The sequence below is a fragment of the Hyperoodon ampullatus genome, assembly GCF_949752795.1.
Source record: "Hyperoodon ampullatus genome assembly, chromosome: 14".
NCBI classification, from domain to species: Eukaryota; Metazoa; Chordata; class Mammalia; order Artiodactyla; family Ziphiidae; genus Hyperoodon; species Hyperoodon ampullatus.
The window spans coordinates 78,042,786-78,114,874 of NC_136927.1; the positions used below are offsets into that span (position 1 = coordinate 78,042,786).

Here is a 72,089-nt window from a genome sequence, read left to right on the forward strand (position 1 = left end):
GTAAGAACCAAAAGACTAAACAAAGGCAAAAGGTACCTACCCTAGTGAGGTCTGAGAAGACTATTTTATAGTGGGCTCTGAGGTGGTTATTTAATCTCTACTCCACAGAGTTGACAATGAAAATTTAACTTTGGGTTCAGACGAGAAAGAATCTAAACACTCAAAAAAAGTATTTTACATCAGTGGTAATAAATTTTCTAGTTGTTATTAGTGATGAGAGAAGTCACTTCCCCAAGGAACAGGGGTCCATGGTGGGCCAGCTGTTCAGCTCTGCATAAAAGGGAAACAGAATAGTAGAGGCCCTTATTGGAATGTGTTCTATGGATTCAACTATAGGAATAGGTAATGTTCAAAACGACACCAAAGGTTTTATACTCTGGTATTCATTTCTGGTAGGATCTGTTAGAAATGCAAATGGAAAAATCAGACTTTAAATTTCTTTAGCAGCCAAATTAAGCCAGGAAAATGCAGTAGTAGGAATACTGTTCACTGAATATGCTTATTAAATGACTTAGAGACGCCCCTTCCTTTTACTTGCAAAGGAAAGTCAATTTAATCTTAAGCTTATTTGCTCAAAGTATGCCTTACTCAAAATTTTAAAAGACACTGCGTGATCTAAAAGCTATGCTATACTTGGAAATTAATCTTTTTTGCAATACCCACTTAAGGTGGGTAAACAGAATATTTGTGAGGGCTTTACTGAACATTCCAACTGGCAGAACAGTTTTCTCAACAGAAGAGCTATAGGGGATTTAGTCATATTACTAAAGATGTATGCTTTGTTAAGGGTCCTGAAATAACATGAAAAATATTTTGAGGAAAAAAACATAGTTGTTTAAAAATTACTACAGCTGGGAATTCCCTGGTGGTCCAGTGGTTAGGACTTGGCACTTTCACTGCTGGGGGCCCAGGTTCAACCCCTAGTTGGGGAACTAGGATCCCACAAGCTGTGCAGCACAGCCAAAAAAAAAAAAAAAAAAAAGGGGTGGGGGCAGAGGTGTGTATTTCTTTTTTAGTTCATATAGAAACAGCCATGTATCATATGTGTATTTCATGAATATAATTAGCACTCCTCTTCTGACATGTATTAGGTATGAATCCAGAGCTATGAATAGTTTATTATAAAGAATATTTCAAAATCTTCCCCATGTAAGAAATCCTGCATTTGCATACACTAATGAAAGCATTATTTTTATGCAAAAATTTCATATACATTTATTTATAGGTCTTAGTACAGCAAAATGTAAACGAAAATTGAGAACACTGCTCATTTTTCTAATTTAATTTGACATATAAAATGGAGTTTCTCAGGAAAAAAGATTTGCATGAAATTTACCTTACCTTATGATTTATGTTCTAAGAGTACATTTTATAAAAATCAGCAACCAGGCTTCTTTTATGTTTAAATTGAAATGAACATGATTAAGTATAAATGAATAACTTTCTTTTATGTAGTAGCAAAGAGAGTCAATAGTCCTTTCAAGAAAGAGACTATTTCATTTCCTCCCAACTTGGATTCACCATAAACACGATCCACAAATGATATTGGAACCTAGTTAAAAAAATATAAGTTAAGTGAGTCTTCAAAAATATTAGAAAGGAAGCATAGCAGGCATACAACAATTACTCATACAACAGAAACAAGATTAGTCCGCTGATAGCAAGTCCTTCAAGGTAAATCAGAATTATGGGATTCTTACAGTAACTGTGTGCACCTCCAAGTCTTCAAAATTAAACATGCATTTTACTATCTAAAATTAGGTCATCCAGCCAAAGCTACAACTCTTTTGAAAAGCACTGATCCTGAATATTAAGTTGGTTTACTCAAGCTTCCAAGAAAAATTGTATGCCCGAAGTAAAATGGCCTTTCACCTACTTTTTTTCAGTAGTCCATCAAATTTAGCTGTCACTGTTTTAGCACTAAGTTAAAAATCTTATAACTTCCCCAACAGTAGTAACAGTCTAGTTAGCTATTTTCTTGCTCTGAATAAGAATATTACTGTTAAACGAGGAGAGTCTTCCCTAAGAACTTCCTAGCTGGCTGTAAATGTTACAAATCCCCTCTGCTTCCCCAATTCCTGCCCTTTTCACTTACTCATAGGCAACGGGCAAAAGGGATTCACCACGCATTTTTAAGTAGGGTGGCTGATGGCTGAGACAAGGGGAAAAGCAGCAGACTTATCCCAGAATGCTGAGTGGTCAGAAGAAAGGGAAAGGAGGAAGAAGATACCGGTAACTTTTATTTATTTAAAAGGGAATGCTGCCTTCTGTTATGCTTTAAATCTTGGTAAGTCAAATATATTAATTTTAAAGAACTGTGAATTTTCACCCTTTTGCATGGACACCTGGAAGCCTTCCACATTTTTTTAGTAGTTTATGAAAATTAACATTTTTATGATAAAAAATAACCCTATTGTTTCTTTATGAGGAGTATAACACACTATTCACCATACCTCGCCAACAGTATAATTCAGCTGTCTCGCCCGAACAATCATCTCCATCTGGAAGACGTAGCCTTTAGAAACACATTTTTCTATTAATTTCTGTAAAACTTCTTTTCGGTATAACCTGTAAGAAATTAAAATGTATATGAACACCTGGATAAATATACATGCCTACATGTATCCTGACCTTTCAAAAAGTTCACTGGTATTTATAAAACCTTAAACTTTCACCAGCCATTTGTATATAGAAAAGTTCTCACAGTTGATGATTATGATACATTTGTCCTGAACTGGAAAGGCCATAAAAATATTTGGTAAATAATTTGGGACGATTTTGAAAATGAATTCTTAGCATCTTTTAGAGAATTATCTTCCTATCACACTATCAGAAATTATAAAAATATGGTGATAAAGTGAATCATGTGGAGCAGAACCCCCCCATCGTTTGTAGTTTTTAAATTTTTCTTAAAATTTATTTTTAAAGCTGAAAGGGGAGAAACTGTTTCAAATACTGGAACAACAGAGTTGACAGATGATGAAGCAACAATATAAACTAGGTAACAAGAAAGAAGTAGTTAACAGGCATTTCCTCATAAATGTCTATGAAGTTCCTATTTCCTGAGATCTAAATAAATTCCTGAGATAAACTAAGTCCCTCTAGGATGAGCTTGGTTAAGCTAGGTTAAGACAGGAAGTAGGGATCACAGGATGAGGCAGTCCTGGTGGGAATCAGATATCAGCAACTGAGGTCACAGTTAGACACTTAAACTGGGCGAATGCACAGCCTAACTTTAGATGGACTGCAGGCCAAAGGCAAAGCTCATCAGATTTACAAAGAAAGACAGGAGCTGGGAAGTCCTATGGGTGAACTCAGTCACGTTCTTCAGGGGCTCCCCATTTTCAGTCACTGAGGTTAAAAAACAAAAACAACCCCTAAGCCTCAGTGAGTAGAAAGGCAGCAATTTCTACCTCTTTCTTCTTGCTGTTCTTGTTTTTGAGAAAGCTAGGTGAGGCAGTAACTTTGTTCTCTTGGTAGTTAAAGCCACCTGGAGCTATAATGCCAGAGGGTTTTATAGCTGGAACTCACATATTTTCTCAGGCTTCCTTTCAGGTTACCCCACCTTTTGGTTTTCCAAGCTTTTAGGTGGCTATAAGGCTAAAGCACAGTCCTGAGAGGAACCTGAGGGGGATTAGTGGTATGCACTCCTTTACCCATACAGTCTCCATCAGAACTCAAAAGAATAAGTCTGGAATAAATGTGAAGAAAGGAGATTCTGATGGTAGTAATATTCATTCAATAACAAATGTTTATTGAGGAACCTACTGTGTTTCAGGAACCTTTTCATGTTTGGGGATTTTAGCAGTAGAAACTAAAGATATATGTCAAGTGATGTTAAGTAGGGGAGGGAGGTCTGGGATTATGGGAAGAACTATGATGGTGGGATAATGGAATAAGGTTTCAGCAGTACCTTTAAAACTAGGATTAGGCTACGAATTCTTTCCCTGTAAGAGTCACTTTATTCCCGTAAGAGTCACTTTATTCCCATAAGAGTCACTTTGTAAGATTTATTTCTCTTCATTGCCACCCCTGTCTCCTCCACCACAATATCTTTTTTTTTCCTCTGGAAATCAGAGATCTTTATAACACATTATTCATTTGCCTCAAAGTGTGGAACTGAAGGGATGTATTTATGGGGTCCCTATCTATCTTTTTTTTTTTTTTTTTCCCCGTATGCGGACCTCTCACTGCTGTGGCCTCTCCCGTTGCGGAGCACAGGCTCCGGATGCGCAGGCTCAGCGGCCATGGCTTACGGGCCCAGCCGCTCCGCGGCATGTGGGATCTTCCCAGACCGGGGCACGAACCCACGTCTCCTGCATCGGCAGGCGGACTCTCAACCACTGTGCCACCAGGGAAGCCCCCTATCTATCTTTTATACACCAAATTGTGCTTTCAAAACAATTTACATTTTAATTCTGGAGAGGTTTCATTTTCATTGTCTGACCTCTAATTTGCGATGGCTCCTCTCTTCACTTGTGACTTGTCTTACTATCCCTGAACTGCTATCCAACAGACGTGCAGTGGCACTAGTGGTACTAGTTAACCCTCAACAGCCAGCTCCTGATTTGTGTGTTTGTGTTGCTCTAATGAAGTATGGAAGAATCAACATTATTTAATGGATAGGAGCAAATACCAAGTAATATAAAAGTACTAACCAATGCATGGGTCTCGGCCTTAAAGCAGATGAACAGAAATTTTATAGTTTCAGAGATAATACACACCCCCCAGAAACAAACAAAAATTAAAAAACCTCAAGGACCTAGCAGGAAGCTTTGCTCCATTTAAACAAGAATTTTTTTTATAAAAAACATGGAGAATAAGGAAACTGAAAAAGCTATATATAAATATTAAAGATTTTAGAACTTTTCTGTGGACAATGCTATAAACTGCAGAAAATTACTGGAAGAGGCACTGTTTTTGAAGCCCATCTCAGTAATGTCCTGAATGAGCAGTCCATGGTCACCTCAGGCCCCTCAAGGGCTGAGCAGTGACACTAATGTTAACAAGCACACTAACCTGTCGTCCATACTCTTTAAAAAGCACAATATTTTCCCTTAAGATGCTTAGGCTTCATCAGCAGCTTCTAAGCAACTTCAGTCTGTCTTTTTTAGCGTTCCAGAACAAAAATGGGATAGAAACGAAAAGTATTTCTTTACGTCATTATAAAGGAAGAAATTTAGGCAAGAAATTGTAAATAGTAGAAAACACACAATCACAGGTTTTCACTGTACCTGAAACTTCCTGTTAGATCAGACGCTCCTGGTCTCAGCAAGATCTGAGTTATAAAATTTGCCCCACGGCTGCCAAATAAAAGATTTTCTTTATAAAGTACAATTTCTAAACAAAAGAAATACACCCAAGTGTAGAGTGCTAAAAATGCTACACTAATTTCATAAATGCAACACTATTTCACAAAAATCTTAATTCTATGGAACAAACAGAAATCACTGAAAGGAGATCTGGTAGTTCTCCTTTTTCAGAAAATAGGGACTTTTATTCTTGGAATGTGACATGTAGAAGTGACCATAAAACACTCATTCTTCCAAACTCTAGGTGAGAATGGTAATAGATTTTTTAACTCAACTCGCATATTTGCCAACAGTCATGATTTAGAATTACAAACATCTGTCAAGACAGCAAAAGTGATCTATCAGGGATCTGGAGTTTCTTTTTCAGATTCAGATCGCCAAGTGATGGCAGTTTCCAACTCCAACTGGGTAATAGGTCAGTTTGCATTAAAATGGCTTTTTTTTTAAAGGTGTGCAGGTGGGAGAGGGTTTTGGTTTTTGGCAATCTCTGGAAATTGACCAAAAGTTCCATTCTGAGACTTTCTTAGTCTGCTTGGGCTTCTATAACAAAATACCATAGACTGGGTGGCTTAAACAACAGATATTCAATTCTCACAGTTCTGGAGGCTGAAAAGTGCAAGATCAACGTGCTGTAGACTTGGTTCCTGGTGAGGATCCTGTTTCTAGCCTACACATGGTACGTTCTTGCTGTGTGCTCAAATGGAGGGAGGCAGAGGGGCTGAGGGTGGGGGTAGGAGGAGAAAGGCCAAGCTTTCTTGGTTTCTTCTTGAAAGGGCACTAATCCCAACAAAAGTGCCCCACACTCAGGACCTCATCTAAACCTCATTACCTCCTCAAAACCCCACTTCCAAATACCAACACTCCCTGTATAAGGTACTTTAACACATGAATTCTAGCAGAAATATTCAGTCCATAACAATGACTTTAGGATCTGTGCTTCAAACACAACTAGGTATCAATCAACTATAATCTATTACTGACTAATAGCTATTATTAACATTTCAAAAAGATGTGAAGTACAGTTGGAAAAAATGACTTTGGTACTGCACCTATATTTTAGTGGGCTCAGATTATTTTAGAGTGTTCAGATTCAGAAAAAAAGTGGGTTCTTTTTTTTTCGGCGGGGGTGCGGAGGGCAGCAGGGGAATCAGCCTGGAGAAAACAGTTTCTCCCCAAAGCCAGGGTAACCATCAAGGCACTCCTTAGGAGTGTTTCTTTCTTCCTTCCTTCCTTCCTTCTCCTTCCCCCTTTCCTTCTTCTCCTTCCCCTCCCTTCCTTCCCCGTGCCACACAGCATGTGGGATCTTAGTTCCCTGACCAGGGATTAAACCCAAGCCCCCTGCATTGGAAGCGCAGAGTCTTGACCACTAGACTGCCAGTGAAGTCCCAGGAGTGTCTATTTCATATAAATAACATGGTTAGGGATATAGCTGGCATAATGGCTAACAGAAACATTTTACCGTTCAGTTTGCTTCTAATAGCTACAAAAAAATTCCAGGACATAGTTTACCCACCAAAATGGGTGTAATCAAAGGAATGTGAGTGTATATGTATTTATGTGTATGTGTGCATGTGTGTATGTATATATTTGTACATCTATTTAAGGTAATGCATTTTAAAATTGGGGTCTTTTAATTAAAATGCAGCAAAAGTCAGACAGACTTGGGTTCAAATTCTGGTTCTGGACCATACAGATGAGACCTTGAGCAAGTGATACAGACTCTTTCTCAGGAGTTTATACTATAAAGTCAGTGCAGACATTAACAACAAATGACAGATACAACTCAATGATCCAACTAAACGTTGTAAATTGTCTCTGACCGGGACTCCCTGATTTTAAATAATAGCTTTAATGACCAAATTCAGAGAGGCCTGAGAGATCACTGATTTGTTGCTCTCAACCTTGGCTGCATCACAGAATCATCTGGGAGCCTGTGAAAAATACTGATTGCACCACCTCTGGAGATCCATTCAAATGGTCTGCAGTATGTGTGTGCACAAGAAAGGGAGGACAAACAGGGAGCAGTTGTGTATAATTTTCCCCCTACATGACTTCAATGCTCAGCAGGATTGAAAACCGCTGATTTATCCGACCCCTTCATTTCACTGAAGACTGAGGCTCTTACATGTTTGAAATACTTGCCCAAGGTTTAACAGTTAAGAGGCAAAAGTGACATTAACCTAACAGAACCTTCAATAGGAATGAAGTGGGTGATAAAAAATACTATCAGTAAGAATTTATAAAAAGTTATGTTGTTACACAAAAAGCAATAAGCTATATAGATCCTTTAGAGATAGAAACACATCTTCCCAGCAACCTAGGTGCCATAGATTAAATATGGTCAAAAATTCTTTGTGGGTCTTCCCATCAAGAGGTGGATTCTATTTCCCCATCCCTTGATTATGGGCTTGCTTTGACCAAAAATTAATTTGGTGTTAGCCCCAGAGCTTAGGACTCAAGAGTCCTTGCAGTTGCAGCCTTGGTACTTTTGGGTGCTGCCCTTAGGATGCCATGTAAAGAAGCTGATCTAGCTTCCCAGGTAAGTGGCCACATGCAGGAGAACTGAGATGGCCCAGCCAACAACCAGTACCAACTGCCAAACATATGAATGAGGCCATCTTGGAGCCTCCAGCTGAAGGAAACTGCATGAGTGAGCCCAGGTGAAGTCAGCAGAGGAACCAGTAGCCAAATGAAAGAATTGTGAGAAATAATAAATTGTTGCTGTAAGTCACTCAGTTTGGGGATGGTTTGTTACACGGTAATAGAAAACTGAAACAGTCTGTTTTATTTCCATCTTATCATGAGGAAAGTAAAGCCTAGAAAAGGTAAAATATGCAAGGGGACACAAGTAATTAAAAGACACAATCAGGATTTTAACCTAGGTCTCCCTCCAAAGCCTCACTACTTTATGCTGCTTAGTAAACGCTGAAATCATCAAAGTGTCTTAAATTATTGAAAAATACATATGGAAAAAATTACATATTTAGTCCAAAAATATAGATGAATAGTTCACTTAAATCAAAGCTGGAGGTCCGGAAGAACAAACTGTGCTGAATTAGACCATTTCTACGAAAGGTTCAAAGGTTTATGCAGATTTTTCCCAAGTGAAAAACATCCAAAATTAAATACTCTAACACAGGAAAAACTGTGGGTAAGAAGCTATCTGGGAATACTTTCTGGAAGTTACAATCTGATCCCACAAACTCCAAGGCAGCATGGTAATTTAATCCAAATACCTGTTAAAAACATATTTCTAGTAGTTACACTAAAAAAATAGAGAAATCATGAGCACATACATATATACCTGATTATTTTCCTTTTCAAATCCCAGCCATATACACCTCCATTTCCTTTGTAGCGAGTTCCAGAGACAATGTCAAAATTACCCTCCTTTTGCTTCCTGCAGAAAAAAAATAAATTAGCTGGCAATTAGAAAAAGCTGTTGAGCTTTCAACAGAATTGCTAAAGCAAAGCTTATGAGTATTTTTAATTCTAACAGATATCACCAGAAATTACTTTCCAAAAAGGCTGTAGTAACTCATACTTCCTCCAGCAATATCCATGTTCATTTTCTATCATCTTATTGGTGCTGGATGTATTGTTCTATATGTCTTTAATTTTGAAAAACTAATAGTAACACACGGTTATTTTAATTGCATTTCCCTGACTACATCCCAGGGTGAATATCTTCTCTTAGGTTTATTAGCCATTTGGATTTCTTCTACACATGGCCTGCTTGTATCTTTCACCCATTTTCTACTCCACTGGTTATACTGCCTTATCAGGTCAAAGGAGCTTTTGTGTATTGGTGATCTAAGCAGAGAAGGTATTTCTGAGGTGACTTTTATGCAGAGATCAAACAAGGAGAAGTAGTTGGCCATTAAGGAGCAGTGAAAGAGCACTTCAGGCAAGGGGGAGGGGCACAAGATGAGTTCAGAATGCAAGGCAGGGGTCACATCACGAGTGGTTTGAGGGGCAAGTAAAGGAGTGTGGATTTTTCCCCATGTGTTCACAGGAACTCCTGGAAGTGTTCTAAGTAGGTGAGTGACATGATCTGATTCTGTTTTTGTGTATTTAGCTTACATTCAGAACAGCTTCCAAATTCTTATTCTGAGAGGTGTCATGGTCTCTTGGGTTTTCTAAAAATATAGTTACATTACCTGCAAATAAATGTAATTTTGTATCCTTTACCAGTATATACTAAATTCTTATGTTACAACATTACTTAAAATCTCCATGTTTTATGATAGGTGGTACGCCTATAATCATTGATGAGTTTATTGGAAATGACTCAACATTTCACCATTTAATAAGACCTTTGTGGGGAAATTCCTTGGTGGTCCAGTGGTTAGGACTCTGCTGAGGGCCTGGACTAAATCCTTGGTAGGGGAACTAAGATCCTGCAAGCCGTGCAGTGAGGGCAAAAAAAACAAAAACAAAAAGTAAGACCTTTGTGTTAGGACCAGGTTGTCTTCAGTATGTTTAAGTGGTTTCCTTCTATTTCTACATTAAAATTTTAATTAGAAATGGCTAGTGAATTTTACCAAATACGCTTTAGCAGCTATAGACTTAATCACGCTTTTCTTTTTTAAAAATATTTATTTATTTGGCTGTGCCAGGTCCTAGTTGCAGCACACAGGCTCCTTAGTTGTGGCCAGCAGGCTCCTTAGTTGTGGCATGCAAACGCTAAGTTGCGGCATGCATGTGGGATCTAGTTCCCTGACCAGGCATCCAACCTGGGCCCCCTGCATTGGGAGTGTGGGGTCTTAGCCACTGGACCAACAGGGAAGTCCCCAGTCATGCTGCTTTCTTTGTTAATGTGATAAATGAATTTTTTTGACCGATTCCTGATTTTAGCATTCCTGGAATAAACCCCAGCTATTCATAGTGTTTCACCCTTATGATGCAGGGCTTAATTCCATTTAACAGGGAAGTTGCTTTTCATATTTTTCTGTAGTCTGTAAGAATTAGGTAATAAAGGAATTATCTGTTGATTACTCCTATCAGGGCTCCTAAAATATATCATTTAGTCACATAACTAAATATTCACATGTCTCAAAGCTATACCTTGGTTTCATTTTTGATAGCAAACTTAAAATAGCATGAGTATTTTTAATGAATGAAAAATGAAAAGTACAAAATCAATAAGATAAATTATTTGAATAATTCTTTCAAATATTAGAAATACCTACCTAATGAATTCAGGAATAAATTTTGGCTGAAATTTAGAAAGAATAAAGAGTAGGTCAGTAAAACAGGCTAAGACTGTCATAAATAGCCTCTAAAGAAACATACTACTCACGTGGTGTGAGAGATCAGCATCCATAATGATTATGTAGTTTCCTGTGGCATGTTTCACCCCATGAACATATGCAGTTCCTAAAAATGAAAATATTTATATCCATTAAAGGAAATCACCAGAAATGCTTAGGTATACATCTGAACAGGGAAGAAACTGCTAAGCACCTCTGAAAAGCATACGTTAGTCCTCTAAAGTCCTATTTATTACTCTCCATCAAAAACATCTCTCGGGCTTCCCTGGTGGCACAGTGGTTGAGAATGTGCCTGCTAATGCAGGGGACACGGGTTCGAGCCCTGGTCTGGGAAGATCCCATGTGCCGCGGAGCAACTAGGCCCGTCAGCCACAACTACTGAGCCTGCGCGTCTGGAGCCTGTGCTCCGCAACAAGAGAGGCCGCGATAGTGAGAGGCCCGCGGACCGCGATGAAGAGTGGCCCCTGCTTGCCACAACTAGAGGAAGCCCTCGCACAGAAATGAAGACCCAACACAGCCATAAATAAATAAATAAATTAAAAGGCCAAGCATTTGAAGCCCTTTAAAAAAAAAAAAAAAAAAACCTCTCAATTTCATTCTTTCATCTCCAATTTCACTTTAGTCCCGGGCACCATCTTCTGATGCCTGGATCCCTACCTAACCAGTCTCTCTGCTTCTGCTCAGCCCATCACCCCTGTCCCACAAAAGCTACGCAGTGAGTGTCTTCTACACTGTAAGCCTGGTACACCAGAGCCCTGTACCTGGGGCCAAAGGTGCAACTAGCAATTACTTAGCCACCCTCATGCCTAAAAATTCCTCGGGGACTTGGCAGATAAGGGTGACTGGTCAGGAACACGATGTGGGAATTCCTGCATTCTCTAGCCCCAAATCACCACAGTATCTTATTTAGAAAGGCAGAACTCTTCTGACTTCTTTTGTTAAGAAGTGACTATCCAGGGACTTCCCTGATGGCACAGTGGTTAAGACTCCACGCTCCCAACACAGGCGGCCCGGGTACGATCCCTGGTCAGAGAACTAGATACCACACGCATGCCGCAACGAAGGAGCCTGCAAACCGCAACTAAAGAGCTGGCGAGCCACAACTAAGGAGCCCGCCTGCTGCAACTAAGAGCCAACCAGATTAATTAATTAATTAATTTTTAAAAGACGTGACTATCCACAGCTTTTTGGATTTCCACTGACGGGTTAGTAATTCTTGGTGGCTTTCATGGCAGTTTCAAGATTATTTCAATCCCAAAGAACCTTCTGGATTCAGATATTCAGAACATTTGATCATGCCATGAAACTGAGGGTCTTCAGGACAGCAGATACTCAATTTTCAAGAACTGTGCTTCCTCCATGCTCCCCCAATTTTTCAGTAAAATTATACCACTTTTCAACATAAAGCAGCTGTGAACAACAATAGAAATAAAGGCATTCAAGATTTTCATCTCAGAATGACTGACCTCATCTGAGCTTTTCTATAACCCCTTACATTTTAAAGCTGGAAAAGCTTCCTTTTTAAAAACTAAACACCTTTTAAAAACTTGTAACTTCAAGAACTTTTCAAAAGACTTACAGCTAAGGGAGTGTGCTGGTCTAAATGTTTGCCCTTAGATCCCTTCTCTGTTCTATATCGCAGGGTACTTTGTTTTCTTGTCCACTGGTTTCCAAGCAGCTTTGGGAGGCACAGGAAGAAGGAAGCACTCAAGGAGAAGGGGAGAAGTCCAAGTGCCCTCCCCTTTCCTATGCCTCCCGGCACGGACCAGATTCCATCCACAGCCCCCGCTTCTGCCAAGCATCCCTGACTCCACCCTTCTAGCTCCTCTGGGCAGCCCGGCTTCCCAGCTCTAAAAACACCATCTCCTCCATTGCTGCTCCAGCCCAGGAGCGGTAGTGAGCTCCAGCTGCTACTAATCTCTGAGTAGCCCCACTGTTCCATTTGGCTTCTCAGCAATTCCTTCACCTGTGTAACCAGATTCTCTGTATTAAATTCCCTATATTGAAAGAATTACAGTGGTTTCTGTTTTCCTAAGTGGGCTTTGCCTCATACGGGCAATTCAAGTTAAACCATCTGAATATCATTAAGATCATTAAAAACCATCACAGGAGGTCACTGTATTTTGGCCCTGTTCCAAACTGGGGAAATACATACTGGATAATCTTACCAAGGCAAGGAGAAGGCATGAGGGGTGAGAGGTTCTACTTACCTAGTCCCAACTTTTGCTCTCGCGGTCTTAGAAGCTGTAAGAATAAGAAATGGCATTTTAACACAAATAATCGAAAATCTGACTAATAAAAACTTTTTTAATAAGTGCTCACTCATTTAAACAGAAATACAGCCGCATTTATTAGCCCTTAAAGCAGAATATGCTTAACATTTTTTGCCAAAGTAAAAAAAGCATTTAGTAACAAATCAAATAATTTAATAGCTTTCAAGGAAAAGTAACATTCTTTCACCCAAACCCCACAGACCAAATCTTAAACTCCGCCCCCCGCTGCACGCCAGAGCTATCCACCAAAAAAACTTTTTTTCATGTCTATTACTTGATTTATCATTTTAAGCAATATCTATTGATTCCTTCCTAGGAAAACTGAGTATTTAACTCACTTATTCTATACCTTTTTGGAATATTTGATAGCCATGCTTGTTTTCTCAATTCCCTTTGTGATTTTAAATGTTGATACTCCATCCACTTATCTTGACTCTGTGCTTGGATGACCTCATCTTATTCTCTATTGGTCCAATGACATGATTTCAGGTTATATTCCTAAGATCAAATTCTTTCTCCTTACAGTTTGTCAATTAATCTTTTTACACTTCTTGCTTCATATATAAACACTGACTTAGTTGTTATTTCCTTTTTTCTCTAAATTTCTGGAAAAGTAGAATGCCAAGGTTTTGACCCTAAGTTTCTGAGGTAGGGGCTCAAGTAGACTAACTACTGGGCATTTCTTATCCTCCCCCTCCCCCGCCCCCCGGCACTTGCCAGTGGGTAAGCAGGTTGCCTCAGACTGCAATCTCCAAAGTATTTGCAGTTTAATTTAAGCAGGATAGATTTTCTCTTTTTTTAAAAAACTACACACAGCTGCTATAGGTCTAGGGGAGGGACAAAGATAATAAAATACATTCCTACCCCATTTTTTTAAATTAGTTTCTGCTTTATAACAAAGTGAATCAGTCATACATATACATCTGTTCCCACATCCCTTCCTTCATGCATCTCCCTCCCTCCCACCCTCCCCATCCCACCCCTCCAGGCGGTCACAGAGCACGGGGCTGATCTCCCTGTGCTCTGCGGCTGCTTCCCACTATCTATCTACCTTACATTTGGTAGTGTATATATGTCCGTGCCTCTCTTTCGCTTTGTCACAGCTTACCCTTCCCACTCCCCATATCCCCCATGAGTTTTTACATAGAGGAGAACTAGACATTCAATCATCTATAATAATTACTATTCACTGAACAAAATCAAACCAGAAATGTCAGGTTTTATTTGATTTTGTGCTTGACTGTTACTGACAAAATACTGACCTCATCTGGTATTTGCCCTGAAAAAGCAAATCCTTTAAAGTTCATCTTAGATTTCCTAAAACCCTATGTTTTAGCTAAAAAAACTTTCTTTTTTTCAAACAAAGGATAATTTTGTTATTTATAATTGTCAGAACGTTCAAAAGTTTATATAAAATACAAACCACGTTACATAGATAGGGTATCTTGGAGCAGTTAAAAAAATGAGGTAATCTGGTGACAAAAAACGACCAAGGTATAATTAAAGAGTAACAGAGGGCTTCCCTGGTGGCGCAGTGGTTGAGAGTCCGCCGGCCGATGCAGGGGACATGAGTTCGTGCCCCGGTCTGGGAAGATCCCACATGCCGCGGAGCGGCTGGGCCCGTGAGCCATGGCCACTGAGCCTGCGCGTCCGGATCCCATGCTCTGCAACGGGAGAGACCACAACAGGGAGAGGCCCATGTACCGCGCAAAAAAAAAAAAAAAAAAAAAAAAAAAAAGAGTAACAGAATGACACAGGAAGACTGCATTTATGTTCAAAAACAAAAGCACACATATAAAACCACATTACCTTGTTCTATAGATGTAGACACACACACACACACACACACACACATGTGCACAAAAAGATTTGGGGTAACATATACCAAAATGTGGACTGGGGTCTCCCCCTGGAGAAGGGACTGGGATGCAGATCAAGAAATGCTCATCAGAGGCCAATTCAGTTTTACTGGTAATATTTACATTTGACAATATACTTGTTTATTTCTTATGTAATAAAAAGTTCAAATTGTTTCATCTCCTGTGCTTTACTTTCAGACCCCTAATTCCACCCCTCTCCTTTTTTTCCCTCCTTACATCAATATGATTGCTTTTTCTTACATAAGGCAGGATGGCTTAGTAGATGACTATGGAACCCCCCTGCTAATTTGCTGTGTGACCCTGGGGCAGCAATGGGCACACAGAGCTCACCTCACTCAGTCGTCATCAGAAAAAGCTGTGAATTTGTAGAAAGTGCGTGTAAGGGTACAGGGCACATATCCTGAAGAATGCTTACCACAACTGCTTAGAAAATACCATACGACACTATGATTTGTTTGACAAAAAACTTACTTTGTAAAAATCTTTATCGTAGAAAATCATGATGACACTTCAGAAAACTCTATCAATTTCCACTAGGATCAACACCATTTGAGTGGATCTGTTTTACCGTACTCTTGAAAACGGGTTGGGAAAAGAATAAAAATAAATCTGCAGCTAAGAAAAGGCTAATCGTACTCTCCTATCTTGCAATTCTTATCAGTGAGGCTCATATTTTTTCTTTTTTTTTTTCACTTTTGACCATCTGTAGTTCTTGTTTTTATGAATATTTATTTCTGTACAGTTGATTAGGATACTGATCTCTTTGTCAGAGATAATATGTTGGTATTTGGGGATGAACCAAATATTTTTAAGTAGTCAAATCTCTCAATCCTATAGTTATGCTTGACATTTTAAAAGTAATGAATGTGTGTTACACTTCATTATCAAAACAGTTTTTAAAAATACTCAACTATAAATAATGACAAAATATAGATGAGTCTCTCTGATCTCAACTTGGGTGATGAAACAAGCCATGTACATCAAACATAATAGAAGCCCTCCAAATCTCGTATCTCCCTGCCCTGTGATCATTGTTAACAGTTCAGAATATGTGCCTCCAATTTTTCTATGGTCCCACTCCTGCCATTTATTAATTACCTATGTACCCTTAGAAAGTCACTTAACCTCTAGTCTGTTTCCTCACCTCAAGAGTTAAATATTTTTTTTCTTTAGCTTTTTTCCTAAAATATTCATTTCAGCCAGTTTGAAAGGCTAACAAAGCATCTGTGAATATTTTATCTGAGGTATTGTAAGGTGGTTCCTAATTTTTCCCCCAACTAAATATATGTATATGTCACCTAAAAAGCAAGCAAGTGCCCTCCCTGGCATAGCTTGTTATTGGCACGTGTGCACGCGCACACACGTAATTTTCTAGTTTAAATGACCTAAAAGTGATAAAGTAATGAATGAATAGGGTATTTCCCTGGTACCACACAGAAATCATGATAGTAAATGCTATTTTTTCCTCATTATTTTAACTTTTATTGGATTGATGGAAAAGGTGGAACACTTTGAAGACCGTGTTGTTTTAGAATTTGAAGAGATCAATTCATCAGGCATTCCTTAAGATCAATCAACCACACCTCAAGGCTGAGGTTCTATGACAAAATATTCAAAACACTGTTAGGTTGATGTTCCCAGATTAAGTGGAAGTGCATAATGAGAGTATTCTATACGTTATGTGAATCAGTAGCCCTGGCCCAGAACTTAATAAAAACTGAGGAACTGTTGGCCAAAAATATGAACCTAGCATTATCGGAAGTCACTGCTAGAAGGATGAAAATCTCAGTTTTTATCTCCTCTGTACACTTGTACATCTGGAGACATTCAGAGAGGACTGAGGTGTGCTAGTTCTGTGAATTGCTCGTGTGAGAGATGGAAAGAAGCTCCAGTACAGGATAGATTTACCATGTATATAAGAGTAACACATTTCTTTAAACGCTTCTCACCAACTAAGGTCTCCTCCAACTGCACAGAAATTATTTCATTATTGGGACTAATCAAGAATATCTGGACCCAGAGCCTATTCATTCATTCATTCATTTATGGCTATGTTGGGTCTTTGTTTCTATGCAAGGGCTTTCTCTAGTTGCGGCAAGTGAGGGCCACTCTTCATCGTGGTGCGCGGGCCTCTCACTATCGCGGCCTCTCTTGTTGTGGAGCACAGGCTCCAGACACGCAGGCTCAGTAATTGTGGCTCATGAGCCTAGTTGCTCCGCGGCATGTGGGATCTTCCCAGACCAGGGCTCGAACCCGTGTCCCCTGCATTGGCAGGCAGATTCTCAACCACTGCGCCACCAGGGAAGCCCGAGCCTATTCTTTTTGATGCTTAATTGTCATTTCTTGAAATGCAAATATCAATAAAGGTTCTCCAAGAGACTTCTTTGTTCCTTTTTATGGCCGAGTAATATTCCATTGTATATATATGTACCACATCTTCTTTATCCACTCCTCTGTTGATTGACATTTAGGTTGCTTCCATGTCCTGGCTATTCCAAGAGACTTCTTTATTCCTATACCAATCGTTCTCTGTGGAAAGAGGGGACAATTTTGCCCACAAAGGGAGGGACACTTGATGTTATCCAGAGGTATTTTTGGTTGCCACACTGAGGAGGGGGGCTGCTGCTGCATCTCGTGGGTAGAGTCCAGGGATGATGCTAAACATCCTACAACATACACGACAGTCCCTCACAGCAAAGACCTATCAGGTCCCAAGGTCAGGAGTGCTGAGATTGAGAAATTCTGGTCTATACAAATTACAAAATACCCAATGCCTAGAATGTGTTTTCTAATTAAATCTGGATTTAATGTATGCTTTTGGCCCAAGAATCAGCTGAAGTGATCTCACAAGTATGCTCCAGCATTTATAAAGCCAAAACACTGAATCAAAAATAAAAATTACAAAGCTATTACAAAATGAACTCTACATCTGCCTAAGTTACTCCTGTAGAAGAACAACAGGCTTTAAGGCACAGTGGGAAAATCTAAAGTTTAAGACTCAGAAAGTCAATCTAAATACTTCCAGAAGACTGTTCTACAGATAAAAATAAAAATGCCAAGTTCTCTGAAAAATCATGTTTCACATGAAAACGATCAGTCACCTTTCCCAGCTACAAGCTAGCTGTAGGCAGGATTCTCTACTGAAAGTATGAGAATACCTAAAGAAAGGGAGCGAGAAAGATCAAGACACACATTACTAACTGCAACCTAGCTCTATAAATATTCCTTCTCATTTCAGTATCATGCTTTAATTCTGCCCTTCAAGGAAACTGACTTGCAGAGTCAGACATAAAAACAGAGTTCATCCAAAGGCTCACTATCTTGCTGTAAACCTACCACTGACTCAACATATCAAAGACATGTAAAACCTCAAGCACAATGAAAATGCATCTAAACCCCAAGTGTATAAGTTGCTCTTTAATTTTTTCAGTTTCTAGACAGACTGAATTTAAGCACTGTTCATTCATCATCTTTCCCCAATATAAACATAACTAATATGATAAGAAAATGACTTACAATTTTGTCTGACCCATAGATCTTCTCCAACTGTTCAGCAACATCCCTTGTTCCATCTGGGCTTCCATCATCTATGATTATAATTTCATAGTTGAAGCCACTAAAATAAAAAAATTTAAATTTGTACTGCTTGGAGACAGTAGTCTCAAATGAAAAAATGATTTTAAAATCACTAATTCCTCCCCAGTATAAGTGGAAATTTATTGCCATGTTAAGCACCAAGGAAAACTTCAATTATCAAATGAAATAAATGTCAAATATTTACTATGTCACCTCCAAACTACGTACGTTGCTGTAAAATGCTACTATACAGTCCTGAGATGTTAAAATTCTCACAAAAAACATACTCTTTCGTTAAAAAAATTATAGTGATCATATATGTTATATATGATAGGATATCATATAAAATTTTATACCTACTTGGGAAATGGAATTGTGAAACTTTAATATCAAGTCTTAGTTACATAAAATATTTCAAAAATACATTTAAAGATATCAAGTCAGCTGAGTAGCTCTGGGTGATTACTCTTTTTAATTTAATCCATGAATAAATAAATCTGATTTAATTTCACCCTTAAAAAACCCACTTGAGAATGGTGACAATCTTTTATATCACTATTTCAAACAGTTATACCCATTATCCCACACTATCAAAAAAAAAAAAACCCAAAACCAAAAGAGCATAGAATTACAAAAGATGTCAGTGCTTCAAAATTAACATCTTTTCGTTGTTCCCATTAACTTCATGTGATAGTTTTTATTCTAAAAACAAGCCAGCACAATACTTGGATGTACCTCTGATCACCATCACATCTCTCCCCACCTCCCTTTAAAGAAAACATTCTTTTTGTTAACTTTATTGGGAAACTTAAGGGGAAAGAAAAGGAGATACAGACAAACCCCCGAAACGCAAGACTCTGCTTCCTCTGGTCCTGCTTGAAGAAACAAATGCGAGGAAATCAACCAGAAAACACATTCTATTGTTAAAAGCTTAAAAAAAAAAAGTCGGCCCCAGCAAACTTGGAAGAAAGCGAAACCCATCCTATCTCATCCTATCTTCTAAGAGTAGATAAGATGACTTCAGTTTCCCACAGTGCATTAAATTTGGTTCGTAAAGCCAAAAAAAGTTAAGATGTTGGACTTCCCTGGTGGTCCACTGGTTAGGACTTTGCCTTCCAGTGCAGGAGGTGCAGGTTCCATTCCTGGTCAGGGAGCTAGGATCCCACATGCCTCGCGGCCAAAAAACCAAAACATGAAACAGAAGAAATATTGTAACAAATTCAATAAACACTTAAGAAAAATTTAAGATGTTAATTCTAGTTGTTGTTCTGAAAGATATACTTTCATAAACAAATGGAGTCATTCATAAGCAAAATTACTGCCCTCTCCACTTCAAAGCACCTACACTACCTGAGGGTGAGGTAGTTAAAGGAATCAAGCTGAGCAAACTTTAGGTAATTTGACTGCCACCTGAAAAGAAAATAGTTGTTTCCGTCATTAAACTTCATTTTGATTAAAAAAATATCCACCCAGAAACTACTGAAAGATAAACTGCACTACATAAAAAAATTAAAGAATAGAGCAAAACATATTGTATAATCAGAAGACAAGCTGGAACAAGATCAGCTACATGACAATTCCTCTAATCTGGAAAGAGCTTGAGAAATCAAAATATAACTTGAAGAAAAAAGGGTTAAAAGCTACGGATAAAAAAACTTTGGAAAGCCGTGAATGTGAGGATAGTTATTTCATTCAAAGAATTATAATCAAAACAGCAGTATCTTTCACCAATTAACATTTCCAACAATGTAGGTTTAATAAAACTGGTTGGTTGGTGGGGAAACGGGCCCTCTCTGATGAATGTTGGAGAGTCCTAAGCCGGTACAATCTTTTTTGAGAGGAATTTATCATTAACTATCAATCTAAGCACATCTCTGTCGACTCAGCAATTACACCACAAAGACTTTATCCACGGTATACTAGTAAAAGTAAGAATGTGTAAGGAGCACTTCTTATGTGTCAAGCAGTTTTCTCGATGCTGTTAAATACGTTGTGAACAAAGTCCCTATTCTCATTTGTAAAGTTAAAGTCAAAAAAGAAAAACAGAAAAACTCTGGAAATAATCCGTGTTCATTGATATGACCCGGTTAGAAAAATTATAACACAGCCATGTGATACTACCCAATTTTCACAATAATTTGCGAAGTTTGTATACGGAAAGATCTTCAAAGATTTACACATGATCCCATTGGTGGTACAAGTTACTTCGTACTGATACCACGATTTTCTGAAGTTTAAAAAAAACTGTATAACTCTTTCAAATTCAACTCCAAAACCTCTGTTTCTAACAATCACATCAAACATCCACCAGCGAATCTGCCCTTCTGCCCTCTCCAGAAAGGATGTCCAGCCCAGCAGCAGCTCCCTAACCCACAGAGCCCAAACCTCATGCTTACATAACCCCTCAGCACCCGGGCGGGAGTGAGCGGCCTCACTGAGAGTCCTGGCTCCTGCCGCAGATCCTGACCACCTAGATAGAGGGAGGAGTGAAGCCAGGCTTTCGGCCTCGCAGTAATTAAAAGGGTGGCTAGGGACTTCCCTGGCGGTCCGGTGGTTAAGATTCTGAGCTCCCAACGCAGGGGACATGGGTACGATCAGGGAACTGGTCAGCGAACTAAGATCCCACATGCTGCGGGCGCATGCCAAATATAAAATAAAACAATAAAAACAAACAAATAAAAGGGGGGCCAGCCCTTCTAAGAAAAAAGCGGGGTGAGGAGTATAAGGGAGTGTACAATAAAGGAGTGTGTCACAAAACCCAAGGGCAGAAATAAGAACTCGAGACACAGAGAGAACCCGGGAAGTATTCGCCTCCTTCCTCGTAGGGTGCCTTCCTCCCCAAGGCTTCCAGCGGGAGACGGAAGAGAAGCCAGGCAGGGGGCCGCCTCTCGCAGCCAACTGCCGACACCCAGGCCGGGAAAGCCAGCTCATCTCATTCCTCTAGAAGGGCGGCCGGGCGCGCTACCTCTCGGAGAAGCTCTTCACCAGCAGCCACACAATAAGCGGTAGGTTCTCGCGCTCGTTGTAGGTGGGCAAAAGCACCGAATACTTGTCTTGTCGCGGGGTGCCCGGCTCTGGCTCCCGCGGAGACCTAGGAGACGGTCCTCTCGCTTCCCCGGAGTCCATGGCAGAGCTGCGCCAAGCGCCGGAAACGGAATGACGTCAACGCGCCGCGGGAAGAGGACGCGTCGGAACGTACCAACGCCGGGAGGAGGGGGATGGTCTGGGTGGCGAGTTCTAGTCCTCCTAAGGCTCTCTGCGTAGTACCATTGGAAACAGTCAGGACTTGTGACTCTTTCAAGTTGAATCTGACAGTTGCTTCAGAAAAATACATATCTATTTATCACCTTTCCCCAAGCTCCATAGAACTGTTTAGTTTATTCCAGTCGCAAGACGAGGGAAAGCCGGAAACGGAAATGCCTTTGACAACCTCCCAAAGAGACTGCCATGGCGGCCAGGGAGGAGGTGCTCACTTTGCAGGCTGAAGTTGCCCAGCGTGAGGAGGAGCTGAGTTCCCTGAAGCAGAGGCTGGCGGCGGCTCTTCTGGCCGAGCAGGAGTCAGAGCGGTTGGTTCCGGTGTCTCCCCTGCCGCCAAAGGCCGCCCTGTCCCGAGATGAGATTTTGCGCTATAGCCGGCAGCTCGTGCTGCCTGAGCTGGGTGTGCAGGGACAGCTGCGCCTGGCGACCGCGTCCGTGCTGGTCGTGGGCTGCGGGGGGCTCGGCTGCCCACTGGCGCAGTACCTGGCAGCGGCCGGCGTCGGCCGCCTGGGCCTTGTGGACTACGACGTAGTAGAAGTGAGCAACCTGGCCCGCCAGGTGCTGCACGGCGAGGCACTGGCCGGCCAGGCCAAGGTCTTTTCGGCCGCCGCTACACTGCGCCGTCTCAATTCGGCGGTGGAGTGCGTGCCCTACGCCCAGGCGCTTACGCCAGCCACGGCGCTAGACCTGGTCGGCCGCTATGATGTGGTGGCTGATTGCTCCGACAACGTGCCCACTCGCTACCTGGTTAACGACGCCTGTGTGCTAACCGGCCGGCCCCTCGTGTCGGCCAGCGCCCTGCGCTTCGAGGGCCAACTCACAGTCTACCACTACGGCGGCGGGCCTTGCTATCGCTGCGTGTTTCCGCAACCACCTCCGGCGGAGACGGTGACCAGCTGCGCGGATGGCGGGGTGCTTGGTGTGGTTACCGGGGTCCTGGGCTGCCTGCAGGCGTTGGAAGTGTTGAAGATCGCTGCAGGTCTGGGCCCCTCTTACAGTGGCCGCCTGTTGCTCTTTGATGCCCTCGGAGGTCATTTCCGCTGTATTCGGCTGCGGAGGCGCAGGCCTGACTGTGCAGCTTGCGGGGAGCGGCCCACTGTGACTGATCTGCAGGACTACGAAAGCTTCTGTGGCTCCTCGGCCACCGATAAGTGCCGCTCCCTACAGTTGCTGAGCCCAGAGGAGCGAATTTCTGTCGTCGACTATAAGCGACTTCTGGATTCCGGGTCACCCCACGTGTTGCTGGACGTCAGGCCTCCAGTGGAGGTGGACCTGTGTCGGTTGCCTCACTCCCTACACATCCCTTTGAAAGATTTGGAACGGAGGAATGCGGAGAGCCTGAAACTCTTGGGAGAAGCAATCCGGGAAGGGAAGCAGGGCACACAGGAAGGGGCATCTCTCCCCATTTATGTGATCTGCAAACTGGGCAATGACTCCCAGAAAGCCGTGAAGATCCTGCAGTCCTGGACAGACTTAGACTCTTTAACAGTTCGGGATGTTGTGGGAGGCCTCATGGCCTGGGCTGCCAAAATCGATGGAACGTTTCCGCAATACTGAGATGGTCGGTAGAGTCTGACCAGCGAAAGATGTGGGTTGTCATGTTACCTAAAGTTTTTTTGCCTTTATGAATGTATTTGCATTTTTTTCAGTAATGTACGGAAGAGCCTGGGATTCTCCAATATGTGCGGATAGGTGGACGTCTTTTTATAAGGAGCTTTTTAATTGCTTCTTACTGGGTGATGTGGCAGTTAAGGGGTTATAACACTGTTCCTCTGAACTGTTTCGTGTTTGCAGCACTTGGATGGTGTGTTGAACCGATGGGATAGAATGTAAGTGACAGGACTTTGTGTTTTGAACTGCAGGTCATTTGCGTGTCCTGCCTTTTTTTTTTTTTTTTTTTTTTAATCTCCCAATTAAAAAGCTCTTTAAAGTTGTCCATTTTATTGCTTGGAAAGGTGTAATATACTTACTGAATTGATCACGGATGATATAGTTAAGATAAGTTTATTGTTTACTAAGACATTCTATGGGTGTTATTTCTAATTCAAATGATGGAACGTGCCCTAGAGAAATCAGTGTTTAAAATGTAAATTGTTAAAACATTAAAATGAAAATTAGCTGGGAAGTGGTCATTCTATTAAATATTTTCAATTAATAGCCAAGTAAGATATTTACAGTCTAGCAAGATAGAAACCACCTTTGTAGCATGTCAGTTTCTTTTATAAATTGCTGATTTTTTCTTAGACTTAACTTCAGGGTCCACCTTATGTTGTACACATACAGAAATTTCTAAACTGTATGGTTTGGCTTGCTTTGGAATCTTCAAGTCCCAAGTCCCAGCCTTCTCCCCTCCTTTTGTCCCTGTCCAACCTGTTATTTTTATTTTTGTCTTTACTGTATGGCCAGAATGCCAAATACAATATTGAATTAAAGTGAAATAATGAACATTCTTCTCTCCTTTGCAGTTTCAGGTGAAGAACTTTGAATATTTGGCCAATATTACTTGTTATTGCTTTACTGTAGATAAATAGCCTCTATCAGATTAAATAAATTTCTGTTTATAGTTCTGCATTTTTATGTGCTTTTTTTCTTCTGTTAATGTTGTGAATTACATTTTTTTTTATTGTGGCAAAAAAAACCCCGCATAACATAAAATTCACCCTCCTGACAGTCGCCACATGTACAATACAATATTGTCAACTCCGTGCACATGCTGGGCACCAGATTCCAGAAGCCTCCATCCTGCATGACTGAGACTATTTATACCCACTGAACAGCTCCCCATCTCTCCGCTTTAGTTTACCTTTTCTATTTTGATTTAATCTATTCCAGTATAAAATGTATACTATTATCCAGTATACTATTATAGCAGTATAAAATGTTGGTGTTTTTATGTTTGTGTACTTATTAAATAGCGTTTTCATGAAATGGCATGTAGTATGCCCAACTTCCAACGTATTATGCAACAAAATTAAAAGCAAAAATTTGGTATGTGAGTATATAGTACAGGCAAATTGAACAATCCATGACATATCAAAAGGGGGCCTCTATTCTCTAGCTGATTGTTGCATGGCAGGCCTATAATCGTCAGAAATCACAGATGTAAATGTAAAATGTTTGTACCTCTGAGTACAATTTTTAAAGATTAAAAGCGTTGTGGGCCAGACAAAACCCTCTGCAGGTCAGAATTTCTCACCAGTTTGCAACATCTGACACAGACTCTTGTTTTATGATAAAAGGATGGTATTGTTTAATAATCAAATTCAAAATTAGACATCACTTTTTGAGTGTGAGACATATTATAGCTCATTTTGGAATAGGCATGCTTAAAGTATGATAGGCCTTTGTTATAAAGACAAAGCAGGTTTCTTATGACTGCTTCTCCCAAGGAGAGGTGGAAATAAATGACAGACCTGGAGAGGAGAACAAAGATGGCTGGCCTCTGTCACACTTCTTACTCCTGGGAAGTGAGCTAATTCTGATATATATCAGGAAACAATCAGGTGGACAGAGTAGGAACTAGTTCATACTGTAAAGACATGTCCTAAAGTTAGGCAGTTTTGCTAGTTCCTGCAAACCTGGTTGTCAGTGGGACAGGCAACAGAAGTTGACCCTGACTGATTGAGAGAAGGGCTTATTAAAGCTATCTGAGGGCTTCCTTGGTGGCGCAGTGGTTAAGAATCCACTTGCCAATGCAGGGGACGTGGGTTTGAGCCCTGGCCCGGGAAGATCCCACATGCCGCAGAGCAACTAAGCCCATGTGCCACAACTACTGAGCCTGTGCTCTAGAGCCCATGAACCACAACTACTGAGCCTGCGTGCCACAACTACTGAAGCCCACACGCCTAGAGCCCACGCTCTGCAACGAGAAGCCACCGCAATGAGAAGCCCATGCGCCAAAACGAAGAGTGGCCCCCGCTCACCGCAACTAGAGAAAGCCCATGCACAGCAATGAAGACCCAACATAGTCAAAAATTAATAAAATTTAAAAAAAATTTTTTAATAGCTTTAAAGTGATCTGAGGTGCTTTTCAGAATTTGGGGGAAGACTCGAAACTGTACTTCCAGGAACGATGCCCAAAACCATGCACAGAACTGACCTGAGAACTCTGTCTATGCTGTGCTGCCCCATCTAGTACTAGAGGAAGCTGCCAGCACAGCCTCACCAAACTCACTTGACTTGGCTCCATGCTCTTCCAGAAAGCCCAACACCTCAGCCACAGCTTAGGGGCCAGAGAGCAGAGTTGCTTTCCACCACTCTTTTCTGAGTCAGTCTTATGAGGGTGTCTGGTAAGTAGAGCCTGGTCACATGCCTTCATCTTAACTGCAAGAGCCACTGGGAATTTGAGTTCCGACATCTACAGTAGGGAGGCTGAACTCGTAACCTGGGATTTTTCTCAAATTAGGGAAAGATTTTTCAGAAGATTGGTTGTTAAGAATATGACAAGTATCTATTACAGGACCCAGATCTTTTTTTTTTTTTTTTTGCGGTATGCGGGCCTCTCACTGTTGTGGCCTCTCCCGTTGCAGAGCACAGGCTCCGGACGCACAGGCTCAACGGCCATTGCTCACAGGCCTAGCCGCTCCGCGGCATGTGGGATCTTCCCGGACCAGGGCACGAACCCGTGTCCCCTGCATTGGCAGGCGGACTCTCAACCACTGTGCCACCAGGGAAGCCCAGGACCAGATCTTTTTATTCTTTGAAATTCTCTTCTCTCTTGTAGCTGGCTTTTTACAATCAGATGGGATTTGAACCAGATAACTTTTTTCCTTTTCATTGAACATCAAGTGTACCAGTTACCATTCTAAGCTCTGGGATAAAGAAAGATGAACAAGAGGGAATTCCCTGGTGGCCCAGTGGTTAGGACTCTGCACTTCCCCTGCTGGGGGCCCAGGTTCAATCCCTGGTCAGGGAACTAACATCCCACAAGCTGCGAGGTGCAGCCAAAAAAAAAAAACAAAACGAGATTTCCTCTTGCTGTGGAGTTTACATTTAAATGGGCAGGGGGAGACAAGTCAACAAGTAAGTTAGTGATAAGTGCTATAAAAGACATAAAACTATGTGATGTATTGGAGTGGGGAGGGGAAGCTATTTTGGATAGATTCAGAGAAGGGTTGACATGAAACACAAAGCCTGAGTGGTGAGAAGAAGCCAGTTAGGTCTGGGAGAACATCCCAAACTGGAAGGAATACAAGTGGGAAGACCCTGAGACAAATAAACCTGTAATGTTCGAGAAACTTGAAGTGGCAGGTCAGGCTGTGAACAGCTGGGGAGAGTAGAACAAGGTGAGGTTTAGGGAGATAGGGAACATATACCATGTAGGTTGTAGACCATAATAAGGGTTTTTTATTTTAAGTAAAATAACAACTAACATTTATTGAGCACTTACTGGTGATTTGGGATTTGAAGCCAGGTCGTCTGGCTGGAGAGCCTATGCCCTAAGCAGTATGCTATGCTGACTCTCAGTGAGAACTTTGTAATTGTTGTATATATTTTCATTTTTGAAAAGCAACCTATGCCCTGATAATCACAGAATGGAAAGAGCTTGTATTTCAGATGCAACAGAATTGTACTCTGATGCACTTGGTTTGCAGACCTCTCTCTAGGGAAGGAACCCCAGAGTGAAATCCCTGGGAGCCCTCTGACACACCTAAGCAATAATGTCCAGTTAATCAGGAGCCACTTTGGTCAGGGAGAGTGAGAAATAAAGTCTCAGCGTAAGGAGTCACGGCTAGTAAATGGAACGGTGGCCAAGGAGGGGGGTCAAAAAAGGGCAGTAAGTCGCCTGAGAATGTTCCCATGGGAGATGAGGTGTTTTTGTTTGTTTGTTTGTTTTTGTTTTTTTAAGCTTGTTTATGTTTAATTAGCTGCTCCCTCCCACAGAAGCAGAGGGTCCTCTGGGAGCCTGAAGTCAGGTATGTGGCCCAGCTTGCTCTGCCCAGGAGATTTCTTTATTTTCATAGGTGTATTTTCTCAGGGTTCCATATGTAACATGAGGTAGACCTGTCCAGGTAAGAGTAAAATCTCATCACTAGAAATCATGCACCTGCCTGAAGATTCAGGATAATTCTGGAGTTGGTTGGGAATATTAGAAAGACTACTGTGGTACAGGAGTGGGAAAATATTTTGCAATAAAACAGTAAAAGGGGTTAATTCATACCTTTGATGAAATATAATTTCCAAAGCACTCAGGATGTGGGAGAAAGCTAATCAAATCAGCCCAGAATCTGGATGATAAATAGTACATATACAGTTTACTATAATTCACTATGAAGTCCTATATATTGACACTGATTCTGGTTTCTAATCTTTAGTCCAATTATTCAGAATTTAAAAAACAATAAATTGTGACTTACCCAGGTGTTTTGTTCCTGACTATTAATGCCATTTGTTGGAGACGTTGCTGAAGAAAAGGAAAGAGAAAAGGCTTATATTTTAAAAGTTCCCCTCTTGGTGGCACCTTGGTTTAAAAGGTGTCAGAGTAGGGTGACATTGATGGAAGATGTGTGGGGCATTATTTTTAATTAGCAGTATTTTCCTTACCCAGTGCTTCCAGATGAGGGCGGCCTGAAACCAACTGGAACTTAACAGACCAAAGTTCAGGTGAGTTGAAACAGTTGACCCTCAAGTAGAAGAAATCTCCCAGGCAAGCCTTGCTCTGTGTAAGAGCCAAGGGAAGCAGTGCTTTTACAATCTTGACTTAGTCATCTGCGGTAAGCTCTGAGTTGTCTACCCAACAGCCTTCCCACTCCCACCTCCTTTTTCCTGGCAGTGCTGAAAATGTAGGACTCCTTTCCCAGCCTCCCCTGCAGTTTTGGAAGAACCTGCACTTCTAAACAATTTATTCCATCAAATACAGTTCAAATCTGTCTACTTCTCACTGTCTCGACTGCCACCACCCTAATCAAGCCATCTCTCCATCAAATGTATCACTTTTTAGGGACACGCGCAGCATCAATCACACCGTGGAGCGCCAAGAACCAAGTATCGCTCTTAGGTCTTAAGATAACAAAAGAGGGCCTCCCTGGTGGCGCAGTGGTTGAGAGTCCGCCTGCCGATGCAGGGGATACGGGTTCGTGCCCCGGTCTGGGGGGATCCCATATGCCGCGGAGCGGCTGGGCCCGTGAGCCATGGCTGCTGAGCCTGCGCGTCCGGAGCCTGTGCTCCGCAACGGGAGAGGCCACAACAGTGAGAGGCCCGCATACCACAAAAAAAAAAAAAAAAAAAAAAAAAAAAAAAAAAAAAGATAACAAAAGAGGTACCTGTGTACAGCAGAAACTGCTGGCCTCATAAATGTCCTTTTGGTAATCTTGAGACCTGTGAAGGAAAACAGGACTTTTAGATCATGTTTCTCTTAGTGACATAATGAACAAGACTTATCTACTTTGTACAGAGCTCAAAGGGATTTGCAAACTCAGTAACTCCAGGGGTTAGGCAAGTAAAGAAATGAGTAAAGGTGGTCAGCTAGGGACCGTGGTGAAGAAGAAACACAGGTACCATCGAAAGCCACTATACAGCTAGCTCACTTTGCCACACAGGAATGTGGTAACAGTGTTGGCAAATGTTTCAGTGTTTTAAGAAAATCTGAACATTTGGAGTTTTCCATGAAATCTCCTAATTTTAAAATGTTGAAAACAAATTTTAAAATTCCAAAACTCTTTTCGCATTGAAATATACGCATAGGAGGCTGAAAAGAGCCTTTAGGCTTAAACAGGAAAAACCAAACCAAACCAAACCAACCAACCAACAAAAAACCCAAAACACATGATTTGCATCTTATTTAGCTTGGTGGCCATGGATGTTACTGAGTGGTGGGAGACGCCTAAAGCAGCTTTAACAGTTTGTTAACACCTGTAATTTGTGTTTTTCATTGTTTTTGTATTTATAAGCTAATCATCTTAAAGTTTTGAAGGAAATTATACTTTTTGCTCATTTTAATGTCATGTAAGGTAATATGTAAAGTGGTTTGAGTGATATTTTTCAAAGGACTGAAAAATTGGAATTGGGGAGCTGCATGTGCTATCAGTCAATATCGTTTGCTTTTCCTGGTATTCTGGTGAATTGCTGATTGAATGTAATTTTTTAGAAAAACGTACCTGCATAATAGAAAATCAGAGTGAAGATGGAAGAGTATAGTGATGGAAATGAGAGTTTGCACTTGATACTTTGGGAGATTTGCACCTGTAGTGTTTTGGGCTGGATTAGACCCATAAATGAGCCTTTAATAACAGCAGGAAAAAGAGTAGTAAATGGATTTTGTTTAAAAAAAAACTGTTGAAAGATGATTCACAATGATTATCTGAAAAGGAGTTTTTATTATCCTCTAAAATATTTACTTCTAATTTGAAGAAGCAATATGCCTTCAAAGCATCAATAGCACATGAATGTTATGATCATACTCTTTGTTTAAAAACATGCTTAGTTTAAAAAAAGTAATTCATGCTCATGGTAAATTTGAACAGCTCAAAGGTATATATACTAAATACAATGTGGTATCCTGGATTGAATCCTGGAACAGAAAAAGGATATCGTGGAAAAACTGGGGTCTATAAATAAAGTCTATAGTTTAGCTTAGTTAATTTCTTAGTTTTGGAGAACACCATAATTTGAAAAGATACATGCACCCCAATATTCATTGCAGCATTATTTTCAATAGCCAGGACATGGAAGCAACCTAAATGTCCATCAGTAGAGGAATGAATAAAGATGCGGTACATATATACAATGGAATATTACTCAGCCATAAAAAAGAATGAAATAGTGCCATTTGCAGCAACATGGATGGACCTAGAGACTGTCATACTGAGTGAAGTAAGTCACACAGAGAAAGACAAATATCATATGATATCGCTTATATGGAATCTAAAAAAATGGTACAAATGAACTTAATTACAAAACAGAAATAGAGTCACAGATGTAACAAACAAACAAAAAAGTTATGTTTACCAGGGGAAAGGGGGGAGGGATAAATTGGGAGACTGGGAATGACATATACACACGACTATATAGAAAATAGGTAACTAATAAGGACCTACTGTACAGCACAAGGAACTCTACTCAATACTCTGTAATGGCCTATATGGGAAAAGAATCTAAAAAAGAGAGGATATGTGTACATGTGTAACTGATTCACTTTGCTGTACAGCAGAAACTAACACAACATTGTAAATCAACTATACTCCAATAAAAATTTAAAAAATAAAATAATTTAAAAAATTATAATTCTCAAAAAAATTGTTTTTAGTTTTGACACATGAACCAGGGGTATATAAGATATTAACATTAGGAGAGACTGGGTGAAGGGTATACAGGAACTCTGTTTACTATCTTTGCACTTTAAGATTATTTAAAAATAAAAAGCTTAAGAGCAAAGCAAAAAATAGTGTATAAAGAAAGTGTAAGTCTTTCTTCCCACTACTAACTCCCATCCTTTCAGTTCCTTCCCTAGAGACAATCTCTGTAACCAGCCTTATACATGCATTTTTGTAGATATAGCTCTTTAAAATAAATGTTATTTACACTGTTCCTATACTTTTTTTTAAAAAAAGTAGTGTGTACTGTCCACTGTTCCAGTTCCTCTCATTCCACATAGATCAGCCTCAATCTTTTGCTTATTTATTTATTTGGTTGTGTCGGGTCTTAAATGTGGCCGGTGGTCTCCTTAGTTGCAGCATATGGGGTCCTTAGTTGTGGCATGCAAACTCTTAGTTGCAGCATGCATACAGGATCTAGTTCCCTGACCAGGGATCGAACCCGGGCCCCCTGCATTGGGAGCTCGGAGTCTTAACCACTGTGCCACCAGGGAAGTCCCCAGCCTCAATCTTTTAAACCGACATTTAGAGTGCCATCTACATGCTCTCGGTGTTCTTTAACCAGTTCCCCCATTGAACGACATTTAGGATTTTCACAGACTTTTGCTGTTAGTAATAGTACTTCAAAGAATATCTTGATATGTATATCTTCGTACAAATACATTTAACAATAATGATAAAGTGCTTACTATGTACCCCACAGAGTTCTAGGATTACCTGTGAGAGTTTATCTGTAGGATGAATTCCTCAAAATGGAATTCTGCCAAAAATATGTCCAGTTCAAATTTTGAGTAGGCAGTGCCAAATTCCCTTTCCAAGGGGCTGTATTAATGCATACCAACATGCCTAAGAAAGGCTATTTCCCAACACACTCGCCAGCATAGTCTTTTTAAACTTTTAGATCTTTGCCAATCAGATAGTGTTTTTAAAAATCTCATGTTATTTTACATTTTTTATTACAAGTAATTTTGAGCAGTTTTTCATGTGCTTAAATGTCTTCTCAAATTTAAAAAAATCTGTTTATTCTTAGCTCTTTTTTTCCTACTGATCTGTGTGTTCTTATTCTTATTGATGTATATAGTTAAGAAAGACTGCTTAGGGGGGAAAAAAATCTGTACTCCTTAGCAAAAGAGGTTTGAATGAATTCATCCTGCAGACATTTATTGAAAGTCTCCTCTGTACCAGGCACTGGCCAAGTTCTGGGGATACCAGATAATTAGGATGTGGGGCTTGACCTCTAGGCGTTCATATCTCAACTTTATAAGGGTAATTTATAGAGCCTTATCCCACCTGCATTATTTCATTTAATCCTTCAACAACTCTGAGAAAAAGGTAACTCCTTCCTGTTCATAGGCTCCTCTTCTATGTTTTTACCAACAATAGATTTCCCTGAAATAACTTCATTGTCAGGGAGCCTTGTCCTCAAAGTGGAAACCTTCTGTCACTAACGAGATCAGGCTCTCTGTTCCTGTGTAGCATTTTAGGGAAGTTTCTATTGTAGACTGGATAAATTTTTCAGCTATTCCCAAAGTATTTTATGTATCTTGATCATCATCAGAAACTTGGAGCCATGGTGGGACTTTGTGAGTGCAACGAATGGCCACAATGAAGCTTGTCCCTGTTGGTCCACTTTTGGTCTCCTGATGGGGTCAGATTCACTTCAGTGCAGACTCTGATCTTATTTTCAGAGTAGATGGTTGGAGTCAGGGCACTTGGGACACCTAGACCATTAGCTAAGCACAGATATTTCTGACATACATTCTTCATTCCCAATGCATGGGTTGCATAGACTGTTTCATTTAAGATTCTCTGTGTACATATTTTCTTTCAAGATTTTTTAAAAATTCATTTTATTTTATTTATTTTGGGCTGTGTTGGGTCTTTGTTGTGTGCGCACGGGCTTTCTCTAGTTGCGGTGAGCAGGGGCTACTCTTTGTTGTGGTGCACCGGCTTCTCATTGCGGTGGCTTCTCTTGTTGTGGAGCATGGGCTCTAGGTGTGTGGGACTCAGTAGTTGTGGCCCAGGGGCTCTAGAGTGCAGGCTCAGTAGTTGTGGCACACAGGCTTAGTGGCTCTGCAGCATGTGGGATCTTCCCGGACCAGGGATCAAACCCGTGTCCCCTGCATTGGCAGGCAGATTCTTAACCACTGTGCCACCAGGGAAGTCCCTCTCTGTGCACATATATATAATACAATTTTGCACTTCAGTTTCCTGATTTGGAAACAAGCATTTCATGGGAACTGTTCTTCCTTGGTTGAATTTCTGAAAGCCAGATATACAGGGATAATGGCTTTAGCACTTAACACTTTTCCAGGTCGAAGGCAATTTTGAAGTTTCGGTATTAGAAACTCCCACGTGGGCTTCCCTGGTGGCGCAGTGATTAAGAATCCACCTGCCAATGCAGGGGACACGGGTTCGATCTCTGGTCAGGGAAGACCCCATATGCTGCAGAGCAACTAGGTCCGCGAGCCACAACTGCTGAGCCTTCGCTCTAGAGCCCGTGGGCCACAACTACTGAGCCCACATGCCTAGAGCCTGTGCTCCGCAACAAGAGAAGCCACCGCAATGAGAAGCCAGTGCACCGCAACGAAGAGTAGCCCCCGCTCACCACAAGCAGAGAAAAGTCCGCGTGCAGCAACAAAGACCCAACGCAGCCTAAAATAAAATAAAAAAAATTTTTTTGAATTTTATTTTATTTTTTTTATACAGCAGGTTCTTATTAGTTATCTATTTTATACATATTAGTGTATACATGTCAATCCCAATCTCCCAGTTCATCCCACCGCCACCACCCCTCCGCCACTTTCCCCCCTCGGTGTCCATACGTTTGTTCTCTACAACTGTGTCTCTATTTCTGCTCTGCAAACCGGTTCACCTGTACCATTTTTCTAGGTAAAATAAATAAATTTATATTAAAAAAACCCTCCCACATGTAATAAAATTATACAGAAAGCTCTATTCTTGAGTTCTTGATTTAGTCTTTGTTCTAAGAATGAGGTCATAGTTTGCAATAACTTAACTTCCATTAAATAAAATTATTTTTACAAATTTATTTTGGAGTAATTATAGATGCACAGGAAACTGAAAAAAAAAATGTACAGGGAGTCCTTGTATGCTCCACCAGTTTTCCAAGTCCCCATCTTGCATAACTATGCTACAATATCAAAACTAGGGAAATCACATTAATGCAATCCACAGACTTTATTCAAATTTCATCAGTTATACATGAATTCGTGTGTGTGTGTTTGTGTGTGTGTGTAGCTCTAGGAAGTTTTATCAAGTGTAGATTCAAATAACCACAGTCAAGATACAGAGCTACTCCGTTACTACAAGGCTCCCTCCAGCTCCCCTTTTATTGCCATTCCACCTCTCCCCCATCCCTAACACTTGGCAACCACTAATAATTTTGTTATTTTAAGAGTGTTATATAAATGGAATTATACAGTATGTAGCCTTTAGCAATTGGCTCTTTTTCACGCAGAATAATTCCCTTGAGGTTTGTAGTGGGTTGAACAGTGTTTCCCAAAAAGATATGTCGAAGTTCTAATCCTCAGAACCTGTGACTATGACCTTATATGGAACTAGGGTCTTTGCAGATGGAATTAATTTAGGGATCTCAGGATGAGGTTATCCTGGACACATGGTGGGCCCTAAGTCCTATGACTAGAATTCTTCTAAGAGAAAAGAAAGGGAGATTTGAAATACAGAGACACACACAGGGGAAGTCCACCTGAAGAAGGCAGAGATGGGAGTGATGAAGCCACAAACCAAGAACTTCGGGCATCCACCAGAAGCTAGGAGAGAGGCATGGAAGGATTCTCCCTCAGGGCTCCCTAAAGGAACCAAGCCTTCTGACACCTTGTATCAGATTTCTGGCCTCCAGACCATGAGAATAAATTTCTGCTTTTTTAAGCCAGTAAATTCATGGTAGTTTGTTACAGTCATCCTAGGAAACTGTTACAAGGTCCATCCAAATTGTTGCATGCGTGTATCAATAGTTTGTTCCTGGGCTTCCCTAGTGGCGCAGTGGTTGAGAGTCCGTCTGCCGATGCAGGGGACACGGGTTCGTGCCCCGGTCCGGGAAGATCCCACATTCCGCAGAGCAGCTGGGCCCGTGAGCCATGGCCGCTGAGCCTGGGTGTCTGGAGCCTGTGCTCCGCAACGGGAGAGGCCGCAGCAGTGAGAGGCCCGCGTACTGCAAAAAAAAAAAAAAAAAAAAAAAAGAGGCGCACAAGCAGAGCCAGCTACATAATTTGCGGAGCCCCTCGTTCAAACACTATTAAGAATTGCATGACGGGCTTCCCTGGTGGCGCAGTGGTTGAGAGTCCACCTGCCGATGCAGGGAACACGGGTTCGTGCCCCAGTCTGGGAGGATCCCACATGCCGCGGAGCGGCTGGGCCCGTGAGCCATGGCCGCTGAGCCTGCGCGTCCGGAGCCTGTGCTCCGCAACGGGAGAGGCCACAACAGTGAGAGGCCCGCGTACCGCAAAAAAAAAAAAAAAAAAAAAAAAATTCTACCTTTATAACTAAGAAAGCTACTTAAGGACTTGGCTTAGGTTCCGCCAAACTGGCTAATACTCTGTCCCCGTCCCACCCCGTCCCCACCATGCACTTACTGCCCCAGCGAGTAGGCCCACCCCAGGGAAAAAAGACGTCCTACTACTCACTAGAGTGCACCCCCGCCCCCAGTCTCAGAAAGACAGGAAGGGGCCAAAGCACATTTGCCCAGTTCCCTCGCCCCAACTCACCAGCGGGATAAAGTCAATCACAGTCATCCTCTCCGTGGAGGCATGAGAGGGTCAGCGAGGGTTGAGAGAAGCTGGGATTGACGGGGTCAGGCCTGGGTATTTTTTTAAAGTTCTCCCTCCCAGGCTGGTCCGATAAACTACAGGACGCCCAGTTAACTTTGTACTGCAGATAAACAACAAATACATTTTTGTAGTTCAAGTCACGTCTCAAAGATTGCCTGGACATACTTGAATTACAAACGTATTTGTTGTTGATCTGAAATGCAAAGTTAACTGGGGCGTCTTGTATTTTTATTTGCTGAACCTGGCAAGCCTGTGAGCCCAGGTGATTCCCACCTGCAGCCAAGGTTGAGAATCCCTAACCCAAGGGAACGGGAGGGGTGGGAAATAGGTATCCTCCTCCCACCTTTGTTCTTCTGACCCTAAAGCACAACTATTAAGCCCGTGGACAACTGGGGTTGGGCTGTCCCCTGGGGCGGGTGGGCAGCGGGATAGCAGTCTTTCATGCCGGTCCTGGGCCTGGCTTCTTGAACCTCAATACCAGCCAGTGCTTCTTGTGGATCCTCCTAGAACTAGGCTCAGCAGTGGACTGGGAAAAACACCGTCTTTAAATCAACACAAGCCTACTCCCCGCTGAAAACGAACTCCCTATTCTTTTCCCATCTCAAATTATGTCCAGCTTTGTTATCCAATATGGCTTATCACAGGTGCGGTCACGAGATTATATAGACTCCCATAATTCAAGCCAACGGTATATTGCCTCGCATTCGAATATAAAGTCTTTATGATAGCTCCTGGGACAAATTCATGTCCAAAGATGCCTTGTAACTGAAGGTGCAAGTAAATTGAAGTCGAAAGGAATGAAAGGCTGAGCTCAAATCCACTGGCGCCTGTGAACTGTAAGACCAAAGCAGTTAGGGTCCAAATTCATCTGCCCTCATTTCTTATTCTGCTCAGACTCAGCTGTGTAGGTCCTGTAAGGATACCAGGTAGAGTAGGGGGTCCTTCAGCAGCTGCAGTGTGGGCTGTTTCCCTCTGAACAGGTGCAGTTCCTTCAGGGTCTCAGAGGCTGGACTAGTCACGTGAGACCCCCTGTTTAAAGAGCTGAAAGAGGCAAAGTGAAACACAGGTATGGTGGCCCCGGCCCTGTGCCCACAGCATTTTCTAAGGAAGCAAATTCCAGCCTTGAGCAGCCCCCAGGCAATGATACTGCCACACCCACCTCCTGGTCTAATCCAGACCCATGTTATATTGCTAATGGCAGCAGAAAATAACGCTGGTACCAGCTTCATGGGGATGCAAGCTGAAGGTCCAGACATCACAGCCAGTGAACGTAAATCCAGTTGGAACAGAGAGTTGTTCTGTAAATGGCCAGAAAGTAAATATTTTGGCTTTGTGAGACATATTTGTCTCCCTTGCATCATCAAAGGACTCAGAGACAGTAACTACTTAGCCAGTGGGCATGACTGTTTTGCAATAAAACTTTATTTAAAAAACAGATGGTGGGCTGTAGTTGGCTGACCCTTTAATTAGGAGCAATATCTCACTAAAAGGTTACTTTGGGCACTAGCCACCTATATGTAGAGGGAACATCCATTTACACATATGTCCTAGTTTTTTTTGTTTGTTTGTTTGTTTTCCAAGTTTTAAATGTGAGGGTCTTGGAGAGTTCCCTGGTGGCCTAGTGGTTAGGATTCTGGACTTTCACTGCTGTGGGCCTGGGTTCAATCCCTGGTCGAGGACCTAAGATCCCACAAGCCGCGTGGTGTGGCCAAAAAAAAAAAAAAAAAAAAGCGTGGGTCTTATTTGAGGTCTTTTTCTTCATACTCAGGATAATCATTTATAGCAAAGAATGATCCAATTCAGTTGACTGCATGCCAACACTGTCCTATGTGCTTTATACTTATTAATTTGATTTCTATGAGAACTTGTCCGGTAGATTCTATTATTATTCTTGTTTTACAGGCAAGGAAACTAAAGTACAGAGAAATGTAATAACTGGGTCAAGTCTATCCAGCTAGAATGTGATAGAGACAAGATGTGAATCCAGGCAGCCTGGGCTGGTCCAAAGCCTCTTTCTGTTTGCTACCCGCTTCGAGCCCTGTGTTTCTAGGGTCCTTATGGGAAATGGGCATGAGCTCTTGGTGAGCAGGTGTGTTCGTCCTGGGCCCTGACTCTTGATGGGAAATTTCTTTGGCCTGCAAAGCCTGCCTGCTGGGGATGTTTCTTACTCCTCCTGCAGCTGTTGTTTCAGCTGCAGATTCCAGAATTGAAGTTATTGCTGAAACGTCTGAACCCCAACCTTGGAAGGCTGGTGAGGACCACACTTCTGCAGGGGCTCCTCCAGACATTCCACTCCTCTTTCCCTTAATTTGAAGGAAATCCCAAACATTATCATTCCTATTCATTTTCTATTGCTGTATAACAAATGACTGCAAACTTTGCAGCTTAAAGCAACACAAACTTATTATCTCACAGTTTCCGTAGGTCAGGAGTCTGGGTGTGGGTTAGCTGACTCTTCTGCTCAGAGTGTCACCAGGCTGAAGTCAGGATCTTGGTCAAAGCTGCAATTCTCACCTGGGGCTTGAAGTGCTCTTTGAAGTTCACTGGTTCTTGGCAAAATTCATTTCCTCATAGCTGTAGTACTGAGGTTCCCGTCTTCTCCCTGCTGTCAGTGGACTCTTGCGGTCTGCTCCTAGAAGCTCCCCGTAGTTCCGTGTCATATGCTCCCGCAAGCAGTTCAGGACATGGCTACTTGCTTTCTTCCAGGCCAGCAGGAGCACATTCCTCTGACTTCTTCTGTCCCTGATATCTAGATAATGTTTAAAGAACTCACCTGGTTAGGCCAGGCCACCAAAGATAATCTCCCTTTTGATGATGAACTCAACTGATTAGGGCCCTTATTTACAACCGCAACAATCTATTTGCCTATAATGTAACATATTGGGTGAGTGGTATCCCTCGTATCACACTCAAGGGCATTAGTGATTGGGGATCATCTTGGATTTCTGCTTACCACATCATTTTATCCATACATTTTTTTTAAAAAAATAAGGACTTAAAAAAAGCAATAACTGCAATACCATTATTGTTTGTTGAGTAATAATTCTTTAATATTATTAAATATCCAATAAGTATTCAAATATCCAGTTGTCTCATAAATCTTAGAATTCTAAAACTGTTTGAATGAGGATTTAAATAAAGTCTACAAATTCCAATTGGTTGATATATGTCATCTATCTTTTTTTTTTATTTTTTATGCTGCAAACATTTCAATGATTATTGTTGAACATACATTTTGGAACTTTTTTTACTTCAAACTGCAAGTTAAATAAATGCTTATAATATACAAGGAAAATACAACCAAAAGTAAAACTTGCTTTAAGTTTGCCTCGTATCTAAACCAGTATTTCCCGCCACCCCCCCTTAATATATCTTTATTTTTGAATTGCACAAACACACTTAAGAATTTGATCTTTATAGTATGGCATTTAGGAAATAAAAATATACTCCCACCTCAAAGAAATAAAAAGGTTGTGCATGATTATATGCCAAATAAAAGAGAGAACACTAGATATACTCTGATAGTGCAGGCATCATTAAAAAGGAAAAGAAAAAGCTTGAGATGCTCATTAACTCTCTATGTCATCTATCTTTTCATCTACAGATGTCACCCTCCAACTTTTCCTTCTCCCTGGCAGTATGTTTGTTGAAGAAACTGGGTTGTGTGTCCTGTAGATTTTCCCACAGTCTGGATTTTGCTGGTCGCAGCCCTGTGGTGTAATTTAACATGTTCCTCTGTCCTCCGTATTTCCTATACATTGGTGTTTAGGTTTAGTGGCTGGTTCAGATTCAGGACTGATTTTTTTGGCAAGACATCTTTACAGGGGGCGGTGTGTTCCTGCAGCAGGAGGCAGATAAAATCTGGGTGTCTCTTTGTTTATGATGTTAGCAGCCCTTGATGATGGACGTAGCCCTTGCCTATACTGATTTGTTCACTAGGGTTTGCAAAATTGTGACCTGTATTGATTTTCATTCTTCCACTGTTCCTGCTCTGACAGTAGGAATGAAGCTCATATGTTTCAAACCACCTTCATTCCTCCTTAATTCCCTGATCAAATCGGATTTGGGGAAACAGAGTTCCAGGCAGAACCCATTTTGATGGTCTTCTCAGACTTTGGATTTGCCTTAATTTCATCAAACGATTTCTTTACTTCCATCTAAGAAGTTGGCATATTATCTCTATATTAAGGCTCTTGTTCCTTATTTTGTTATTAGTAAACTCTATCACCTGTCAGTGGGTGAAGCCACACTATGTAAAGTCATGGTCATAGTTTATGTAATTGATAAATCCAGAACACACACGGAGGATGGTGCCCTCAAGAGCCTGTGAACCAGCCATGTGAATCCAGAAGCTTCTTCTCTCAGTACCCAAAGCCATTAAAAACAACAATTCTCTCAAAATAGTAATAGAGTTTGGGGCAGCTAATTGGGCAGAACCTACTTGGGCCGGGCAGCACTTATTTATTTATTTATTTATTTATTTTTTTTTTTGCGGTATGCAGGCCTCTCACTGTTGTGGCCTTTCCCGTTGCGGAGCTCAGGCTCCGGACGCGCAAGCTCAGCGGCCATGGCTCACAGGCCCAGCCACTCCGCGGCATGTGGGATCTTCCCGGACCGGGGCACGAACCCGTGTCCCCTGCATCGGCAGGCAGACTCTCAACCACTGTGCCACCAGGGAAGCCCCGGGCAGCACTTATTTAAAGCCAGACTCTTTGTAATGCAGTTGAGAATCCCAGCCTGCAGACAGGCTGAAAGCCACAGTAAAATACACAATCATTGTTATCAAAACTCTGCCTCTTAGAGGTGAAGCGTTACTGCAACCAAAAGATGGTCACTTATAATCAAATCACAACCTAGACCCAGACCTGATCTCATTACCAATAATCAATCATGTCTCCTCCATAACAAATTTCAAGGTCCTAGCCAATGGTGGATTCACCATGAAGATAATGAACTTTAAGCTTTGGGCCTCTCACCTGCCTGGGCCCTCTTCAAAGCCCTGAATGAGATCCTACTAATTTTGCAATTTTTTTTTTTTTTTTTGGCCACACTGCATGGCTTGCAGTATCTCAGTTCCCCTATGATTAAACCCGGGCCATGGAAAAGTCTGGAATCCTAACCACTAGGCCACCAGGGAACTCCCTGTAATCCTTTTCTTAATGAAAGTCCTTAAATTAAATAAGCATCAGGGCCCCCAAGCCTGGCTCCACCCCGTTCCTAGCCTTTCAACTCACTCCCTCTGTTGCCTCAATTCCAACAATGCCTTGGCCCACCAGACTGTACAAGTCCATGGCCCTACAACCTACTCACTGTACTCCCCAGCTCCCCTATCCCCATATTTTCACTTTCCTCTAACCCATTTTAGATTCTATTTTTCCATTGCTATAATCACTTTCTAACATACTCCACACCCTTGCCCCTTGTGCTATGTTTATATACTCTATTGGCAAAACCCCAGCCCTAATTAAATTCAGCCTTCTGGGCTACTCCTGCACCTGTGCAGCTCAACGTAGCAGGAGAAAACACCACCCTGCTGGTGAGCTAAGCCAGAAGAGCAAAGCAGAGATGAGACATCATCCTCTCAAGACTCTTTCCCAATCCTTCTAACTAAAATCTCAGGACTGACTCTCATTGGACATTTAACGATGGCAAGCAGGGACGGGATACTCTGATTGGTCAGGTCTGGGTCACATACCCACCCCTGAAATGGGGCTGGGGGTAGGGTAAGCTCCATCCAGACCCATGGACTGCAAGTGGGGGAGAGGTCATTTTTGTTTTGAAACGTAGGTTTTATTATTATTCAGGAATGACGAGGCTAAGAGATCAGGAGATGGCTGCCATTGAAAAGATGGTTTTGTACCCACAGATTCAAAAAAAAAAACACCAAACGTGTCATGGGGGAGAATGGGGGTTGGTCGGAGTGAGGGGGTGGGAGAAACATTGCCAAGAGCCTTTCTTGTGGTTTCCATGAGAGGGAACAAGGAAACAGGGTAAGCAGCCCCAGGACTGGCTAGTTTGAGTAACTTCAGTGGGCTCTGGGGCAGAGGGGCTGTCCCTAGTGGCTTGGTTCCTGGGGCCAAGTGATCAGAGCAGGTGGATAGTGGCCTGGAGTGTGAGCGCCAGCAGGGGAGGTAGTGGGGGTGTGGCTCTGAATTGGCTGGTTTGCATATGAAAAGCAAGCTCCAGGGCAAGAAATTTACCATCTTTAGGAACTGACTAACTCTGGGAGGGGCAGTCCCTCCAGGGTCTGCAAGGCCCCAAACATCAAAGCATCAAAAATACAGAATAAAAAAATGTAATTAATACAGTTCTCCAAAAAAACATCCAATTTCTGTGGCCAAAAGTGGAGACAGAGGCTGGGCAGGCAGAAACAAAAGATCCACTACAGAAATACAATTCCAGCCGTTCTCACCCCAAATTAGGACTCTGCTTACCTTGTCAATTTTTTATCCTTGCTCTCCCAGAGGGATGCTTTTTCTTTGTCACTGGGATTTAGGGCCCTCTCAGGCCTCCTGCTTAGTCCTGTGCTGGGATCCCTCACAGAATGTCTAGGTCTTCTCCAGGTTTCTCAGTCTCAGGTCACTGGGTCCTGGGGCCGCACCTGCTCCTGACATATTCATTCTGAATCACTGTGGGGAAAAGCTGACAGTTGACAGTGGCCGTGGTTCTCACTTCCCCTGGCACCAGGACCTCTTGCTTTGTTTAATTGTGACCAGAAATTGTGCCTGCTGTCGCCAGGAGCAGGGGGTGATCCGAGCCACGTGAGATGTTTGTCTTCAGGCGGTAACAGGATTGTCAGTCACCTCAGAGGCACGAACATTGGACAAAGTGAGAGACGCACCATCAGGGCACCTGCCCTTCGTTTTGAGACGCTTTGGGCTGTTCAAGGGACTGGGCCCTTTTTGTTCCCACCTCCGTATGTGTGTTGAGCTCTTTCCCAAGGGAGCTGGGCATTCATTAGAAGCTACGGATTAGAAAGTGCCCCCTTTGTGGTTTTGAGGTTGAATCATGCCAGAAGTGGGAGCTGATGAACCAAGGTGGCGAGAAGCGGGGGTCCTGGATTCTGTGTGGGGAGGGGGCTCAGGTGCACCCCCTTCCTCCTGCAGGAGGCTTTTGTGCTCAGCAATCATCCTTCTCTTTTCTCTAGCAGCCCATTTTATCTCTCAGCTTCTACCAGCAGGAGCTTCTGAAAACTGAATTCAACAGTTTTCTCTGTTGCTTGTAAATTGCGTGAACTGAGCAGTTTCCCTGGCGCTGGACTGGTGTTTGGGTTTTTGTCAGCAGTTGTTTTGGGATCACCTTGATCTATATGAGTCCAGATGAGTCTGGTTTACTACGCTGATCTTCCCCCAAACCCACCCTTCCTACAGCAGAGTCCCCAGCTCTGAAAGTGGTACCACGCTTCCAGGTGCTGAGGCCATGAAACTTGTAATCATACTCTCTCTCCCTTATTCCCACATCCCATCTGCCATCAAACCCTGTCAGCTCTACCTGCAACATACACCCAGAATCTGGACCTCTGCTGGTCCAAGCACCATCATTTCCAGCCGGAACTGGTGCATCCCTGGTCTCTGCTCCTACCTTGCCTGCCTCAATCTGTTCTCCCAAAGCAGCCAAAGGGAATCTGTTAACACCTAGGTGGGTCCTGCCACACTGGTGCTCAAAGCCCTCTCCTGGCTCCCATCTCACTCAGAGTAAAAGCCAAGTTGTCCAGAGGACTGCCAGCTGCCCTCTCACCTCTACGGCCTCATCTGCTCTGCTCTCTCCTGCTCACTCTGCCCCAGCCACACTGCCTCACAGCTGTGCCGCCAACATGCCAGACGTGTGCCTCAGGGCCTTTGCATCGGCTTTACCTTCTGTTTTGCCCAAATGTCACTTTCTCAGGGAGGCCTTCATTTACTTAATTAAATTAAAAAATCAAAAATTTAAAATGCAATTTTAAGTGACACCTTCTCTCGGACTTCCATGCTTTGTTTTTCTCCATGGCATGTCACCCTCTGACATAATTACGTTTTTCCTTGTTTATTGGTTTACATCTGTCTCCGTCACTAGAATGGCAGCTCTGTAAGGGCGAGACTTGTGTCTGTTTTGTTCCCTGCTGTATGTCAGTGCCTAGAACACAGTAGGTGCTCAATAAATATTTGTCAAATGATTGGTTGAATCACTCTGGCAATCATGTTATGGTCTGAATAAGGGTTTGGAATTGGTGATGACCCATTTAAAAAAATCTGCATGTGTGTCTGTTTTGAGGATGCATGAGGGTCCCCTTTTGTCCACTGCTCTCAGAGGCAATTCACTTGCCAATTTGGTGGCTGGGGGAAGGAGTAAACCGATTATTCTTCCCTGTGAGTGAAAAGTTCCACTGATACTGTATCTACACATTCTTTGCAAATGTCAGTGCGGGTGAGTCATGGGCTGAGGGATTGCTCCATGGAGCTGGCCTGAGCCGACTGGATGACTAAGTCTCCCCCATGTGATGTCACCAGAGTCAGAATGATCCCCCAACCCTCGCCAAAAGGGAAAAGCATTTTCAGTGAGGATGCCTGAGCCGACTCGGCTGCAGCCAGGCTGGAACTAGGTAGTGTGGCATAGGTCAAAGGCGTGACCTTCGGGGACACTTCTAACTGTCCGGCAATTCACTCCTCCTCTTGGAATTTCCTTGTGTGTAAAGTGAGGATACCATTTATTCATTCAACCAATATTCATTGAACACTGAGTAGAGGCTGGAGATGTTTAGTGAGCCAGACAGACAGGTACCTGTTTTCAAGAAGCTCACAGTTGGCGAGAGATGCAGATGACAAACAGGTGAGGAAAGAAGAACAATACTTGCTCTACTGGGAATGTCATGGAGGGAATAAAACAGGATAGTGGCAGAGAGGGTTGAGGGCCAGCGTCAGCAGGACAGCCAGGAGGAGATGGCAGCAGGCAGAGACCTGCAGGTGGGGAACGAGCCATGTGAAAATCTGGGTGGGGGAACCAGCAGGGGTAAAGGCTCTAAGGTAGGAGAAAGACCTGTGCATTTGAGGACAGAGGCTGGTGTGGCTGGAGGTGGGAGGGGGTGAGGGGAGGAGACAGTGTAAGGTCAGGGTCAGAGGACGTAGGCACTGGGAAGGTACAGTGAGAAATCTGGGTTGTGTTCTATGGACCTACCAAGTTCTAACTGCCACGATGTATAAAGAGCACAAGGGCAAGAAAGGTGAGTCCTTCCTTCTGATGTGTCTGGCGGGGCCTAGACCCCTGCTGGAGCGGAAGGACCTCTGGTGAGCGTTCCCTGGGCTTCCTCAAGCCTGCAGACATCCCCGGGAGAAAATCAGGCTGTCCAGAGCAGTGCCATACTGGGGAACCAGAGACGGATCCTGGAGTGGGTGCAGGGTGGCTGGCTGAGCATGGGTTACCTTCACCTGGGCCACATCGAGCCCTTGATTACCAGTGAACAACAGTCTCTGAAGAAAGTGAGCTACGGAGCTGACATGGTCCATCTCTCTCATTTTCTGCTTCTCAATTAGAGGATCAGCTCGACGCTGCTGCCCCAGTACCAGGAGGGGGCACTAGTTTGCTTTGAAAAAGCTTGTCATTTTGTACACTTGTACTTTAAAAAAAATGGAACATTCTTTAAATCAACTTTTAAAAATTCAAAACATATTTTCGTCTCATTTTAAGCAATTCTATTCATGAAGTCATAGGTTTGCTGCACTGGTTTAATCTTTTCCCTAATATACATGAAAATAAATACGTCCCAACCAGCGTAACTATACCATCCTTTATACAGTACTTCCTGTGAGCCAGGCATTGTTCAAACAGCTTTATTAAGAGGGCTTCATTTAATTCACACAACCTTGTGAGGTGAGTCCTATTGTCAACCCTGCTTTACAGATGAAGAAAAAGAGGCAGAGGTTACCTGACTTGCTCTGGATCCCACTGTGGCCAGTGGCTTCAAGGCTTATATGAGGTACCTTGAGTAGATAAAATCATAGGAACAGAAGGTTGAATGGGGTTACGAGGAGCTAGGGGGAGGGCAAATGGGGAGTTGTTGTTCGATGGGTATAGAGTTTCAGTTTGCAAGTTCTGAAGGTCTGTTGCACAAAAATATACTTAATATACTTAATACTAATGAACCGTGCATATAAAAACAGTTCAGGTGGTAAATTTTATGCTATGTGGCTTTGTAAAACAACAATGAAAAATTAAGGGACTTTGCAGATTGGTTCAAGATGGCGGAGTAGAAGGACGTGCGCTCACTCCCTCTTGTGAGAACACCAGAATCACAACTAACTGCTGAACAATCATCGACAGGAGACACTGGAACTCACCAAAAAAGATACCCCACATCCAAAGAAAAAGGAGAAGCTGCAATGAGATGGTAGGAGGGGTACAATCACAATAAAATCAAATCCCATAACTGCTGGGTGGGTGACTCACAAACTGGAGAACACTTATACCACAGAAGTCCACCCACTGGAGTGAAGGTTCTGAGCCCCATGTCAGGCTTCCCAACCTGGGGGCATGGCAACGGCAGGAGGAATTCCTAGAGAATCAGACTTTGAAGCCTAGAGGGATTTCATTGCAGGACTTTGACAGGACTGGGGGAAACAGAGACTCCACTCTTGGAGGGCACACACAAAGTAATGTGCGCATCGGGACCCAGGGGAAGGAACAGTGACCCCATAGGCGACTGAACCAGACCTACCTGCTAGTATTGGAGGGTCTCCAGCAGAGGCAGGGGGTGGCTGTGTCTCACTGTGAGGACAAGGACACTGGCAGCAGAAGTTCTGGGAAGTACTCCTTGGCGTGAGCCCTCCCAGAGTCCACCAGTAGCCCCACCAAAGAGCCGGGTAGACTCCAGTGCTGGGTCGCCTCAGGCCAAAGAACCAGCAGGGAGGGAACCCAGCCCTACCCATCAGCAGACAAGTGGATTAAAGTTTTACTGAGCTCTGCCCACCAGAGCAACACCCAGCTCTACCCACCACCAGTCCCTACTATCAGGAAGCTTGCACAAGCCCCTTAGATAGCCTCATCCACCAGAGGGCAGACAGAAGAAGGAAGAAGAACTACAGTCCTGCAGCCTGTGGAACAAAAACCACATTCACAGAAAGATAGACAAGATGAAAAGGCAGAGGGTTATGTACCAGATGAAGGAACAAGATAAAACCCTGGAAAAGCAACAAAATGAAGTGGAGATAGCCAACCTTCCAGAAAAAGAATTCAGAATAATGATAGTGAAGATGATCCAGGACCTCAGAAAAAGAATGGAGGCAAAGATCGAGAAGATGCAAGAAATGTTTAACAAAGATCTAGAAGAATTAAAGAACAAACACTTAGAAGGATTAAAGAACAAAGAAACAGAGATGAACAATACAATAACTAAAATGAAAAATACACTAGAAGGAATCAATAGCAGAATAACTGAGGCAGAAGAACGGATAAGTGACCTGGAACACAGAACGGTGGAATTCACTGCCGTGGAACAGAATAAAGAAAAAAGAATGAAAAGAAATGAGGACAGCCTAAGAGACCTCTGGGACAACATTAAACGCAACAACATTCGCAATATAGGGGACCCAGAAGGAGGAGAGAGAGAAAGGACCCGAGAAAATATTTGAAGAGATTATAGTCGAAAACTTCCCTAACATGGGAAAGGAAATAGCCACCCAAGTCCAGGAAGCACAGAGAATCCCAGGCAGGATAAACCCAAGGAGAAACACACTGAGACACATAGTAATCAAGTTGACAAAAATTAAAGGCAAAGAAAAATTATTGAAAGCAACAAGGGAAAAATGACAAATAACATACAAGGGAACTCCCATAAGGTTAACAGCTGATTTCTCAGCAGAAACTTTACAAGCCAGAAGGGAGTGGCACGATATATTTAAAGTGATGAAAGGGAAGAACCTACAACCAAGATTACTCTACCCGGCAAGGATCTCATTCAGATTCGATGGAGAAATCAAAAGCTTTACAGACAAGCAAAAGCTAAGAGAATTTAGCACCACCAAACCAGCTCTACAACAAATGCTAAAGGAACTTCTCTAAGTGGGAAACACAAGAGAAGAAAAGGACCTACAAAAACAAACCCATAACAATTAAGAAAATGGTAATAAGAACACACATATCAATAATTACTTGAAATGTGAATGGATTAAATGCTTCAACCAAAAGACACAGGCTCGCTGAATGGATAAAAAACAAGACATATATATATGCTGTCTACAAGAGACCCACTTCAGACCTAGGGACACATACAGACTGAAAGTGAGGGGATGGAAAAAGATATTCTATGCAAATGGAAATCAAAAGAAAGCTGGAGTAGCAATACTCATATCAGATAAAATAGACTTTAAAATAAAGAATTTTACAAGAGACAAGGAAGGACACTGTATAATGCTCAAGGGATCAATCCAAGAAGAAGATATAACACTTATAAATATGTATGCACCCAACAGAGGATCACCTCAATACATAAGGCAACTGCTAACAGCTATAAAAGAGAAAATTGACAGTAACACAATAATAGTGGGAGACTTTAACACCTCACTTACACCAAAGGACAGATCATCCAGAGTGAAAATTAATAAGGAAACACAAGCTTTAAATGACACAATAGACCAGATAGATTTAATTGATATTTATAGGACATTCCATCCCAAAACAGCAGATTACACTTTCTTCTCAAATGCACACAGAACATTCTCCAGGATAGAACACATCTTGGGTTACAAATCAAGCCTCAGTAAATTTAAGAAAATTGAAATCATATCAAGCATCTTTTCTGACCACAATGCTGTGAGATTAGAAATCAATTACAGGGAAAAAAATGTAAAAAACACAAACACATGGAGGCTAAACAATACGTTACTAAATTACCAAGAGATCACTGAAGAAATCAAAGAGGAAATCAAAAAGTACCTAGAGACAAATTACAACGAAAACACAACTATCCAAAACCTATAGGATGCATCAAAAGCAGTTCTAAGAGGGAAGTTTATAGCAATACAAGCCTACCTCAAGAAACAAGAAAAATCTCAAATAAACAATCTAACCTTACACCTAAAGGAACTAGAGAAAGAAGAACAAAACCCCCCCCCCAAAGTTAGTAAAAGGAAAGAAATCATAAAGATCAGAGCAGAAATAAATGAAATAGAAACAAAGAAAACAATAGCAAAGATCAATAAAACTAAAGGCTGGTTCTTTGAGAAGATAAACAAAATTGATAAACCATTAGCCATCAAGAAAAAGAGGGAGAGGACTCAAATCAATGAAATTAGAAACGAAAAAGGAGAAGTTACAACAGACACCCCAGAAATACAAAGCATCCTAAGAGACTACTATAAGCAACTCTATGCCAATAAAATGGACAACCTGGAAGAAATGGACAAATTCTTAGAAAGGTATAACCTTCCAAGACTGAACCAGGAAGAAATAGAAAATATGAACAGACCAATCACAAGTAATGACATTGAAGCTGTGATTAAAAATCTTCCAACAAACAAAAGTCCAGGACCAGAGGGCTTCACAGGTGAATTCTATCAAACATTTAGGGAAGAGCTAACACCCATCCTTCTCAAACTCTTCCAAAACACTACAGAGGAAGGAGCACTCCCAAACTCATTCTATGAGGCCACCATCACCCTGATACCAAAACCAGATAAAGATACTACAAAAAAAGAAAATTACAGACCAATATCACTGATGAATATAGATGAAAAAATCCTCAACAAAATACTAGCAAACAGAATCGAACAACACATTAAAAGGATCATACACCATGATCAAGTGGGATTTAACCCAGGGATGCAAGGATTCTTCAATATACACAAATCAATCAATGTGATACACCACATTAACAAACTGAAGAATAAAAACCACATGATCATCTCAATAGATGCAGAAAAAACTTTTGACAAAATTGAACACCCATTTATGATAAAAACTCTCCAGAAAGTGGGCATAGAGGGAACCTACCTCAACATAATAAAGGTCACATACGACAAACCCACAGCAAACATCATTCTCAATGGTGAAAAACTGAAACCATTTCCTCTAAGATCAGGAATAAGACAAAGATGTCCACTCTCACCACTATTATTCAACATAGTTTTGGAAGTCCTAGCCACGGCAATCAGAGAAGAAAAAGAAATAAAAGGAATACAAATTGGAAAAGAAGAAGTAAAACTGTCACTGTTTGCAGATGACATGATACTATACATAGCGAATCCTAAAGGTGCCGCCAGAAAACTACTAGAGCTAATCAATGAATTTGGTAGAGTTGAACGATACAAAACTAATGCACAGAAATCTCTCGCATTCCTATACACTAGCAATGAAAGATCAGAAAGAGAAATTACAGAAACAATCCCATTCACCATTGCAACAAAAAGAATAAAATACCTAGGAATAAACCTACCTAAGGAGGTAAAAGACCTATACTCAGAAAACTATAAGAAACTGATGAAAGAAATCAAAGGTGACACAAACAGATGGAGAGATATACCATGTTCTTGGATTGGAAGAATCGATATTGTGAATACCATGTTCCTGGATTGGAAGAATCAATATTGTGAAAACGACTATACTACCCAAAGCAATCTACAGATTCAATGCAATCCCTATCAAATTTCCAGTGGCATTTTTTTACAGAACTAGAATAAAAAATCTTAAAATTTGTATGGAGACACAAAAGACCCCAAATAGCCAAAGCAGTCTTGAGGGAAAAAAAAGGAGCTGGAGGAATCAGACTCCCTGACTTCAGACTATACTACAAAGCTACAGTAATCAAGACAATATGGTACTGGCTCAAAAACAGAAATATAGATCAATGGAAGAGGATAGAAAGCCCAGAGATAAACCCATACACATATGGTCAACTAATCAATGACAAGGGAAGCAAGGATATACAATGGAGAAAAGACAGTCTCTTCAATAAGTGGTGCTGGGAAAACTGGACAGCTACATGTAAAATAATGAAATTAGAACACTCCGTAACACCATACACAAAAATAAACTCAAAATGGATTAGAGACCTAAATGTAAGACTGGACACTATAAAACTCTTAGAGGAAAACATAGGAAGAACACTCTTTGACATAAATCACAGCAATCCTTTTTGATCCACTTCCTAGAGTAATGGAAATAAAAACAAAAATAAACAAATGGGACCTAATGAAACTTAAAAGCTTTTGCAAAGCAAAGGAAACTACAGACAAGACGAAAAGACACCCGCAGAATGGGAGAAAATATTTGCAAACGAATCAGTGGACAAAGGATTAATTTCCAAAATATATAAACAGCTCATGCAGCTCAATATTAAAAAAACAAAAAACCCAATCCAAAAATGGGCAGAAGACCTAAATAGACATTTCTCCAAAGACAACATACAGATGGCCAAAAGCACATGAAAAGCTGCTCAACATCACTAATTATTAGAGAAATGCAAATCAAAACTACTATGAGGTGTCACCTCACACTAGTTAGAATGGGCATCATCAGAAAATCTACAAACAACAAATGCTGGAGAGGGTGTGGAGAAAAGGGAACCCTCTTGCACTGTTGGTGGGAATGTAAACTGATACAGGCACTGCGGAGAACATTATGGAGGGTCCTTAAAAAACGAAAAACAGAATTACCATATGACCCAGGAATCCCACTACTGGGCATATACCCAGAGAAAACCATAATTCAAAAAGACACATGCACCCCAATGTTCACTGCAGCAGTATTTACAATAGCCAGGTCATGGAAGCAACCTAAATGCCCATCGACAGACGAATGGATAAAGAAGTTGTGGTACACATATACAGTGGAATATTACTCAGCCTTAAAAAGGAATGAAATTGGGTCATTTGTAGAGATGTGGATGAATCTAGAGACTGTCATACAGATTGAAGTAAGTCAGAAAGAGAAAAAGAAATATCATATATTAACACATACATGTGGAACCTAGAAAAATGGTACAGATGAACCAGTTGGCAGGGCAGAAATAGAGACACAGATGTAGAGAACAAAGGTATGGACACCAAGGGGGGAAAGTGTCAGGGGTGGTGGTGGTGGTATGAATTGGGAGATTGGGATTGACATGTATACACTAATATGTATAAAATAGATAAGTAATGAGAACCTGCTGTATAAAAAAAATAAAATAAAATTCAAAAAAAAGAGAAATAGATTTAAAGAAAAATACTGATTATAAACAATAGTAATACATGCAACAAAAACTGTGACAATGGTAGGCAAATAACAGAAGTTTGCTGAGTACTGCCTTATCTCCTAACTAGTTTGGGACATTAGCCAAGTTAAAATCAGTAAGTGCTATAAAGTACTTTATATTGTTCTTGTCAGATTTCACCACCAGGGTGATAGATGGTCTGTGTCTGAAATGTATACACAGCTTGTGTAGAAAGGTTTGAATCAACTTACAGCTTAAACCAACCCAAACAAGCCAAGTGGAGACTGAGTCCAGGTATGGACTCAGGAAGAGTGGATACCGTCATGCTTCTAGATTCACAGATCACTATCTACAACTTGGCCCCAAAGTCATGGCAAACATTCCAGGCAGCAAATGCAAAAACAATAAATGTTGTGCACGACTATTTCTGTTTTCTTAAAAAAAAAAAATCAAGGGACTTCCCTGGTGGTGTAGTGGTTAAAAATCCACCTATCAATGCAGGGGACATGGGTTTGAGCCCTGGTCCTGGAAGATCCCACATGCCTTGGAGCAACTAAGCCTATGTGCCACAGCTACTGAGCTTGCATGCCACAGCTACTGAAGCCCGTGTGCCAGAGCCTGTGTTCTGCAACAAGAGAAGCCACCGCAACGAGAAGCCCACGCACCGCAACGAAGAGTAGCCACCATTCACCGCAACTAGAGAAAGCCCACGTGCAGCAATGAAGAGCCAACACAGCCAGAAATAAATGAATAAATAAATTTATTTTTTAAAAAAAGTAGAACCAATTTTTTTCTTATTCAAGGTCCGGCCGCTTAGATATTCTCCAACAGAACATAAAGGTTCAAAGGAAGAAGGGTGTGTGTGGGAGACCCCACAGCATGGTATCCATGGGAGAACACAGAGATTGGGGACCTCTCCATCCACTTTGTGACAGCCATGGTCCACTGGTGTCACCCCAAGGGCCCTTTTCTGGGAGAGGATTCTGAGCAGGGTGGACCATGCACTTGACCTAGTAAGGTGTTTTGTTTTTTTTTTTTAAGTTTAAGTATGTAGTCATTTTATCACGTATTTAATCTCTTCCCAACAAATGTCACGAGACTCTATTAAGTGTTTTGGCTTCAAGGATTAAGCCTGAGATTTATTTAAACTTTGCAAATTGAACTCTTAAAAAAGAGATGTTTGCAATGTTTAAAAAAATCCAAACAATTCAAAAAGATAAAGAGTAAAAAGGAACTATCATTCCCACCCCCAACTCTCAGACCCCCAGTTCCCTTGCCCAGAGCAGCCATGGTTGTCAGCATCCTGTGTCTCCTTCCCAAGATGGTATGTGTGTGCACAACCATAGATGTAAAAATACCTTTCTCTTAAATATAAATGTGACCATAATACACACCATTCCACACCATTAACAATGCCCTTTTGAGATTGTTCTAGCTCAGTACATGTAGATAACCTACTTCTTTTAAATAGCTCAATGACTATTCCACGCTATGCATGTACCCCAATCAACTCAACCAGTCTCTTTGAATGAAGGGGCTCTTCAACTTTTTTTGTACCGCTGTTACTGAACACAACTGCATGTGCCTGACACATAGTGAGGCCAAACAAATCGAAATATTGGAGTTTGGAGCAGAGAAAGTTTTATTGCAGGGCCAAGCAAAGAGAATGGGGGGGTCATGCTCAAAAACCCTGAACTCCCCAATGGTTTTTGGGGAGAAGTTTTTATAGGCAAAATTTGGGATGAAGGTTGCAGGATGTGTGACTTTCTCCTGACTGGTTGGTGGTGAGGTAACAGGGTGGTGTTCCAGGAATCTTGTGCTCAGCCTGAAGTTACCATCCTCCACCTGGGTGGGGACCTTAGCTCCAGCAGAACTCAAAGATATTGTTATATGTATCCGTCGAGGAAGAACCAGGATCCTACTTTAATCGTTGCACTATCATTTCTTGATTGCTCCGCCTTTGTTTCTGCATTCTCCTACTTCCCTGATTTGTAAATGTTTGCATCTGCCCTTTGGTACTCAGGGAAGGTCTAGGAGGCTGAAGCCTTTATCCTGAAAATAAGAAATGGGGGACCTGAAAAGAAATGTGCCCAGGAGAGCCCCACAGGGTCCTGCTTGGTTCCACCATAGTTCCCTTTGACAGGCTGGTGAAACGAAAGGACATCTCAGAAAAAATATTTTTAAGAGCTTAAAGTAAGATACATGGGGACACAAGAGCAACCAATTACATGGAAAAACATATCTATCCATGGACACTCTGGGAGTCTGTGGACCCTGGGATAAGGACCCCTAACTGGTTCCCAGTCTTTTCATCTACTATAAACTGCTTCAGTGAACATCTAGGTACATATACCTATTTATTTCTGTAAAATAAATTTCTAGAAGTTGAATTGCTGGGACAAAGATCTCAATTTTCCATGAAAAAGTACTGCCTCTACATAAAAAAGTGTATTTATAAAAGTAACACTGTCATTGGGAAAACACTTTGTATTCTGCTACAAGTTAATCACTAAAGGGATGTTGCCTATAAACTTAAATTATCCATAATGCCCCATCTCTGGGAACCCTGCCTCCCAGATAACAAGTGTTAAACTAAAATACCTTTGTTTAGCTCACAGGAAACATACTGACCAGGCCCACCTGTGAATGGCTTCAGGAAAGAAGAAATGAACACATCCCATTGAGAGTCTGGCTGGAACCAGGACTTTATCCACTCCCCTTTTAATATGAAAGGAGCCTAAATGAATTCTAGCTCGGGGAAGATGGTTCTTTGGGATACTAGTCCACTATCTTCTTGGTCTGCTGGCTTTCCAAATAAAGTTGCTATTCCTTGCCCCAGCAACTCATCTCTTGATTTATTGGCCTGTCATGTGGTGAGCAGTATGAGCTTGGACCCAGTAACAACACTAGTCCCCAAAAATGATAGTGAGGGTCAGATTAGACCAAAATAGAAGGATGCTTACCTTATACTTGGATCAACAGGTGATCAGGTAGAACATACATAGGTGATAAATAATTTTATCTATGAGGGAATTCAATCCTTGTGATGTGATAAGGAGGTTCTAGGTGGGCAGGTGGGTGATAGCTTCTTTAAAAAGGATGGCCAAGGCAAAACTATAGAGGGGGTGGCACTTGAGTTTGAGGACTAAAGAATGAGAAGTAGCCAGACATGTAAAGATATGGGAAGAGATTGTATTTTTCTCGTGCTTACATTATCCAAGTTTTGGGATTGATTTCTAATCTAAGGCTGAAACCATGAAACTATTGTGAAGAGAGCCCATCAAATGTCTACATGACATGGAACAGAGGTTAGAGACCACTTGAATGATTTCCCCCTGCCGGTATGGAAGGGTCTAGAAGAACATGGAGAATAAAGGAGAGCCTAGGAGAGAACTTCTTCCGGATGCACGGGTATTTTAAGGTTCTTACCTCCTTTATGGAACTTTACAGACCTGAACCTTTACAAGCAGGGTCAGCGGGAAGAGCTGTCTTGACTCCAGGTTGTAGTTCTCAGAAAGACCAATAGGTGGGGGTGAAGGACAAGAAACAGACAGCACTTCGTAGCGTCTATAATAGATGGTTGCCATTCAGGTTGAACTAATTACTCCCAGAGTGAAGCTCAGGAGTACACGAATGCCAGTTTCTGGTAGATTAATATGTCTGAGGACATGGGAGCTCCAAAGGGGGAAATTAATAAGGGTTTATGTAGCACTTGTTATGGGCCAAGGAACCTCAAGCTTATTCGCTTGCAAATCTTTTCCTCCCTCCTCCCTCCTCCCTTCTACTGCTAATCAGGCTTGGTTCTAAGTTCTCTCCAGGCCTGAGCTTCTTTCATCCTGATTGCACAGCCAGGAAGTTTAGATGGTGCGTTTCAGAGTTTACCGTGCACACCAGTTCCCTGGAGAGCTCATTAAAATGCAGCCTCTGATGCAGTTGGTCTGGGTGGGGCCTGAGAGCCTGCCTTTCTACAGACTCCCAGATGAGCCTGGTGCTGTAGGGCCTTGGACCTTGCTTTGCACACTGAAGGTTCATTAAGCTTGAGTGAAACAGGCACAGAGGTCTTAAGGAACTTGGCCAAATCCTCCACCTCATATATGGCCGAGCTGACATTTTTTAACTCACTCAGGTCAGCTACACATCAGGGGAGGTGGAGAGGCCACTAATTGATGCTGAGGGGTTAGCTAATTGTTAAGTGTTACTTTGTGTTGGGTCAAGGGTTTTTTTTTTTTTTTTTTTTTTGCTTGTTGGTTTGTTTTTGCGGTACGCGGGCCTCTCACTGTCGCGGCCCCTCCCGTTGCGGAGCACAGGCTCCGGACGCGCAGGCTCAGTGGCCATGGTTCACGGGCCCAGCCGCTCCACGGCATGTGGGATCTTCCCGGACCGGGGCACGAACCCACGTCCCCTGCATCGGCAGGCGGACTCTCAACCACTGCACCACCAGGGAAGCCCCCGTCATTCACTTTTACTCCGTGAGGTGGAACACATCTCCAGGACCTGGCCAATCAGAGCACCGCCTCCTCTTGGCCTCACTGATTGACAGGGGGATGTGCAGGTGATCTAGGCTCCCAATCAGAGTGAATCTCAGGGCTTATGGCAGGAGCTATCCCAAAGATACCTTGATCTTTCCTGTTAGACTTGAACTTAAGAAGATGAGAGGCTGGGCTGCTGCAGCCATGTTGTCACCAGAGAAGGAGAGTCTTGAGCTGCCAGGTGGAACAGGAGCATTCACCACAGGGATCATGAGAGTGAAGCCGACAGGTGGGGATTGTAAGATGGGGAGAAACAGACTCCTCATGACACTGAGCTGTGACCTTAACTTTTCAGTGATGCAAGCCTATAAATGTCCTCTCTCCACATTCCTTCCTCCACCACCACGTTCCCTCCCACCCCGCTTAAGCCAGTTTGAGTTGGATTTTCTGCTATTTAGAAACATAGCAATCCTGCCTGATAGAATATCTGTTTCGATTTTTACAAAATGGCTTTAGGAAAAGAACTATTGCCAAATATCTGCTCTTTGCCAGGCACTTTACTGCATTATCTCATTTAATCCTCTCGCCATCCCCTCACAGCCCTTGTAGGGTGGAAGGAAGGTGTGTAATCATTATCCCCATTTTCCAGATGAGGAAACGAGGCTCAGGCAAGGTAAGTAACTAGTCAAGGCCACCCAGCTAGTCAGTGATGGAAGCAGATGACGGACCATGCAGAGTGGAAGCCAGTTGTCCACCTTCTCAAGTGGCCAGAGCCGTGCATCACAGCAGAGGGTGTCCACACTGGCCAAGGAGGAGGGCAGGGGTGAAATACAGATCCCTGAGTAATCGTACAAAAATGCAGCTCTGCCACATTCATTCTCTGCTAACGAAAAGATCTCCAAATTGTGGTTCTGCCAAGTCTTTTGGAATGAAGTGTGAACGTGCATTTGTAATTAGCAGCCGTTGTGCAGGCAAATGATAAAAGTGCGAAAGTCCTTTGAAATGTTATAAAAAGTCAGGCAAAAGCATACTTCTATTACCTTGTGTATGCTATTAATTTATCAGTCCCTTTTCATTGTTGCTGGCTGAGTTTGGGGAGAATAATTAACAATAATCTCAATAGCTACTGTTTGTTGAGCACTGACTATGGGCCAGATTCTGTTCTTGGTGCTTTGTATTCTTTATTTCATTTAATCCTCATGTCATCCCAGTATGGTGGGTGTTACTGCTCGTTTTTTTTTTTTTTTTTTTTTTTACAGAGGATGAACTAGATGTTCATTAACTTGCCCAGGGACACACAACAAGGCAGTGGCTTGTCAGGGAGTTGAACTTGAGATTCTCTGGCTCCAGAGCCCAAATTCCTTCTGTTTGTCCTAGGACTTGCAGCACTTCCTGCTCCTTCAGGGTGTCCCCCACACATAAATTAAGAAAACCATATGGATTGACTCCTCTGAAGACCAGTGTTACTGGCTGGCTAGAGTGCTAAGCTCAGGTTGAAGATGCTCGTATTGTTAAAGGTGTCTTGATAGAAGCTAAACTTCACAGGACCCTTCCTGGATTTCTAATTCAGATTCAGGTATGTATCAGTCAGTTAAAATGACAGAAACCCAATTTATTGGATCACATGAATGAAAAGCCCAGGGGAAGGGATGGCTTCAGGCACTGCTTGTTCCAGGGATTCATTGTTGACATTAGAACCTAGTTTCTCTCTCTCCATCCTTTGGTTCTGTTTCCTCTGTATTGGCTCCATTCTTTGGCTCCCATATGTACACCATTCAGATTTATATCCAGTGAGGAAGAGAGAGGTTCTTTGCTGATAGGGCCTATATAAATCCCAACATCCATTTGGAGGATGGAGTCCAGGATGTGGCAGCCCTAAGATGCCCTCAAGGACCCAGGTACTCACGTTCCTGTTCTATCATCCTTGGTACTTGGCTTATATCTTCAGAGTCACTTCACTGTCCAAGACAGCTGTTAGAGACCCAGCAATCACATCTACGTTCCAGGAACAGGGAGAACAGAAGCAGGACCATTCTTCCCCTCTTCAGGAGCCTTTTCAAAGCCCCTACAAGACTTCACTTACATCTTACTGGCCAGAACATTTTCATTTGGCTCCATCTAGCTGCAAGGGAGGCTGGAAAATATAGCCTTTATCTCAGTGGCAGTGCACCTGGATAGAATTGGGGCTTGTTAGTAAGGAGGAAGGGGAGAATGGGTGGTAGATGAGCCACTAGGGCTTCTGTCCCAGTGGCCACTGCCAGATGCTGGGGGGATGGATGCTGGGGAGGCAAACTACAGGTGCCCACTAAACTTGGCAGTTAGTGTTCTGCTGGGATCTAATAGCTCCTCTTCAGTGAAACAGGTATTTCTGAAAGAGTTCTGGATTAGAGGTCAAAAGTTCTGATTGCTGATTCCAGCTCTGCTATTAACCGGCTATGCGGCCACATACACCCCATTTTGCCTCTTGTGTCTTAGTTTCTCCAACTGTAAAATGGGGACTATAGTCATATCAGTCGGATATGCCTCTGACTACAAGTCGGATATGCCTCTGCCTCTGAGAATGCCTGACTGACTAGCAGTAGGGTGACCAACTCATCCTGGTTTTCCTGGGACTTTTCTGAGTTTAGCACTGAATGCTAAATGCTAAATGCAGCATCCTGGGAACACCCTGAGTTCTAGGCAAACTGGGATGATTGGTCATTCTAACTAGCAGTAACTTAAATCAGAAAGGCATTTATCATTTGGAGGTAGGTGTCCCTGGGTGAGTTCAGCAGCTTTACGATGTCTTTATGGACCCAAGCAGGCCCTTTGCATCTTTCAGATCCACCCTCCTTGGCAGGTTGGGTTTCCTTCCTCCAACTTGCCGTCCCCTGGTCATGAGTATGGCTGCCCAGCTTCAGCACCTGTTGTCTTAGGTTGGCCTCCCTAGAAGCAGGGGGCTGAGATGGGGAATGAGGCGCATGTGCTTTATTGAGATGTGCTCTCAGGAGAAAGCTGCAGTGGAGAAGGGAAGCAGGATTGGGCAGGGGAAAAGGTAAGCAAAGATGTGGTTTTGCCTGGAGTTTAGTTTCTGCCTGATCCCCCAGGGAGCTCTGAAGCATGAACAGCATCACAGAACAAGTTCCACCTTGAGGCAAGGGGCTGAGGACTTGCACCCGTGTCAGCCAGTCGTGGCTGTGAGCTGGCTTGGTGGGGTAGGGCTGTAACCTCGAAGGCATCTCTGGATGCTGTGATTCCCTGGAGAGGGGGCTGCCCTGAGTTATGACAACACAGCATCTGGGGGCTGGACAACTACAGCTTCTTCCACCCATGTCCTCACTCAACAGCATCCAGGGCAGAAAGGAGGAAAGAGGAGAAAAGGGCTTTCTCATATCAGAGGGAAAATCTCCCCAGCAACCTCAGACAGACTTCCTCTAGGGTCTCGTTGGCCAAAACTGGGTCACGTGCCCACCTCTGACGACTCATTGCAAAGGGTGATGGGATTACCATGGTTGGTGTAAACCCTGGGACTGGGCAAACAGGGGACCTGCTGGTGGGGAAGATGGGGAACGGCTTTCACATGGGCAACTAGCAATGTCTGCCCCCAACACTGCCCCAACTCTGGGGCTGTGGTGAGGTCCAAGCACCGATCGCAACTCTGTAGACACGAGTGGTGGTTACTTATTTTCCCTCTACTTCTTTCCCTGGTCCCTGCAGACAAATAGGTTAGGGCTCCTTAACAGAGATGAGGCTGCCCTCATAACTCTCCCAGATCCTTTGCTGAAGTTCTGGGCAAACTTGGGCTCTTGCCTTGGGCACGTGGAGGAGGCTGGAGGGCCCCCCCCAACTCTCTGCCAGAAACCACAAATCTTAGTGTTTGCGGATGTGCTTTCAGCCGGGCCTTCCAATTTATTCTCCTTCAAAAGCAAAGCACAGCCCAGCAGCCTGAGACGGGTAAGACTGAATAGCTGAGGGCAACAGAATAAAGGTATTGCTTCACTTTTGCCAGTTCCCTTCCCTTCCCCAGAACTGCCCCTAGGAGCCTCGGTTGACTCTCACTGCTGAGTAAGTTTTATGCCTGTTTCAAAAGCCTCTGAGCTTCTAAAATGAGGCATTTTCCATCTAACCTTCTTTATGGAGAAACAGCTTTTATCTATTTAGCAGCTATTCTGTTCAATGGGGTCACATACCCACCTCCTTGGGCTTGTCCTTATTAAATGGACTTGTCATTTAAAGAATGATTCTAAGGACTTTTTTTTTTTTTTTGCGGTACGCGGGCCTCTCACTGTTGTGGCCTCTCCCGTTGCGGAGCACAGGCTCCGGATGCGCAGGCTCGGTGGCCATGGCTCACGGGCCCAGCCGCTCCCGCATGTGGGACCTTCCCGGACCGGGGCACGAACCCGCGTCCCCTGCATCGGCAGGCGGACTCTCAACCACTGCGCCACCAGGGATGCCCATCTAAGGACTTCTTTTTTGTGTCCCATGTATATATAATAATAAACATGGTGGAATGCCAATAGCTACCAAGTAATCCAGACCTGGGACGTAGTCCTATTAGGTTCTTTTTGCCCCCTATTTTTAAAGGCAAGGCTAGTTGGTAGCTTTAAATTTATTACAACAAATTTATTTATTTGGACATTTCCAGGTCATTTGGGTAAATGGCTTCTCAGAAAAGAAAATGAAAAAAATATTTCGGGCTCTGTTTTATGTTTTCAAACAAACTCCCACAGTATCTTTTTATACATTTAATTAAAAAGACATGGATGTTGATGGCGGACTGAATCCACACGGTGGAGGGACTTCCCTGGAGGTCCAGTGGTTAAGACTCCGCGCTCCCAATGCAGGGGGCATGGGTTTGATCCCTGGTTGGGGGAACTAAGGTCCTGCATGCCATGCAGAGTGGCCAAAGAAATAAAATAAAATAAATAAATTCACATGGTGGAGATGGTTTCCAAGCAGACATCATCTGGTGACCAGGGGGTGGCGGTGGGTCATCTGACCACTTAATTGTGGTGCCCTTTCACAGGAATAGATTGTAATGAGAGTCAGGCCACCATATGTATGAACAAATACGGTTGACATGTGTATGTATTTTGTAGGACTCTGTATAGAAGTAAGGGATCCACAGATTCATTTATTCAGCAAATATTTATTGAGCACCTACTATGTGCCAGGTGCTGTCGTAGACTGGGGATACTGCTGTGCAGGTCCCTGCCCTCATGGAGCTGACCGTCTAGTGGAGAAAGAAAGCCCATGAGCAATAAACATATAAGCTATTAGGTGATAATAAGGCTCTCAGAGAAGGATGAAGCAGGTTAAGGGGCTGCGTGTTTTACATATAGGTTTTATTATTATTCAGGTACGGCGAGGCCAACAGATCGGGAGACAGTTGCCATTGAAAAGACACTTTGTTATACTCATAGTTCCCAAGAGAAGGGGGCATGCCACATCGTGGGGGGACACATGGGGAAGCACAGGGCTGGTCAGAGGCAGAGGGAGGGGGTGACTGTGGGCAAGAACTTTACTGAGGTTTTTGAGGGAAGGGGTGGGTGAGGCAGGGTAAGCAGGCTTAGGATTGGCTAGTTTGAGAAATTTCAGCGAGCCCTGGGGCATAGGGCTGTGCTTGGTTGTCTGATCTGGCCCTGGGGTGATGAGGGCATGTGGACAGTGGCCTGGTGTGTGAGAGCCCCGAAAGGGAGGTGGAAGGAGGTGGCTAAGGGTATGGAATCCAGATTGGTTGGTTTGTATTTGAAAAGCACGCTTGCGGGTGAGTGGTTTACCATCTCTAGGAACTGGCTGTCCCTGGAAGGAGCAGTCCTTGCAGGGTCTGCAATGTCCCAGATGTCAAAGCATCAGAATACAGAAAAGAAAAGCCATGGTTAATACACTGAGGGCATGCTAGGAGTGTGGTCTTTTATACAGGCTGTGGGGAGGAGGTCAGATAAGGGCTCTCTGTTTAAGTGACATTTGAGCAGAGACCCTAATAAAGAGAGGGAGCACATGGATATACCTTAGGGAAGAGTCTTCCAGGCAGAGGAAACAGCAAGTGCAAAGGCCCTGAGGAGGGACTGTATTTGGTCTGTTCATTGAACAAAGAGTTTGGTGTAGCTGAAGGGAGAGATGAGGAGGAGTCAAGGACACCAGTTCAGGGAGCTGGGGCCGCGAGAGACACTGGCTTTGACTGAGTGGGATGGAAGGTCACCAGGTTGGGGGAGACACTCTGTGCAGAGGATGAGTATGATCCGAGTTGCGTTTCAACAGGGTCCGTCTGGTGCTGCGCAGAGAACAGATGGGAGGGGAAGCAGGAGGGCAGGGAAACCAAGGAGGAGGCTTCAGCAACAATCCACGTGGGAGAGGGTGGGGGCTGGGCCACTGGAGGAGGTTAAGTGGCCAGATTCCTGATATAAGTTAACAGGACTGGATGGAGAGATAGGAGAACCAGTGTTCGGAGGAATACTTTTTTTTTTTTTTTTTTCCTGGAGGAAAATGTATGTGAGGCCGTTTTAGCAAATGTAAATCTGAGTGAAAATCATGCTTCCTTTAGCTGATGTCTTTTTTTCTTTTTTTCTTTTGGCTGTGCTGTGCAGCTTGCAGGATCTTAGTTCCCCAACCAGGGATCCAGCTCAGGTCCTGGCAGTGAAAGCGCCGAGTCCTAACCACTGGAACACCAGGGAATTCCCAGTTGATGTTGTTCTCCACGCTCCTACAGCTCCCTGCGCCTGCACCCCCATCATCCCACGTGTGCAGAAATCTTCTATTCACGGGTCTTTTTCTCCATTAAATAATAAGCACCTCTGGAGCAGGGACTGAGTCCAGTTCTGTTGTTTTATTGTTTTGTCCCCAGCTGCTCTGAGAGGGCCTGGCTCAGAGTAAGGTCTCTGGAAATGTTCGTTCAAAGAGTGTCCACTTTGCAGATCTGAGTTTTCTCCCTAGGAGGAAGGATTCTCGCAGTGGGGCCACGTGCCCACAGGCTCCCTCGACAGCTGGTGGGATGTCCAGGGCTTCCCCACCTCTGGGCTTTGCACTGGCTGTCCCCTCTGCTTGGATGGCTGCCCCTTTCCCTTCTCCTGGTCCCCATTTCAATGTCACCTACTCAGAAAGTCCTTCCTTGACTCTCTTCAGGGGCGGCTCTCCACCTCTCCTCTGGCCCCAGTCGCTGTCTGCCAGGTCACCCTGTGCTCACCAACATCAGAAATTATTTTCTTCAATTTGTATTTCACTGTCTCTCTCTCTCTCCCCATCACTGTGCGGGCCCCATGAGGGCAGGGGCCTGGTTCTCAAATGTTCACTGGGGTAGGAGGTGGGGTTGGTGGCCATTCTGATCCCCTCCAGTGGGAAGGGTGCCCATGCCTAGCAGCTGCGGTGCCAGGTGCTAAAGGCTCCCACCTGTGCTTCCTGGGGGACAGGCTTGGCTGGCTGGAACTGTCCTGCAGGATATGGCAGGGGTGTCCAGTCAGGACCGGAACTAAAGAGAGGTATGTGGGTCAGAGTTATGCATTTGCAAAGGCAGATCCTGTCTTTATTTTGTTCATCATGGGTTTTTAGCATTAGTCTCGATTTTTTAAAAATATTGCATTGAAATATGATTTATCTTGATTACTAAGGTTTTTTTTTTGACTCCCCCTTAAACTCTGTGCCTGAGGTGAGAGGTCCCAGCCCTCCTCAGAGGTGGGCTGAGAATCTGTACTGTGAAATCAGCCTTTCCCAATCCCCACTGTGAGTCTTAGGGAAGCCCTGAGCTCAACTGTAGATGGGGGATGTCCATGTGACCTAAAAAATAAGACAAATTTGGGAAAGGTCTGCTTTGCCGTTTCCCCTAGAGCAGTGATTATCACTCACTGTAATTTTCACTGCATGGAGTTAGTTGCCTGTACCGGGGTCTAAAGGGAGGTCCCCTTAGGACCCGGGGAAGAATTGTGCCCCCAACTTCCATCAGAACAGCTCTTATTCAGTCCAATTTATAGCTGGGCTTCTTCATCAGATTTCATATTGCTAAAAAAGAGTGGAAAAGCCATGATGGTCAAGTCGATGATGGTTCTAGAAGTGGCTAGTTAGGTGTCCCGAGGCCTCCGGATTCTTAATTAGGGCAAAGGATCCTTAAGCACCACTCTGGGTGTGAAGGTCAGTATCTCGAGCCCCTTTGTCCCTCAAGGGAGGTCTTGAGAGGTGCCTGCTTATGGGCCTCCACCTCAGCCACCAGCACAGATGAGAATCTGGGCAAGAAGATGCCAGAAACCTGGACCTTCCGTGACCCCAGCTCCTCCTCTGCCCTCGGTGTGGTGGGCGCGCGACTTCCCTCCCAGCGTGGCCCGTTCTGGGCTCCCCCCCACCTCAGATGGTATTTGCTTTCCCCTCCCTGGAGTTTTAAAGGCTCTTTGTGTGTCACGTTTCTGTCCGTTCTGCGTTTTCAATTGTCTTCCGTTCTCTCTTAGCCACTTCGGAGGGGGGCAAAGCTCATTCCATAAATCTAAGGTGTTATTACGGTGACGGCAGTGCCTGATCTCTATGACACCCACCGGGCTCCGGAAGGTAGAGCTAATTAGTCGGAACACTTACTTTTCAGGCGTGAGTCACTGGAAGCAGGTGTCAGGGGGAGGCTTTAACGAGGCCCTCGTGACTTGCATGATATTTCCAGTCGGCATCACTGCGTGTACACTGTGCAGAGGTAGCCCTGCCCCTGCCTCCCCCCTGGGTAGGGAGAGAGAGAGAGAGAGGGGAGAGAGAGAGAGAGAGATAGAAGAGAGAGAGAGAGAAGAGGAAGAGAGAGAGAGAGAGGAGGGAGAGGGAGAGGGAGAGGTGCTCGGACGTCCCGCTATCCAGTGTTAAAAGCAAAAGCCTTTCTACTTTCTGGCCCTTTTTCTTGCTTCCCCTCAGTCTTTTCATTCATCCCACAAATGTCTGTTGAGTACCTGCTGGCGGCCGGGCCCTGTGCTAGCTGTTGGGAGTCAGCCGTGAGCTCTGTCGCTGAATCCCTGCCACGACAGCACTGACCTCCTTGGGCGGGAGACAGACCGTAAGGGAGGAGCAGAGAAATAAACAAGGCAATTCCAGAGGCCGATAAGTGGTTGGAGAAGATAAGCTGGGTGAGAGAGAGACAGCGCGGGTAGAGCCCGTGCTGGAGTGGATTCTCTAGGCACGTGGACAGGAAGGCGATGGGAGGAGCCAGCTCTGCAGTGTCGTCGGGAACCGGCGGAAGGATCTGAATGTGTGAAGTCCCGGGCGGGAAATGGGCTGGGTACTTCTAAAGAGCAGTTTGGAGGCCAGCGTAGTTGGAGGGAGTGAGCGAAAGAGAGACACGTGGGAAATGGGGCTGGAGAGGGCAGCGGCCCAGGCAATGCCGGGCATTTGCGCTTTATTCTCAGCGTGATGGATGCCGCTGTGGGTTTAGGCAGGGCAGTGATGGGACCAGATTTGTTTTAGAGCTTGCTTTCCGCAGCTGGCCGAGGGGAGGGGCCGGGGCCAAGGCAGCAGGCGTTTGGGGTGGAGAAGCCAGCGATGCCGCGGTATCTGTGAGGCGGAAGGCAGGCGTGTGACCGCCACCTGGGCGCCAAGCCCCCTCTCCAGACTGGCACTGAGGGGCTCTGAACTCTGCAAGCAGAGTAAATCTGGTGGGCTGCCCTGGGGCTCCCTCTCTGCCTGGCACCATCCACACTGCATGAGATCGGGAGGTGTTCCTGGTCGGGTGGGTGCTCTGTAGGTCTTTGAGGGGCCCAGGGAGGCCTTTGGGGGCTTCAGACTATGCTGTCAGATGGCCCAGGAAACTGTGGTCCACCTTCCCAAAGCATCAACCTAATGTCATTTAGGTTTACATTTAGATTCAGATAAACCGTCTGAAGCATTTTTTTAAATTAAAATAAATGTGGCATAGAATAAAAAAAATCCACACTATTTTTTTTAAAAGAGAAAATGAAGTGATTTCACCTTTGTAGTCAGCAGTGCTGACTTGGTGTCTACTTGGCCGTTAGGGGTGCCTTGGGGGAAAAGTTGGAGAAACAGGCCTTAAGGTGCAAAAGAGGAGAACAGCAGATGGGAGAGAAGGAAAAAGGAGGGAAAGAGAGGCCTGGAGGTGGGAGGAATCAAAGAGAAAGAAGAGCGAGGGACTGCAGTCTTTACCAGCAGTTTCCCGGAGGTACCTGCCCTGTTTTCCTCCAACCCCACGGGGACCCCACCAAGCATGAAGGACCCAAGGAAACAGGCCCTTTTACTTCTGGCTCCCACACTGGCTGGCCTTGCTGGGAAGCGCCGTTTCCTCTCTTAAGAGAGCTCCATGGAAGGCTTTTTCTCTCTTTTTCACCGGTTTTCTTTAATTGCATATGATCCACACTAAAGACAGACGTGTAGCTGCTGATGTTTGTATTTTTTCTCTAGGCGGCCCCAGAAAGCAAGTCTTTGCTGGGCATGTTATTTACATGGTGGAAAGAACAAGCCATTTCCTTATTAGGAAACAGGCATCGGGGCTGGGGCGGGCGGGGGGACCGACAGGGCTGTGTGCTGGGCTTCACTTCTGGACTCTGAGGACCAGGGACCCCCTGCGGATGGATGCTGGGACATCCTCCCCGGGGCGTGGCTCGGTCACTCCTAGGCCGGGGCTGCGCTCAGAAGCAGCACGTGCCTTTGAAGGCTTCTGTAGTGATGGCGATAGCTTCAAGCCTCAGAGGGCGGGTAGGGCTGGGGGTGTCCTGGCGGTGGCGGTGGCGGGGTGTGTCCTCTGGGCTCAGTTGTTGTCTCTGGTGTCTGAGGAGGCACTTCCAAACAAGATGTCACTGTCGTGGGACACGCTGCTCAGCTGCGACTTGGTTTTGATGAGGAACTGGGTCCTCCGGAACAGCACCCTCTCTTGCTCCTGCTTGAGCTCCAGGTAGGAGCGGGAGAAGGTGTGGAAGATGGAGGTCACGGGGAAGGCCATGAGGAGGATGCCGCTGAGGATGCTGCTGAGCGCCACCACCTGGCCAGGCGTGCTCCTGGGTACCATGTCGCCATAGCCCACAGTTGTCATGGTGATGACGGCCCACCAGTAGCAGGCAGGGATGCTGGTGAACTCGGGGCTATCGGCCATCTCATTCTCGATGACGTAGAGGAGGGGGGCAAAGAGGGCGATGGCCACGCAGAGGAAAAGCAGCAGGAGCCCGAACTCGCGGGTGCAGCGGCGGGCCGTGAGCCCCAGCGTCTGCAGCCCCAGCGAGTGGCGGGCCAGGCGCATGACGTATAGGATACGCAGCGCCCGCAGGACCCGCAGCACCAGCCCCACCTTGTCCAGGTAGCTGTTGCCTGTGCCGGGCTTGCGGCGGTCTGCGGCGGCGCCGTCCACCAGCAGGGTGATGTAGTAGGGCAGGATGGCCACCATGTCAATCAGTGTCAGCGGGCTCCGCAGGAAGGCAAACTTGCTGGGCGCCTGGATGAGACGCAGGAGGAATTCGAGGGAGAACCAGCCCACACACACGGACTCCACGATGAAGATGTTGTGGCACATCTGGGAACACTGGCCCTGGGAGAGAGGGGAGAGGTCAGCGGTCCCACCAGCGAGGAGCGCGGGGCTCTGTCCTGGCTGGGCTACCCGGGTGAAGGGTGGTCTGGGCATGATGCCTGTCCGTGTCCTGCGGCCCCGAGTCCTCTCTTTCTCTGGTTATGCTCACTCCCTGGTTGATCCCGTGCAGACCTAGGGCTTGAAGTACCCTCTCAACACTGACCATCCCTAATCTCTCTCTAGCCCAGACCTCGCCCCTGAACTCCAGACCCCAGACGGGCTGCCTCCTGGGATGTCTGATAGGTGTCTCAAACTCATCATGTCCCGAAACGGGCTCCTGATTTCTTTCTTCTTAAAATTTATTTTTATTGAGATGTAATTGACATATAACATGGTGTACAAATGTAAGGTGTACAATGAGTTGATCTGATACATTTATATATCGCAATATGAATAATTATCGTTCCGTTTATTGTGTTGAGAACACTTAAGATCTAGTCTCTTTGGGCTCCTGATTGCCTGCCCACCTGCCCACCTGTGGATTCCCTTCTTAGCGCTCAGCAATCCCATTTCTCCGGGTGCTCAGGACAGACTTGGCCTCATCCTGACGCCTCCCCTGTAATCCTCATGAAATCCCACTGGTGCTTCATTTAAAATGATTCCAGAGTTAAAGCACCTCTCACTCTGTTCACTGCCCCACCTGGGTCCAGCCACTGCCCTCTCTGACTTGCACAGTTGCAGGCACCTCCTCCCTGGGCTCCCTGGTCCCTGCAGTCCATTTCGCACACACAGCCAGAGGGACTCAGAACATGAATCGGATCCTGCTCCTTGCTGAGCATCCTCCGTGGCTCCGAGAGATGGCTCAAGTCCCCCAGGGGCACAGGTGGCCAAGCCACCACCTCTCCCACTTCCTTGCCCCCTGCCTGCCTCACTCACCTGCTCCAGCCCCACGGGCCTCCTCACGGCTCCTCCAACACCCCAGGCTCACCCCCAGCTCAGCGTTGACTTTTCTTGACTTTCCCTGCAGGATTCCTCTTCCCGCAGACACCCGTATCTCTCTGCCCTCCCTTCCTCCAGCTCTTTGCTTCCATATCACCTTCCCAGGGAGGGATTTTGGGACCTGCCCTGTTTAAATGCCCTCCCCACTTTGTCCGGTACCCCGATTCCCCTTATCTTGCTCTATTTGATCGTAATGCTCATCATCTTTTAATATGCTCAATAAGTCACTTATTTACCATGTTTATCATCTGTCTCAGCCCTGCCTGCCTGCCCCACTGCCCCAGGAGACTGTAGCCCCGCAGGGCAGGACAGTTTGTGTATTGTTCACTCTCAGGACCCCAGTGCCTGGAAAGGCCCAGCACGCGCCCAGTGATCAATTCATATTTGTTACCAGGATGGATGGAAGGACCCTGGCCTGGTGTTTAGATGGGGTGTCAGGTGAAGGCCAGGCAGGCAAAGGGAAAACGGCAGAGGTGGCCCAGGTGGGGTGGAGGCCTGCTGGGGGTGCAGCCACCTTGCTCATTGCCCCCTGATGGCTGTCCCAAGAGAATTCAGTCTTGAGGTTGCCTCACCGAATTTTTCAAGAGAAGCTGGAAATTTGGAGTTTTACATGAAATCTCCTGGGTTTTAAATGTTGTGACAATTCAATACAAAGAAAGCACTCCATGGTTCACTCAAACACATCTGTGCACTGCATCTGTCATGTGGGCTGCCAGCTTGTTGCTCTGGTCTGCAATACAACTGGACGGTGGGCCGTCCCCAGTGGGTTTGGACCTCAACCTCAAAGGGGCCTTTGGCAGAGAGGGAAGGCACAAATGGTTCTACCTGGGGCATCTTTTCGGTTCCCGGGCACAGCTGGGTTCTACCAGACCTGCTCTGCTAGCTCTTCCTCTAGGAATACGTGAGAGGCTGGAGAGATGAACTAGTACTTGGTGAGGCTTTGAGGTCTCAGACCTCTGGGACAGGAAGCCCCCTCCTCTGGGAAGCCTTCCTGGAGTGCTTCCCCTCCAAGTATCCCCAGCACAGTTGGTGGTCCTCTCACAAGAGCCCCCTTGGCTTGTGTGTCATACTTATGGTCACGGGGCTGTGACCTAGACCTGAGCTCCCTGGATCTGGAGATTCACTCTGGTCACCCTGTCTGCCCTGTGGAGCCTGAATACAGTAGGCACTTAAACGTGTGCTCAGGTGAAACAGTGAACCCCACTGGTCCCCCAAATGAAGCAGAAGAACAGCATTTTTACTGAGTCATGAAAAAGGCCGGGTATCTTTTTTTTTAAAGCAAATATCAGAAGTTGAATAAAACTGTGGCTTTGTTAGTATTTTCCTGATAAAATCAGTATTGTGTATGTTGGAGCCAAGAAGAAATCTACACTAAATACAGGTGCTTCCAGACAGGTCTCAAATGACGGGCATTTTCTCTTTTTTTGGTAGGCACGTATAATCCTCACAGTGAGCACTTCCTGCACGCACATCGCCAGGCAATGTTCCAGTCACTTCCCATAGACCCATTCACTGAACCCTCAAGTGCTGTGAGGTGAGCCTGTTCACAGCCTCTTGGACATGTAGGGAAACTGAGGCACAGAGAGGTTAAGTAACTTGCCTACAGTTACACAGCCAGAGTGGACGAAGTGGGATTCAGATTCAGGCCATCTGGCTCTAGCCCCGCCCCCTTCATCACTACCCCTTATGCTTCTCAAAAGTTCATTTTACTGGTTGAGTGCTGTTTTCTTAACACTGGTTTTTAAAATTCAATGTATTAAAAAAGAAGTGCCAGAAACTCCCTGGGAGTTATAAATGCAAAACTATTGCTACTTTTTCCATAATATATGTGTGTGGAAAAACCCTCACGTGGTGAGTGCTTCTAATGTTTGATCAGAGAGTTCATGTAAAGCCCCTAGCACATGCAGGGTACACAGCCAGTGCTCAATAAATGCTGGCTGGCATGATATTTATGTTGAGTTCCTACCGCCATACTACCTATTTCTCCAATGCCTACACAATTTGCACCGTCTGAACCTTTTGGTCTGTCTTGAGACTTGCTTCCAGAACCCCTATGTACGGGGAAAGGGTCCCAACTCAAAGGCTGAGGGCCTCATACATAAGGAGGCTGAACTGTGGGGCTAGATGAGGTCTCAGGCTGCCATGTGGCACCCATACTTCCATGTTTAAGAACCAGACTAGGGACTCAGTCAGACCTGGGTCTGGGCAAGCTGCTTTGCCTCAGTGTTCTCAGCTGTCAAGCGGGTGTGAGAACACCTCCCATACCAGGATGCTGGAAGATTCGCTGAGAAGATAAGATGCAGAGTGGCAGCCCAGCCCTTGGCTCCTATAGTAACTGCTGGCTAAGTGAGTGGTATCCCTGAGAATTGGACACACACCCCATCAGGCCCTGGAGTAAACACTTTATGGGAATTCTCTTATTTAACAGAAAGAAATGCTCACTATTTGAGGTCATGTGCACACACACACACATCTATCAATAAAACTCATATCCAGGACCCAAAAAAGCTTTCTGGGATATTTTCATGCAAGGGAATTAGGAAGGCTGAGAAAGGATGCAAGTTGGTGAAATAAATTTTGATGGTATATGTCATGTGCTTAGCTTGGGGCCAGGTACATCATAAATCACATCATCCATCCATCCATTCATCCATCCACCCATCCATCCATCCATCCATCCAACAGAGAGTGGCTGAGTTCCTCCTCCCTGCTGGACAATGTTGGGCGGGAGGCGGGGCACAGCGCAGACCTGCACAGGCATGGAGCTTGTGTTTGAACGTGGAGATGGGCAACACACATGTAAACACACTTATAAACAGATGTAAGCACAATGATGGACTGGGGTGCTGCTCAGCCAGTGCACTCAGGGAAGACCTCCTGGAGGAGGTGACAGTGCAGGTGAGAAGGCTGTGCACTTCTGGGAGGAGAGTGGTCCTGGGCTCTTACCTTCTCCTCCTCCTCCCTCAGGCTGGGTAAGGTGCTGATGGAGAGGTTGACGGCGGTGACGGTGACAAAGAGCACCGACAGGCAGGCGAACACCTTGCCGGGCAGCCCTGAGTGCGGCCTCTCCACCATGTCGCGCAGTCTCCGCATGCAGCGGCCCAGGCGGCCCTCGCCCTCCGTGGGGCCCTCGCTCTCGTGGTCCTCGCTGTCCAGCGGGTCGTCCTCATCCTCCCGCTCCACCATCTCGGCGAACTCCTCGATCTTCTGCAGGTAGCGGCGCTTGCAGCAGCCGTCCAGGTGGTCCTCGGCGATGCCCCAGTAGAGCAGCTCCTCCTGGAAGGACAGGGCGCACATCTCCCGCAGCAGCCGCAGCTTGCCGGCC

General features: G+C 44.0%; 3 protein-coding genes across 3 annotated transcripts in view; 1 reads left to right on the forward strand and 2 right to left on the reverse strand.

The window, feature by feature from the left end:
* Window positions 1–522: 522 nt before the first annotated feature.
* On the reverse strand, window positions 523–21,440 carry DPM1 (dolichyl-phosphate mannosyltransferase subunit 1, catalytic; the record flags this gene model as incomplete). The annotated part of the gene is made up of 9 exons (XM_079720196.1): window positions 523–1,552; window positions 2,454–2,568; window positions 5,235–5,303; window positions 8,617–8,712; window positions 10,505–10,530; window positions 10,615–10,691; window positions 12,796–12,829; window positions 18,255–18,354; window positions 21,280–21,440. 9 exons carry the CDS (start codon window positions 21,438–21,440, stop codon window positions 1,448–1,450), a joined length of 783 nt encoding a protein of 260 aa, XP_079576322.1. The 3' UTR covers window positions 523–1,447.
* Window positions 21,441–21,761: 321 nt separating this feature from the next.
* On the forward strand, window positions 21,762–23,129 carry MOCS3 (molybdenum cofactor synthesis 3; the record flags this gene model as incomplete). The annotated part of the gene is made up of 1 exon (XM_079719658.1): window positions 21,762–23,129. The coding sequence occupies one exon, from the start codon at window positions 21,762–21,764 to the stop codon at window positions 23,127–23,129; it is 1,368 nt and encodes a 455-aa protein (XP_079575784.1).
* Window positions 23,130–67,015: 43,886 nt separating this feature from the next.
* KCNG1 (potassium voltage-gated channel modifier subfamily G member 1) overlaps window positions 67,016–72,089 on the reverse strand; it is a gene marked incomplete at its 3' end in the record, with an annotated part of 5,491 nt that continues 417 nt past the window's right edge. The window contains exons 1-2 of the mRNA XM_079718592.1: window positions 71,711–72,089; window positions 67,016–67,786 (exon numbers count right to left, since the gene is read on the reverse strand). The exon at window positions 71,711–72,089 is cut by the window's right edge and continues 417 nt beyond it. Coding sequence (XP_079574718.1) covers window positions 67,016–67,786; window positions 71,711–72,089 — 1,150 coding nt within the window. The remainder of the gene's footprint in view (window positions 67,787–71,710) is intronic.